Below are 56,387 nucleotides of genomic sequence, written 5' to 3' on the forward strand. Positions count from 1 at the left end.
GCCTCCCTGCCTGGGAGCAATGTAGTCTAAAACAAGCCTGTGACAAATTATTGTTTATGAGCTATTCTTCTGCTGCTTCTATATAGAAGGTAACTTCATACACATCTATTATCAAGCAACACAGAACATCTGTACCAGCGGTCTCAAACTGGCAGCCCTCCAGCTGTTGCCGAACTACAAGTCCCATCATGCCTCTGCCTGTGGGAGTCATGCTTGTAACGGTAACCCTTGCAATGCCTCATGGGACTTGTTGTTTTACAACACCTGGAGGGCCGCTAGTTTGAGACCCCTATACTCTATGGCCAAAAGTTTGTGAACATCTGACCATCAAAGCTGTACGGGCATGAAAATGGAATTGCCCAGCTTCCCTTCTCTTTGTGGCTATAACAGCCTCCAGTCTTCTTGGGAGACTATTCATAAAATTTTGGAGGGGTCTGTAGGAATTTTTGCCTCTTCAGCCAAAAGAGCATTTGTGGAGGGGTCATGCACTGTTGGATGAAAAAGACTCGGCTCACAAATGGCATTCAAATACTTCCCAAAGGTGTTCAGTAGGGTTGAGGCCACTCAGGTTCCTCAACACCAAACTCATTAAAGCATGTCTTATGAAGATGGTTTTGTACACAGGACTCGGAGTACAGTCATGCTGGAGCAGAAAAAGGTCTTCATCGAAACTGTTACTACAAGGCTGGAGGAGCACAATTGTCTAAAGTGTCTTTTGCATGCTGTAATACTAACGGTACCCTGAAAGGAGAAGTCCACTCCACATCATCATGACAATAGAATCTGGATCCACCAGGTGCCTGGACTGACACCCGTATCAGCCTCTCAGTGAGCCGCTGAGAGCCTGAGACAGCCTCTCCCTCCCCAGCCCAGCACTCCAATGAGCAAGGAGGGGGCAGAGTAGAGAGCTGTGACTGACAGTCTACATCTCTCTGCTCAGAGAGCTCTGAAAACCGAGTGATCTGAGGTGTTCAATCACTCGGTCCTCAGTGTAGAGGCGCCAGGGGACAGATGCAGCATTAGACCAATGCTGCATCCACCTCGGTAAGTATGATTCAGAAAAAGAAAATTCTTTACTGTACAGCACAGGGATGGTGGGAGTCCCTCATAATGAGCACAGCACAGGGATGGAGGGAGCCCCTCATAATGAGCACAGCACAGGGATGGTGGGAGCCCCTCATAATGAGCACAGCATGGGGATGGTGGGAGCCCCTCATAATGAGCACAGCATGGGGATGGTGGGAGCCCCTCATAGTGAGCACAGCACAGGGATGGTGGGAGCCCCTCATAGTGAGCACAGCACAGGGATGGTGGCAACTGCTGACTTTTAATAAACACACTCACCTGTCCCACGGTCCAGCGATGTGGCCGTCCAAACCATCACTTCTCTCCCCCTCCTCTCTGCGGTGCCAGCATTGTAAGTATGGGCACCCGGCTGTGACAGCTTGTGGCTTCAACACGCTGCACATGCGTGAGTTGTGCTGTGCTCTTAATGGCCAGGCAATCTTCTGGGACCTGTGATGTGTCCCAAAAGATTGCAGAGAGGGAGGGGAGAGGAGGAGTCGCCTAGGCGACGGAGGAAGGCAGTGGGACAGGAAGTACCTGACAAAATGAGGTACCCACTTCCCATCCAAAAAATGACATGCTAAAATGTGGCATGTAAGGGGGCAAGGAGTGCTTAAAGTGGAAGTTCCACTTTTGGGTGTAACTCCGCTTTCAGGAGGGAAGGGGGGAAGGAGAACTTCCACTTCCAATTGCCTAGGTGGTTAGAACAGAAGTGGGGATGGGTACCTGTCAAAATCGAGTACCCTCTCCCCCCTCCTACCCAAAAGCTCCATTTCACAAAAAGGAGCCGGGGAGGAGACCTTAAAGTAGAATTTGGGTGGAGCTCCAGTATGTATGTGTGTGAATACATGTGAGGTAGGGTGTTTAACCACTTGCCGACCAGCACACGACGATGTACGTCGACAGAATGGCACGGGCAGGCAAATGGGCGTAAATGTACGTCCCTTTAAATTTGCCGCCCTGCCATCGGGAGCGCGCCGCCGGCGGCGCGCTCCCGCGCTGGTCGGGACCCCCGTGAGTCCGGTCGCGGGACCCGCAGACTCGATCGCCGCGGGCATACCCGCGAACGTCTCATGGAGCGGCCAAATGAAGAAATGCCGTTGTAAACAGCATTTCTCCATTCTGCCTAGCAACTAGTGACGCTGATCTCTGCTCCATGTGATTGGAGCAGAGATCAGTGTTCACTAAATGAAAGCCCAACCCCCCCACAGTTAGTAACACACCCCTAGGAACACTTAACCCCTACACTGCCTCCCACTGGTTAACCCCTTCACTGCCAGTGTCATTTACACAGGAATCACTGCATTTGTATAGCACTGATTGTTGTATAAATGACAATGGTCCAGAAAATTTGTCAAAAATGTCCAATGGGTCCCCCACAATGTCGCAGTCACAATAAAAATCGCTGATCGCCGCCATTACTAGTAAAAAAAAAAATAATAAAAAATTATTAATAAAAATGCTATAAAACTATCCCTATTTTGTAAACGCTATAACTTTTGCGCAAACCAATCAATAATCGCTTATTGCGATTTTTTTTTACCAAAAATATGTAGAAGAATACGTATCGGCCTAAACTGAGGGAAAAAAATGTTTTTTTATATATTTTTGGGGGATATTTATTATAACAAAAAGTAAAAAATAATGCGTTTTTTTTTCAAAATTGTCGCTCTATTTTTGTTTATATCACAAAAAATAAAAACCGCAGAGGTGATCAAATACCACCAAAAGAAAGCTCTATTTGTGGGAAAAAAAGGACGTCAATTTTGTTTGGGAGCCACGTCGCACGACCGCGCAATTGTTAGTTAAAGCGACGCAGTGCCGAATCGCAAAAAGTGGTCTGGTCTTTGACCAGCAAAGTGGTCCGGTCTGTAAGTGGTTAAGCAAATGGTTTCGATTTTCTTGGGTGGAAGGAAAGAAAATCACTTGAATCCCCCATCATCACAGTCAGTGTTGATGGGGTAATGCCTCCCGCAGCACTATTGTCTTCTGTCAGTGGGGTGGCAGGGGGGCCTTACTGGCCAGCAGAACACAATGATTACTGCTAGCGGTTAATGTAAAAAAAAATCTGACAGGCTGGTTGTACCCAAGTCTATCAATGAATCTACTTGGGTACAATCAGCCTGCCCATAAATGGATTGAATATCGATCCATGTACAGCCAGCTTTAGATTGTAACTTTAGAAGTTCCTTGAGAACAGGGACTGTTGTGAATGTACAATATAAATAACATACAGTATACGTATAATATGGACTCTTGACACAAATGTCTGCTGGGATACAAATACACAGTCATTATTGCTCTTGGCCCTTGATAGCCCTGAAGTCACAATTACAAAGCAGTAAGTTCCAGTCCTGAGCCATATGGTTCTGTTTCTTAATGGACTGTTCATATACTGGCCAGCATGCCTGAAGATTTCTGGAAACAAAACAACAGTATTTGCTGAATTCAATTGCCTGGGCTCATTGCTTTTCAGTGCATAAACCACCTGATTATTGCAAGAACGGTTCTAAATATTTAGCATGTCCTATAACAATCAGGCATGTACTGGCCATCGGCACTACAGGGAGTTTCCCGGTGGGCCGATGGCTCAGTGGGCCACTCTGATGTAAGGGGGCTGGTGATGGGCCACTCTGATGTAAGGGGGCTGGTGATGAGACACTCTGATGTAAGGGGCTGGTGATGGGAGACTCTGACGTAAGGAGGCTGGTGATGGGACACTCTGATGTAAGGGGCTGGTGATGGGACACTCTGATGTAAGGAGGCTGGTGATGGGACACTCTGACGTAAGGAGGCTGGTGATGGGACACTCTGTTGTAAAGGGGCTGGTGATGGGCCACTCTAACGTAAGGGGCTGGTGATGGGCCACTCTAACGTAAGGGGGCTAGTGTTGGGACACTCTGATGTAAGGGGGCTGGTGATGGGACACTCTGACGTAAGGGGGTGCTGATGGGACACTCTGACGTAAGGGTCTGGTGATGGGACACTCTGATGTAAGGGGCTGGTGATGGGACACTCTGATGTAAGGGGGCTGGTGATGGGACACTCTGATGTAAGGGGGCTGGTGATGGGACACTCTGATGTAAGGGGGCTGGTGATGGGACACTCTGATGTAAGGGGGCTGGTGATGGGACACTCTGATGTAAGGGGGCTGGTGATGGGACACTCTGATGTAAGGGGGCTGGTGATGAGACACTCTGATGTAAGGGGCTGGTGATGGGACACTCTGACGTAAGGGGGTGCTGATGGGACACTCTGATGTAAGGGGCTGGTGATGGGACACTCTGATGTAAGGGGCTGGTGATGGGACACTCTGATGTAAGGAGGCTGGTGATGGGACACTCTGACGTAAGGGGGTGCTGATGGGACACTCTGACGTAAGGGTCTGGTGATGGGACACTCTGATGTAAGGGGCTGGTGATGGGACACTCTGATGTAAGGGGCTGGTGATGGGACACTCTGATGTAAGGGGGCTGGTGTTGGGACACTCTGATGTAAGGGGGCTGGTGATGAGACACTCTTATGTAAGGGGCTGGTGATGGGACACTCTGATGTAAGGAGGCTGGTGATGGGACACTCTGATGTAAGGGGGCTGGTGATGGGACACTCTGATGTAAGGGGCTGGTGATGGGACACTGATGTAAGGAGGCTGGTGATGGGACACTCTGATGTAAGGGGGCTGGTGATGGGACACTCTGACGTAAGGGGGTGCTGATGGGACACTCTGACGTAAGGGTCTGGTGATGGGACACTCTGATGTAAGGGGCTGGTGATGGGACACTCTGATGTAAGGGGGCTGGTGTTGGGACACTCTGATGTAAGGGGGCTGGTGATGGGACACTCTGATGTAAGGGGCTGGTGATGGGACACTCTGATGTAAGGGGGCTGGTGTTGGGACACTCTGATGTAAGGGGGCTGGTGATGAGACACTCTGATGTAAGGGGCTGGTGATGGGACACTCTGATGTAAGGAGGCTGGTGATGGGACACTCTGATGTAAGGGGGTGCTGATGGGACACTCTGATGTAAGGGGGCTGGTGATGGGACACTCTGACGTAAGGGGGTGCTGATGGGACACTCTGACGTAAGGGTCTGGTGATGGGACACTCTGATGTAAGGGGCTGGTGATGGGACACTCTGATGTAAGGGGGCTGGTGATGGGACACTCTGATGTAAGGGGGCTGGTGATGGGACACTCTGATATAAGGGGGCTGGTGATGGGACACTCTGATGTAAGGGGGCTGGTGATGGGACACTCTGATGTAAGGGGGCTGATGATGGGACACTCTGATGTAAGGGGGCTGATGATGGGACATTCTGATGTAAGGGGGCTGGTGTTGGGACACTCTGATGTAAGGGGGCTGGTGTTGGGACACTCTGATGTAAGGGGGATGGTGATGGGACACTCTGATATAAGGGAGTGCTGATGGGACACTCTGATATAAGGGAGTGCTGATGGGACACTCTGATATAAGGGAGTGCTGATGGGACACTCTGATATAAGGGAGTGCTGATGGGACACTCAAAATGTATGTGGGCCGGTCTGGATGAAGTCCAGGGCCAAATTTCTGTCCCAGTCCAGCCCTGATAACAATGAATGTCTGCCTACCCTACCTGAACGACCTGCCCTAGTCCATCAACTGATCATCTCAACTCAGTTTTCTGTCTTACAAAAATGATTAAAAAGAGCAGCATGTGAATAGAGGACCTTTCATCAGCCACAAGCATTGTGATCAGGGGAGGAACAGAAGGAGTTATTCCTTATCTGGCAGCAGTAATCCTTATACTGCTCTCCAGACCTCCTTCACTTCTCTATCAATCCCCTGGGGCAAGGAATTTCCGGAAGCCACAGCCAGCCCGAAAATGATGAAATAGTCCAGACGGAATAATCATTGTGCTGCGGTACACGCAATTACATCCCCCGGCGGATTGATATAGACAAGGGGACCGGGACTTTGGTTTAATTGTCGTGAGTTTTACTGCACTGCTGCCAGTTAAAGCGGTAGTAAACCTGCAAATTTTTATTTTTTTTTTTTAACACCTGCAAAGCAAAAGGCGTAATGAGCTAGTATGCACCGCATACTAGCTCATTATGAAATACTTACCTTAGAACGAGGCCCCGACATCTGGCCCGATCCACGCCGAGGGAGCTGACATGCTCCCTCGGCGTTTCTTCCGGGTATCGCGGCTCCGGCGCTGTGAGTGGCCGGAGCCGTGACATCGTCAGATTTCATTCCGGCCGGCCGGCCACTGCCGGATTTTCAGGCCGAGAATCCCCTTGTGCGCATGCGCCACTGCAGTCAGCGGCGCATACCGAGGGGAATATCTCCTAAACCGTACAGGTTTAGGAGATATTTTTTTTACCTACAGGTAAGCCTTATTATAGGCCTTATTATAGGCTTTCCTGTAGGTAAAAGAAGTTAGTTAGTTATGTTCCTTTCTCTGCCCCCAGCTGCTGCCCGATCAGCATTAGTTCTTCTGCTCCTTCCCCGATCCCCATTGCTGCCACTGTCCAATCTGAATGAATCATCTGTCCGGGGTCCAGGCAAACTGAAAACCGGACACATGGTTCAAAATTATTCAAAACCCGTACTGTCCGGGTGAATCCCGGACAGGTGGCAACCCTAGGTGGGAGCCCCTCATAATGGGCACAGCACAGGGATGGTGGGAGCCTCTCATAATGAGCACTGCACAGGGGTGGTGGGAGCCCCTCATAATGAGCACAGCACAGGGATGGGGGAGCCCCTCATAATGAGCACAGCACAGGGATGGTGGGAGCCCCTCATAATGAGCATAGCACAGGGATGGAGGGAGCCCCTCATAATGAGCACAGCACAGGGATGGTGGGAGCCCCTCATAATGAGCACAGCACGGGGATGGTGGGAGCCCCTCATAATGAGCACAGCACGGGGATGGTGGGAGCCCCTCATAATGAGCACAGCACGGGGATGGTGGGAGCCCCTCATAGTGAGCACAGCATAGGGATGGTGGGAGCCCCTCATAGTGAGCACAGCACAGGGATGGTGGGAGCCCCTCATAGTGAGCACAGCACAGGGATGGAGGGAGCCTCTCATAGTGAGCACAGCACAGGGATGGTGGGAGCCCCTCATAATGAGCACAGCACAGGGATGGTGGGAGCCCCTCATAATGAGCACAGCACAGGGATGGTGGGAGCCCCTCATAATGAGCACTGCACAGGGATGGTGGGAGCCCCTCATAATGAGCACAGCACAGGGATGGGGGGAGCCCCTCATAATGAGCACAGCACAGGGATGGGAGGAGCCCCTCATAATGAGCACAGGGATGGTGGGAGCCCCTCATAATGAGCACAGCACAGGAATGGTGGGAGCCCCTCATAATGAGCACAGCACAGGGATGGCGGGAGCCCCTCATAATGAGCACAGCACAGGGATGGTGTGAGCCCCTCATAATGAGCACAGCACAGGGATGGCGGGAGCCCCTCATAATGAGCACAGCACAGGGATGGTGAGAGCCCCTCATAATGAGCACAGCACAGGGATGGTTGGAGCCCCTCATAATGAGCACAGCACAGGGATGGCGGGAGCCCCTCATAATGAACACAGCACAGGGATGGTGGGAGCCCCTCATAATGAGCACAGCACAGGGATGGTGGGAGCCCCCCATAATGAGCACAGCACAGGGATGGTCGGAGCCCCTCATAATGATAAATTCATCATAACGAACATTCGTAATTGTTTTACAAAAATTTAACGAACCTAATGAAAATTTGAATTTTGGACACGAATTACAAAATATGAATTAACGGCTAGTACGAAATGGAACGGAACAAAACGAATTTAGTGAAGTGACGGCGCACATGTCTAGTTTTCACTAGCTGTAAGCCGTAATCATCGAAATGAAAAAAAACCCACTCCGTGTATTGAATCTTTAGAATATATGAGTCTCACTTTTTGAATTAAATTACTGAAATGAATTAACTTTTTGATGATATTCTAATTTTACGAGATGCACCTGTATAGGGAACAGGGTGCAGAGTGCAACATAGTGTAAAACCAAACTTCAATTGTTTTATTAATATGATTTGGATACACTTGTACATTGGTGTGTGTGTGATGACTGACACAAGGGGAAAACGGCATTGGTAAAGTACAGCGGGCACCGCCGGCTGCATCCGCATCCAAAAATTGGGAGCCTCTACGGGTTGATATGAGTTCACGGCACCTCAGAAAATCCGCCTGAAATTTTTTGATATATAACCATCATACCCACTTCACGCCCAGGCCAATTCTGACATTTCTCTCCTACATGTAAAATTCATATTTTTTTTGCTAGAAAATTACATAGAACCCCCAAACATTATATATGTTTTTTTAGCAAAGACCCTAGAGAATACAATGGCGGTTGTTGTAACTTTTTATCTTGCACGGTATTTGCGCAGCAATTTTACAAACATGTTTTTTTCAGGAAAAAACAAACAGTTTCATGCTTAAAAAAAAAAAAAAAAAACAGTAAAGTTAGCCCAATTTTTTTGCATAATGTGATAGATGAAGATACGCTGAGTAAATAGATATCCAACATGTCACTCTTCAAAATTGCACGCGCTCGTGGAATGGCGCCAAACGTTGGTATTTAAAAATCCCCATAGGCGACGCTTTATAAATATAATAATAAATAAATATATATTTAATAATATTAAATATAAATAAATATTTAATAATATTAAATATTCACTATTGTAACACTGATCCTCCTCCTGGCCAGGAAGCAGGTCTTGAGACCCATCACCCAATTGGCTGCAAGGACAGGCGGTCCTATTGGATGCCTAGAAGGAGGGGAGGAGCCGCAGGGCAGAAGCCGCCATGATGGAGAAGAGGACACAGGAGCTGCTGGCTGCCGCTCACTGCTCGCCACCTGCCACCTAGATGGGGTAAGTGCCAGACCAACTGGCAGAAAGCGAGCAGGGTGGGGGGGGGGTGGTTTGCCCGCTTTCTGCAAGTTGGTCTGGCACTTACCCCATCTAGGTGGCAGGTGGCGAGCGGTGAGCGGCAGCCAGCAGCTCCTGTGTCCTCTTCTCCATCATGGCGGCCCCCAAAAAAAAAAAAAAACACCAGCCGCCACTGGTCATAACACTTGATGGCTATACCAGGGGCAGACTGACAACTCATGGGGCCCCCAGGCAATAGAAGATTATGGGGCCCTTGGGCAATAGGAGAATATTATGGGGCCCCTGGGCAATAGGAGATTATGGGGTCCCCAGGCAAAAGATTATGGGGCCACACAGTATACACACACACACACAGACACTCTACACACACACACAGAATACACATAAGCACACTGAAAAGGTACTGGAGAGGCTGGGCAGCTATAATCTTGGGATTTTTGAAAAAAACACAGATTTTTACATACTGTCCCTGGTTTTACTGAGGCTGGCAACCCTGATGGGGCCCGTTAGTAGCATGGGGCCCTCGGGCAGTGCCCGAGCGCCCGAATGGTCAGTCCGCCCCTGGGCTATACCTCGAAACATGTAAGGCGGATCTTCTGACGTGACTTCAACTCATATCAGCCCGTAGAGGCTTTTCATCTGCCATGTTTGATTCATACTTTAGCGATCCCCCTACTTGTGATGACCCACACAAGGGGACAAAATACTGAACTTTTTATAGGGGTAAATACTTTAATAAATCTGAGATATACGCCAGCATAGATTTAATCAAACTGCATTGGCCGTATTGTCACTTTATTTAAAGTTGAAGGTTCTTAGAATTTTTTTACACTTTTTGTACATATTGAGCTTTTTTTCAGTGCGGTCTTTATTGACCCTTCCCGCCGAGCGTATGCAGATTGCGTACTCGGCTGTTTTCGGGGGTTATACCGGATGATGCCCGCACCTGCAGGCATCATCCCGGTACCATTTTTCACAGCGGGCGATTGGCTTTCCAGCCATAACAACCGATGTGGCTAAAAGCCGCTCGGCTATTGCGAGTAGATAGGGTCGTGACAGCACTTTGTGTTTATGATGTTTCTCTAACTTGCACAGTTGTATGTCTTGCATTTTTTTCAATAAAATCTTTTATGGAAAAAAAAAAAAAAGCCGCTCGGCTGTTATGCCAGAGGAGCGGGAGGGGACACCCCCCCTCCCGCCGCCTCCCACCGCCTCCCGCCGCCTCCCGCCGCTCTTCCCGGTGCTCCCGCTCAATCACCGATTGCACATCCGATGCCTCTGGCGGCTGGGCAGGGACTGGAATGAAACCATAAGTGGCATCATTCCAGTCTCCTAATAGTAAACACGGAAGCGACGTCATGACGTCACTTCCCATTTACTCGGCTGCCAATGGCGTTGGATTTAAAAATATATACAGTATTCAGAGTCACCGAAAATGGCGATCTGAATACTTTGAAGTGTAAAGGAGGGGTGGGGGGTCTTTTAGACCCCCGATCCCTCCATAAAGAGTACCTGTCACCACCTATTACTGTCACAAGGGACGTTTCCATTCCTTGTGACAGCAATAAAAGTGATCAAAATTTTTTATTTTTTTTTTAAAAACTATTTATTAATTTTAAAATAAATAAAATAAATTAAATGTTTTTTTTTTTAAAGCGCCTGCTATCCCCGCGAGCTCATGAAGCAATGAAAACGCATACGGAAGTCGCGCCTGCATATGTAAACGGTGTTCAAATCACACATGTGAGGTATCGCCATGATCATCAGAGCGAGAGCAATAATTCTAGCACTAGACCTCCTCTGTAACGCTAACCTGGTAACTGTAAAAAAAAATTAAAGCGTCGCCTATTGAGATTTTTAGGTACCGTAGTTTGTCGTCATTGTATGAGTGCGTGCAATTATAAAGTGTGACATGTTTGGTATCTATTTACTCGGCGTAACATCATCTTTCACATTATGCAAAAAAAATTGGGCTAATTTTACTGTTTTGTTTTTTTTTTATTCATGAAAGTGTCCATTTTCCCAAAAAGTTGCGTTTAAAACACCGCTGCACAAATACCGTGTGACATAAAATATTGCAACAATCGCCGTTTTATTCTCTAGAGTCTCTGCTAAAAAAAATATATATAATGTTTGGGGGTTCCAAGTAATTTTCTAGAAAAAAATATGGATTTTAACTTGTAAACACCAAATGCCAAAAATAGGCTTAGTCGTGAAAGGGTTAAACTGGCCTTTATTTTCACACATATTGTGATATAGTATCTGCTGCTGCTCATCCAAACTAATTTAAAGTGGGAGTCCGCCGGGACTCCGCGTTTTTTTTTTTTTTTAAAGCCAGCAGCTACAAATACTGCAGCTGCTGACTTTTAAAATAGTGACACTTACCTGTCCAGCACGCCCCGCGATGTCGGCACCCGAAGCCGATCTCTCGATCGTCTCTCGGGTGCTGCCGCCGCCATCTTGGGTATGGGAATCAGGAAGTGGAGCCTTTCGGCTTCATTTCCCGGTTCCCTACTGCGCATGCGCGAGTCGCGCTGCGCAATAAGGATGGACCCGCTGCCTCTGGGATCTGTGTGTTTCCCAGCAGGCAGCGGGGGACTTTCGGAAAGGGGCGTAATCTACGCCCCTTTCCGCAGAGAGCTATCCCGGAAGTGGGTGCAATTACCTGGATTATCCAGGTAACTGCACCCCCTTCCCCCCTGAAAGTGTGGCGCCGGAGGGGGGGAGGATTCGAATGAGCGGAAGGTCCACTTTAGGGTGGACCTCCGCTTTAAATCCCATATCCATGGTGCAAATTTATTATACATCCACTTACCAGATAGTTAAAAAGCCAAAAGCCTTCCTAAAAGAAAAGGCATTATAAAAGTTCTCTGGGTTGAAGTAAAGTAGATCTTGTATTGGGCACTACCGGTAAAAACTTGAAAGACTTGATTTTCCAGTTCATGATCATTTTTATATAACAGCAAATATTTGATGAACTTACTGGAACCACAAAAGAACAACAAAGACCTTCCCAAATTGCGATTACATCTCTGAGTTTGATTAACTCTATACTGACGTATCTCAGGTTTATAAAAGTATTTACCACTACATAATGGCCAATATTTTGTCCCCTGGTGAGGGTTATCCAACCACTTCAGCCCCGGATAGATTTTACCCCCCTTCCTGACCAGAGCACTTTTTGCGATTCGGCACTGCGTCGCTTTAAGTGACAATTGCGCGGTCGGGCGACATTCACCCACACAAAATTGACGCCCTTTTTTCCCCTCACAAATAGAGCTTTCTTTTGGTAGTATTTGATCGCCCCTGCGGTTTTTATTTTTTGCGCTATAAACAAAAAAATTGCGTCAATTTTGAAAAAAAAAAAGCAATATTTTTACTTTTTGCTACAATAAATATCCCCCAAAAATATATATAAAAAATATTTTTTTCCTCAGTTTAGGCCGATACGTATTCTTCTACATATTTTTGGTAAATAAAAATTGCAATAAGAGTATATTTATTGGTTTGCATAAATTTTATAGCGTCTACAAAATAGGGGATTGTTTTATGGCATTTTTATTATTATATATTTTATTAGTAATGGCGGCGATAGGCGATTTTTATCGCGACTTCGACATTATGGCAGGCACATCGGACACTTTTGACACTATTTTGGGACCATTATCATTTATACAGCGATCAGTGCTATAAAAATGATCACTGTGTAAATGACACTGGCAGGGAAGGGGTTAAACACTAGGGGGCGATGAAGGGGTTTAAGTGTGTCCTAGGGAGTGATTCTAACAGTGGGGGGGATGGGCTTCAACACACATGACAGTGATCACTGCTCTCGATGACAGAGAGCAGGGATCTCTGTCCTGTCACTAGGCATGAACGGAGAAATGCCTTGTTTACAAAGGCATCTCCCTTTTCTACCTCTCCGTGACACGATCGCGGGCACCCAGCGGACAACAAGTCGGCGGGAACCGAGGTCACAGAGAACGCGGCGGGTGCGCCCCTCCCCCCCCGGCACTGCTTCTTAAAGGGGACTTACCTGTGCACCCTTTTGCCCACCCGTGCCATTCTGCTGACGTATATCGGCGTGCGCTGGTCAGGAATCGGCTAATCACAGGTAGGGGATTGCTAAAATATCAATGAAGCATGATAGATCAGACTTGTCTCTCTTAAAACAATAAAGCCTCGGATATATATTTTTTGGGGATCGGTGTGTGGCCTATATTGAACAAATATTCACACGTTTGCTGGGAGAATTTCTCATTTTTTCATCTTGACTCTCTGGTTACAGTTTGAAACAAGGGAGTACACATCAAAATCAGTGGTTTTTAATGTTTGAAGTAAAGGGGCCTCAAATGCGGCCCCTGATATCATCAAAGGGGAGCTCACATTGTTCAGTATATGTAATGTTTGAAAGGACTGCCAGAAACTGCAGCCCTAATAGAGGACATGAAGGTCAGAGGGTGCGGACAGGATACATTGTCGGCTGGGGATATGCAGCAGAAGACAGTAAGGCCCCTTTCACACTGGGGCGGCGATTTACCGTAGTTTTAGCGGTGGTCTGTGGCCGCTAGCGGGGCGGTTTTAACCCCCGCTAGCGGCCGAAAAAGGGTTAAAACCACCCGCAAAGCGCCGCTGCAGCAGCACTTTGCCGGCAGTTTAGCCGCGCTGCTCCATTGATTTCAATGGGTAGGAGCGGTTTAGGAGCGGTCAATACACCGCTCCTTTCACAGCTCCAAAGATGCGGCTAGCAGGACTTTTTTCACCGTCCTGCTAGCGCACCGCTCCAGTGTGAAAGCCCTCCGGCTTTCACACTGGAGTGAAAGGGGCCGGTTTTTTCAGGCGCTATTTTTAGCGCTGTAGAGCCTGAAAACCGCCCCAGTGTGAAAGGGGCCTAAGAAGTTGGGAACATGTTAAATGGGGCTAGTAGAGATCAATGCCATCGCCCTAATCAATATATTTCTATTAAACGAAAATTGGGAAATGTGGCAGTGGGGTCCGTTTCAGATAAGGCACCTCATCCCAAGAATTTGTTACAAAGGTAGAAGAATGAGGAAATAGGGATTATTGCGGTGCCAACAACTCAAATAAATAAAGTTTTTAGAAATAATATAAAGTTTATTACAACATAATAAAACAGAAATACATAATACATATACAAAAATATAAAGATACTCTTTTAAAATTCGGGGAGCACAAAGAAGATCAATACAGGGCCAGAGTGGTGTAGGCCTTGATATGCTGTCGGGTCAGGTCTTCCCTACATGTTTCGCCAAATCATTGGCATCCTCAGGGGAATGGGGCGTGGCCAATAATTGATAAAATGATTCTACAGAATAAAGAAAATTTGAGAAAAAATTTGCATAACTACAATATGATCACAAACAAGCTTAAACAAAAATGAATACGCTGCGTGGCACCTAGAAGCGGTTTTAATCTAGCAGACCCAGTCTCAAAACCTCAACCCACCCATAGATGGTTGCATAACCCCAAGTCCCATCAATTCAGTACATACCCCAATGTACCCCACATACCTTTGTTCCTACTAGCCCTTGTACACACGGTCGGACATTCCGACGGAAAATGTCCGATCGGACCGTGTTGTCGGATAATCCGACCGTGTGTGGGCTCCATCTGACTTTGTCCGTCGGAATGTCCGACCAACAAAGTTTGAGAGCTGGATATAAAATTTTCCGACAACATGATCCGATCGTTTGTAGAGAATTCTGATCGGACAAAGTGCCACACATGCTCAGATCAAATTTACGAGACCAAAGCTATTAGCCTGAATGTAGTTCCGTCGTAACGAACGAACGAACGTCATCATGTTCCGAACTATCTAATTTTCCGACAACTTTGTCCGACCGTGTGTATGCAACACCAGTTTCGGACAAAATCCGTCGGAAAAAATCAGACGGATTTTGTTGTCGGAATGTCCGACCGTGTGTACAAGGGCTTACACGTTGCTGAGGTCCGTGGACTGCACATTATATACCAAAGGACCACATGCAGCCCTCGGGCCACAGGTTGAGCACCAGGGACCTAAATGAAACTGGAACAATATTATTGAGATGGGCAACCTGGCACACCCATAAAAACAACGTATACCAGACCTTTGATTTGCTTGACTTGAGATCATTCATTATCTAATAACTCCATGTCCAGTATGAAGGGAAAATGTGGATGTTTAAAAAAAAAAAAAAAACTTGGTCGGGATCTTTATTTATTTAGTGAGCAGTGCTTGTTGGCCTAAAATCCTACAGAAAATTGTATAGTATTTACAACCGAATTGGAAAATTGGCACACTGATCTCTGGGTGAGAGCAGGAAGGTGACACTGGAAGCCCTTGTACACACGGTCGGAGATTCCGACGGAATGTGTCCGATCGTAGCGTTTTGTCGGATATGTGTGGTCTACATCGGACTGTTTCCGTCGGAATATCCGTCGGACCAAATTTTCCAACTTGCCGGAAATATTTTCTGACAAACTGCTCCGATCGGACATACTCCGATCATGTGTAGAGAATTCCGATCGGACAAAGTGCCACGCATGCTCAGATCAAATTCCTACATCAAAGCTATTGGCTACTAGCCTGAACGTAGTCCCGTCGTAACGAAATTACGTCATCACGTTCTGAAATATCGGATTTTCCGACAACTTTGTCCGACCGTGTGCATGCAACAGTTTTGGACAAGATCCGTCGGACAAAATCCGACGGATTTCGCCGTCGGAATCTCCGACCGTGTGTACAAGGGCGAAGAGGGAGGGGAGATTTCCTTATATTGGTGGAAAGGAGTAGCGGTATAAAGTATCCATTACCTGGAACTGTTCATTCATCATAGAACTTTTCACTAAAGTATGTTGACTACTCTTCTTCTCTTCTTCTATGGAGAAGCAAAGCAAAGTTATGCTAAACACATTCATTTTATACAATTCTTGAAAGCAGCAACTTTTGACAGGAGTAAAAATACAAATTTTAATCTGTGTTTATCTATTGACTTTAAAATTAGCAGCAAATATTGTGAAGCATAGGTATAATTTCAATATTTCAGCGATATTTTTGGGTTGTCTTGCTTGAATAGTTAGCTTCAGATCACACTATATAATTTTACCAAGATTGAGGTCACAGGGATTTGTTGAAACAGTCAAGTCGCCCGGCAATGGGGATGCTGGACCCCGCCAATCATATACAATAGAGCGGGCTTTTGGGACTTTAAATGAGACGCACGGTAACATGCATCTCTATCCCTATTCAAGTACATAGAGAGAGAGGGTCGGGACTTTAAAGTGGTTGTAAACCCTTACAAACCACTTTGACCTACAGGTAAGCCTAGATTAAGCCTGTAGGTCCAAGAAATATCTCCTAAACCTACATGGTTTAGGAGATATTTACTAAAAGACAGCCACCGCTGTTTACGGCGCATGCACGGGAGCGATGTCATCGCTGCTCCGGTGAATCACAGCGCCGAAGCAGCGAGACCCGGAAGTCACTCCGGGATCCGGGATCCGTGGCAGTGGCGGACATGAAGACGGAGGACCGTTTCGGGGGCTTCGTTCTCAGGTATGTTATTCATAATGAGCTAGTATGCTATGCATACTAGCTCATTATGCCTTTGCCTTGCAGGTTGCTTTTTTTTTTTTTCCCATGGGTTTACAACCACTTTAAATGAGGTGTCTCTATTGTAGCTAATCGAAGGAGTCAAAGTAAAACATAAACAAGTATTTATTAGTTTGCCATGATTGAGTAGGTACATGGCAGACAGTACATGCAATAATGGCACATCATATAAAAAAATCATGTATCCAAGACATTTACATGTTAAAAACATGAATAGAATATACAATTTACAAATGTTTCTGCACATTTGTGACATATGGCTGCTACCTACAATAGTGATAGTAGATTTCCTCCTTCAACTGCCAACCCCTTCTTGACCATTTGTATGACTGTTTAGGCGGGGGGACAGCTCCTTTTACCTTGTTCTTGATTGGTGGATTTTACTTTAAATATCTTTGCACTGCTGTATGCACATATTGCAAGCCTGGGGTCCTGTATGATTTCAAAAAGTGTCACTCTTCTTCTGTGATGTGATTGCTTTGAATAAAACCTTTGGACTTAATTTGAAGATCCATGGTGTGCTGGCAAATATGTACACTATGAAGTTTCCAGTCTCCAGCTGGGTGTTGCTGCAGCACTCGCTATCCCCTGGCCTACTCCAGGAACATGTGCCAAGGGCAGGGCTAGTAACAACACTGGACCTCCTGTAGGGGGCCAGGGCACACAGGGGGGCCCAGACAGCAGGGGGACTGGTGCAGCGGGCGGGGGGGGACAATTACAGGATGATGCACTGTGTCTGTGTCTCTCCCTGGCTTTTTTTTCCCCTTCTCCCTCCCCCTGGCTTTAAGCTGGTGCTCCCCCCCAAAGCACCATGTCCCCATGTTGATGGGGACAAGGGCCTCATCCCCACAACCCTGGCCGGTGGTTGTGGGGGTCTGCGGGGGGGGGCTTATTAGAATCTGGAAGCCCCCTTTAACAAGGGGACAATTACAGGATGATGCACTGTGTCTGTGTCTCTCCCTGGCTTTTTTTCCCCTTCTCCCTCCCCCTAGCTGCTGGAGGGAGAGACACAGACGCAGATTACAGTGCATCATCCTGTAATTGTCCTCCCTTCCTGCCACACCAATCCTCCTCTCTGGGCTTCCCACATCCGATTCCCCCCTGTCACTGTGTTGCCTCGCCCACTGCACCCCCGTCCTTGGTCCCCTGCAGCGCCGCCAGCTGCTGTGGGTGCACAGGCGGATGGAGATTGGGGGAAGGGGCTAGTAAAAATTTTGTTTACTGCCCCCTACCTTTTCTGAATTGGGCACAATGAGCAATCGGTACAGATCACTTGTGTCCATCCATAACAACAACTGTTCATGAATGGGGAGGAGCCTCTGTCTGCTGTTCATTCATCCTCCGTGCAGCTGAGACTACAGAGTTTGAGAAATTTTCCAACAAAATCCGATCGTTTAAATTCCGATCGCCTGTAGACAATTCCGACGGACAAAGTGCCACGCATGCTCAGAATAGATTTATGCCCTGTACATACGGTCGGAAATTCCGGCGGAAAATGTCCGATCAGATTATATTGTCGGAAAATCCGATCTTGTGTGTGGGCTCTATCGGACTTTTTCCATCAGAAATTCCAACGGAAAAATTTGAAAGCACGATCTCAAATTTCCCGACAAAAAGATCTGAGTCGTTTGTAGAGAACTCCGATCGGACAAAGTGCCACACATGCTCAGATCAAATTACAAGACCAAAGCTATTGGCTACTAGCCTCAACGTAGTCCCGTCGTAACGAACGAACGTCATCACGTTCCGAACGATCGGATTTTCCAACAACTTTGTCCGACCGTGTGTATGCAACACCAGTTTAGGATAAAATCCGTCTTTTTTTGTTGTCGGAATGTCCGACCATGTGTACAAGGCATAAGAGCCGAAGCTATTGGCTACTGGCCTCTTTATAGTCCAGTCGTACGCGTTATACGTCACCACGTTCTGAACGATCGGATTTTCCGACAACTTTGTGCGACCGTGTGTTTGCAAGACAAGTTTGGGCCAAAATCCATTGGAAAAAATCTGACGGATTTTGTTGTCAGAATGTCTGACCGTGTGTATGGGGCATTATACCCCGTACACCCGATCGGAAATTCCGTCAGAAAAAACTTGGATGGTTTTTCAGACGGAATTCCGCTCAAGCTGTCTTGCATACACACGGTCACAACTGAACTTTCGACCGTCAACAATGCTGTGTCGTACAACACGACGACGAGCCTAGAAAATGAAGTTCAATGCTTCCGAGCATGCGCCAAATTGTTTCCAAGCATGCATTGTTTGATTGTCCGAACTGCATACAGGCGAACGCAATTTCGAATATGAACTTTTTCCGATCGAATAATAGAGAACCTGCTTTTAATCTTTTGCTGATGGGAATTCTGCCAGCAAAAGTCCAATGGAGCATACACACGGTCGGAATTTCCGACCAAAAGCTCTCATCCGACTTTTGCTGGCGGAATTTCTGATCGCGTGTACGGTAGACATGTGCATTCGTTTTCACTGTACGTGGCATTAGAAGTATAAACCATGGCCATACATGCTGAATGAATTTCAGATGGGACACTAATGCCGCCTACACACGATCAGGAATTTTGGTCGGAAAAAGTTCTGATGGTTTTCCCAATGGAATTTCGACGGGATTTCACTCAAGCTGTCTTGCCTACATACGGTCACACCAAATTCCGACTGTCAAGAACGCGGTGACGTACAACATGTACGACGGGACTAGAAAAAGAAAGTTTAATAGCCAGTAGCCAATAGCTTCCGTCTCGTAGTTGAATCTGAGCATGCGTGAGTTTTTGCGCGTCGAACACACAAACTCATTAACGGATAGGAACTTTTTCCGACCGAAATATTAAGAACCTGCTCTCAATCTTTTGCTGGCTGAAATTCGGCCAGCAAAAGTCCGATGGAGCATACACACGGTCGCATTTTTCCGACCAAAAGCTCTCATCGGTCTTTTGCTGGCCGAATTTCCGATCGTGTGTACACGGCAAAACTAGGGTTGCCACCTGTCCAGGATTCACCCGGACAGTTTGGGTTTGGAATCTTGTGTCCGGGTTTCAGGCAGACTGAAACTCGGACACAAGATTCCAAACCCAAACTGTCCGGGTGAATCCTGGACAGGTGGCAACCCTAGTTTTGCCGTGTACACACGATCGGAAATTCGGCCAGCAAAAGACCGATGAGAGCTTTTGGTCGGAAAAACTACTAACACATTATTTAGACTGGGTTGTGGCTCCCCAAGTAACTGAGATAGTCACACAAAAATCTGTTGCCATTTGGGAGCTGCAGCCCCCTCTCTGAGGGCAGGTTTGACATCACTGGGGGTGGGGGGGCAGGATGTTAGCAAGAACAGTTTGGCCACACCCACTTTGTTTCGCAGCGCGCAGTGTAACCACTCTAATTGGGGGGCACCCAAAGGGTTCCCTGGTCTTTTATAATCCTATAATGTATACTACGAAAAAAAATGTGCCCTGTGCTGCTAAAGCATTCGGGTTTGGCTTGAAGAAAAGGTGGCAACCCTAGGCATAACTCTTCCCTCTGTTATGCACATTGGATTTCCAAATACAATCAAGACAGTTGTAAATTTGTAGGCCACTAAAAAAAAAAAGAAAAAAAAAAAGAAGAAAAAAAGAAGAAAAAAAAGAAGAAAAAAAAGAAGAAAAAAGAAGAAAAAAAAAAGAAGAAAAAAAAAAGAAGAGAAAAAAAAGAAGAGAAAAAAAAAAGAAAAAAAAAAGAAAAAAAAAGAAGAGAAAAAGAAGAGAAAAAGAAGAGAAAAAGAAGAGAAAAAAAAGAAGAGAAAAAAAGAAGAGAAAAAAAAGAAGAGAAAAAAAAGAAGAGAAAAAAAAGAAGAGAAAAAAAAAGAAGAGAAAAAAAAAGAAGAGAAAAAAAGAAGAAAAAAAAAAAGAAAAAAAAAAAAACAACATTGAATTTTTTTATTTGTAACATAAAATGTTTTATTCAAATGGTGAAAAAATGAAATAAACTGTAACATTGCTGACACTGACAATTGTTTGATGTTATACTTCCCTTTGTATATTCTCTTTGGAATTTTTTTTTCAATAAAAATACAATTTATAAAAAAAAAAAAATGAAAAAAAAAACAGCAATTTACAAACACTGAAATCTCTAAAAGTGAAATTTACATCAATCTAGAGACTCTATGTTTTTAATCGAATCTATTCTCAGCCAAACATTATCAATTGTGTTTATATTAAAATGTTTATTTTTATTTTTTTAATTATCTACTACTTAAGATTAAAAAAAAAAAAAAAAAACAATCAACCTTTTTATTTTAGTTTCTGGTCTAAAAATAAAAAAAGGTTTTGCATTTCAGATCAATAGCTTTAAAAAGAAAATACAGATCACAGCCGGGAGGTAGAAGCCTCTCTGGAGTCCAGTACTTCCACTAGTGCAGACAAATTTAACCTCCATGGCGCTACCAGAATAGCTGGCTAAATCGCAGATGCTCTTTGTGGCACAACCACGCATCGCTGTTGCTAATTCTTTGCTGCCTGTAAAAACATAAACAGAAAAACAAGTGAGAAGATTGAAACCGTAATGGCAATTTCATCTCTTAGCCCTTGTACACACGGGTCGGAGATTCCGACAACCAGATCTGTCGGATTTTATCCGACGGATTTTGTCCGAAACTGTTGCATACACACGGTCGGACAAAGTTGTCGGAAAATCCGACGTGATGACGTTATTTCGTTACGATGGGACTATGTTCAGGCTAGTAGCCAATAGCTTTGGTGTAGGAATTTGATCTGAGCATGCGTGGCACTTTGTCCGATCGGAATTCTCTACACATGATCGGAGTATGTCCGACCGGAGCATTTTGTCGGAAAATATTTCCGGCAAGTTGGAAAGTTTGGTCCGCCGGATACTTCCGTGTCTACAAGGGCTAACACCAAAAAGATATCAATAAGGTCCTAAAACTGGAGGCTCCAAATGTGCTGATTCACTTTATTTATTTTTTTCCTTCAAAGAGCATTTTGTTTGAAATTTGTGAAGTTAACCAATTGACCTCCAAAAGGTTTACCCCCCCCCCCCACCCACAATGATCAAGCCATTTTTTTTATGATGCATCACTGCGTTATTTAACCACTTGTTGACCAGCCGCCGCAGTTTTACTGCGGCAGAATGGCACGGCTGGGCGAAACTACGTTATGTAACGACGCTTCGCCCTGTGGCCATTAAGGACACGCGCGTGTGCCCGCTGCTCCCCCCCCCCCCCCCCCGAGACTATACAAGACCACCGGGCTCCCGCGATCGCTCGTGGCATGCCGAGAACCAGGATCTGTGTGTTTCTGGTTCTCTGAGGGGAGAAGAGACAGATCATGTGTTCATACAAAGTATGCCCAGTGACCTGTCATCTCCCCTAGACCAGAGGTCATCAACCCTGTCCTCAGGGCCCACCAACAGGCCAGGTTTGCAAGATAACTGAAATACATCACAGGTGATATCATTTGCTGCTCAGTGATTGCCTTATTCTAGTCTGCATCTCCCCCCAAGGTAATACATAAAACCTGCACTGCCCTAGACAGTCCCCTCCCCCCTTCAGTTAGAACACACACTAGGGAACACAATTAACCCCTTGATCGCCCCCTAGTGTTAACCCCTTCCCCGTTAGTGAAATTTGTACAGTAATCAGTGCATTTTTAGCCTAGTCTCAAAATACCAACCTAATCGCCCTCTTCGTTCCTCCCAAGATCTCCTGCTCTCTAGCTCCCTCGTCACCTCCTCCCATATCTGCCTGCAGGACTTCTCCCGAGCCTCGCCCATCCTCTGGAATTCCCTACCCCAGTCTGTCAGAACGTCCCCAAAATGTATCCACTTTTGGGCGATCCCCGAAAACGTTCCTTTTCAGAGAAGCCTATCCTGCCTCCATCTAACCACTGCACTATTTTCTCTATGAGCTCATCCCCCAGAGATCAGGGTCGGACTGACCATTCGCCAACTCGGGCACTGCCGAGGGCCCCCGGGCCACTAGGGGGCCCCCATCAGGGTTGCCAGCCTCAGTAAAACCAGGGACAGTATGTAAAAATCTTTTTTTTTTTTTTTTTTTTACATCTGTCTATGAAATGTCCCTTACCGACATGCTTTTGGTCTAAAAATCCAGAGATTATAGCTGCCCCACCTCTCCAGTACCTTCCCAGCCAATAGAAACATATCTGTGTATACTGTGTGATTGTATACTGTGTGGCCCCATAATCTCTGATTGCCTGGGGGCCCCATAATCCCCTATTGCCCGGGGGCCCCATGAGTTGTCAGTCCACCCCTGCCAGAGATATTACCCTTTTGTATAACCTGACCCTTCCTCGTAGATTGTAATCTCTAACGAGCAGGGCCCTCTGATTCCCCCCTGTATTGAATTGTATTGTATTGTAATGTCTGCCCTCATGTTGTAAAGCGCTGCGTAAACTGTTGGCGCTATATAAATCCTGTATAATAATAATAATAATAATAATCATAATAATTTTTATAGCACTGGTCGCTGTATAAATGCCAATGGTCCCAAAAATGTGTCAAAAGTGTCCGATGTGTCCGCCATAATGCAGATAAATTTAGCCCCTATTTTGTAGACGCTATAAATTTTGCGCAAACCAATCAACATACACTTATTGCGATTTTTTTTTTACCAAAAATATGTAGAAGAATACATATCGGCCTAAACCAGTGATAGCGAACCTTGGCACCCCAGATGTTTTTGCATACCTCCCAACTTTTCGAGATGGGAATGAGGGACACCTATCAGCAAAAGTATGCAGGCATAGGACACACCTCTTGCCACGCCCCCTTAAAGGAGAATTGTACAACAACAAAAAAACAAGATTGGTTATACCCACAAGTGCTTTTTTAAAACTACTATATTTTATCCACTTAAGCCCCGGACCAATTTGCAGCCAAAGGACCAGACCCCTTTTTGCGATTCGGCACTGCGTTGCTTTAACTGATAATTGTGCGGTTGTACGACGTGGCTCCCAAACAAAATTGGCGTCCCTTTTTTTTACCACAAATAGAGCTTTGTTTTGGTGGTATTTGATCACCTCTGCGGTTTTTATTTTTTGCGCTATAAACAAAAATAGAGCGACAATTTTGAAAAAAATTCAATATTTTTTACTTTTTACTATAATAAATATCCTCAAAAAATGTATAAATTATTTTTTTTTCCCTCAGTTTAGGCTGATACGTGTTCTTCTATATATTTTTGGTAAAAAAAAAAATCGCAACTAGCGATTATTGATTGGTTTGCGCAAAAGTTATAGCGTTTACAAAATAGGGGGTCGTTTTATAGCATTTTTATTAATTTAATTAATTTTTTTAATTAATTTTCTTTACTAGTAATGGCGGCGATCATCGATGTGTCCGCAACATTATGGCGGACACATCGGACATTTTTGGGAACATTGTCATTTATACAGCAATCAGTGCTATTTAATTGCACTGATTCCTGTGTAAATGACACTGGCAGTGAACGAGTTAACCACTAGGGGGCAGTGTAGGTGTTATGTATGACGTTATATATTTTTTTTATTGTAGGGGGGGCGTGGCCTGGCATGTGACATCACTGATCGTCTTTCTCTATAAAAGGGAACAGACGATCAGTGACAGCCACAGTAGGAAGCACGGGGAGAGGTTTGTTTACACAGATCTCTCCTCGTTCTTCAGCTCTGTGACCCGATCGCGGGACACCAGCGGTGATCGGGTCCACTGGTACCGTGGCCACGGTCACAGAGCTCAGGACCGTGTCGGGAGCGTGCCGACCCGTCCCTTGGTCTCGGGTCCCGGCACCGCCATTCCTTCTAAGGGAAACAGGCAGTGGAGCCTTGCGGCTTCACTGCCCGTTTCCTACTGCGTATGCGCGAGTCGCGCAGCGCTTTGTGAATGGGACGCGCTGTGTTGTGGGAAACAGTTCCCAGAACACAGCGTGACCCATTACCCAGAAGACACCGCACGGAGGAGAGAAGAAAGAAGATCTCCGCGGAGGAGGAAGAGGCAGATTAGGATGATGTGCCTAGCAACAGGCATTTCTGGTAAGTAAAAAGAAAAAAAAATTTTTTCATTTTTTTTTAATGATTTTTTTTCACATTTTTATGGATTTTCTTTTTTCAGGGTGGCCCTCCACTTTAAGTGGTTATACTGGCTTTTGGAATTTACAAATGCAGCGATTTAGAAATGCGATGAAAGGTTTAGCGCTGGAAACCACCTTTTCATAGATAAAAAGTGCATTTTATATACGACTTTATATAGATCAGACCAAAATGAGGGACAAATGAGGTGGAATGAGGGACATTGCCCCAAATCAGCAACAGTCCCTCCAAATCAGGGACAGTTGGGAGCTGTGGTTTTGGAACTACATTTCCTGTGATGCTCAACCACACTGCACAGTGCAAAAAAAAGTAGTTCCAAAAAATCTGGGGTGCCAAGGTTCGCCATCACTGGGCCAAAAAAAAAAATGTGTTTTTGTTTTTTAATGGGATATTTATTATAGCAAAAAGTAAAAAAATTTTTTATTTTTTTTCAAAATTGACGCAATTTTTTTTTTTTATAGCGCAAAAAATGAAAAACGCAGAGGCGATCAAATACCACCAAAACAAAGCTCTATTTGTGTGTGTGGGGGGGGGGGGGGAATTATCAAAATTTCATATGGGTACAGCGTTGCTTGTCATTCAAAGTGTAACAGCGCTGAAAGCTGAAAATTGGTGTGGGCAGGAAGGGGGTGAAAATGCCTGGGGTATTGAAGTGGTTCATTTTGGTTCAAGAGGAATGGCACCCCCCCCCCCCTCCCAATGCACCTCACTGTGTGTAACGTGGAGCAGGACACATAATAATAAAAGGGGTTTCAGAACTAGAGTTGCCACCTGTCCAGGATTCACCCGGACAGTTCAGGTTTTGGAATCATGTGTCCGGGTTTCAGACTGCCTGAAACTCGGACACATTATTTAGACTGGGCTATGGCTTCCCAGCAGGGTTGCTGCATGCAGTTGTCTAAGCTGAGAGTGTCAGGGTTCTCAGGTCACCCCTTACATCAGAGTTCCCCTTTTCACCAGAGGTCACACAGTGTTTCCCTTTACACCGGAGTCCTCTCCATACATCAGAGTTCTCTGTGTTACCCCTTAAATCATGGTTCCCAGAGCATCCCTTGCTCCCCAGAGTTCTCCCTTACATCAGAGTCTGCAGAGTCCCCCTTATAGTGAAAGGGAACTCTGCGGGTTCAGATGTAAAAGGGGGCCCTTGTTATTAACTTCATATGATTAGAAATGTTATTTAACCACTTGCCGCCCGCCCTATAGGCAATTGACGGCTGCAAAGTGGTTGCATAATCCTGATCGGACGTCATATGACGTGATCAGGATTATGAGCCTCTGCGCGCCCCCGGGGGCGCGCATCGCGCCGATCGTTGTTGCGGGGTGTCAGTCTGACACCCGGCAACTACGATCTCGGTAAAGAGTCTCCAACGGAGACTCTTTACCACGTCATCAGCCGTGTCCAATCACGGCTGATCACAGTGTAAATGGGAAGAGCCGGTGATCGGCTTTCCCTCACTCGCGTCTGTCAGACGCGAGTAATGGAGAGCCGATCGGCTGCTCCTCTGACAGGGGGGGGGGTCTGTGCTGATCGATTATCAGCACAGCCCCCCCCCCCCCCCCGAGGATGCCCACACTGGACCACCAGGGACGCCACCAGACCACCAGGGAAAAGGTAATCCTCCCTAGACCACCAGGGATGCCAGTCAGCACAATGGGTGCCAATCAGTGCCCATAATGGATGCCAGTGCCCACAATGGGCATCACTGATTGGCCTATGAGTGCCCACCTGTGCCGCCTATGAGTGCCCACTTGTGCCGCCTATCAGTGCCCACCTGTGCCGCCTATCAGTGCCCACCTGTGCCGCCTATCAGTGCCCATCCATGCCCATCTGTGCCTCCTATCCATGCCCATCTGTGCCGCCTATCCATGCCCATCCGTGCCGCCCATCCGTGCCGCCCATCCGTGCCACCTATCAGTGCCAATTTGTGCCACCTATCAGTGTCCATCCGTGTCGCCCATCCGTGTCGCCCATCCCTGTCACCCATCCGTGCCACTTCATTGGTGCCACATTGGTGCCCATCAGTGCCGCCTTATCAGTGCCCATCAGTGTAGCCCCATCAGTGCCCATCAGTGAAGGAGAAAACGTACTTATTTACAAAGTTTTGAAACGGAAACAAAAAAAAACATTTTTTTTTTTCAAAATTTTCGGTATTTTTTTTATTTGTAGCACAAAAAATAAAAACCGTAGAGGTGATCAAATACCACCAAAAGAAAGCTCTATTTGTGGGAAAAAAATGATAAAAATTTCATTTGGGTACAGTGTAGCATGACCGCGCAATTGTCATTCAAAGTGCGACAGCGCTGAAAGCTCAAAATTGGTCTGGGCAGGAAGGTGTTTAAGTGCCCCCAGGTATTGAAGTGGTTAATAGCAAATTATATGTATAAAAACAAACTGCTGTGCGCCGCTAAAGTGTTCGGGTTCGACTTGAAGAAAAAGTGGCAACCCTATTCAGAACGTTTTACTGCAATTCAAAATTGAAAATGGGTAAAAACTATTTATTTTTTATTTATTTTTTTGGCTCTGTCTGTAACACTGACCTGATAATTTTGTGGTCTGGAGAAGACACGTGTTCTCCTCCCCCGTACACTGCATCGTATCTGAAGTGGAACACCAGGTGGAGTCAGCAGACATGCAGGATTGGCACGTCACTCCATTGTATCTTGAGCTGTCCCTCGGCACTAGGGTAAAAAAACAGGCATGTAATGACATAAAATTAAACAGAACCGACGGCATCTCACAAAAGTAAGTACACCCCTCACATTTAAAAAAAAAAATATATATATTTTCTTCTATCTTTTCATGTGACAACACTGAAGAAATGACACTTGTCTACAATGTAAAGTAGTGAGTGTACAGCTTGTATAACAGTGTCAATTTGCCGTCCTCCTCAAAATTACTCAACACACAGCCATTAACCACTTAAGGACTGAGCCTCTTTTTCAGACTCAGTGTTTGCAAAGTAAAAACAATTTTTTTTTTTTGCTAGAAAATTACTTAGAACCCCCAAACATTATACATTTTTTTTTCTAAAACCCTAGAGAATAAAATGGCGGTCGTTGCAATACTTTTTGTCACACCGTATTTGCGCAGAGGTCTTACAAGCGCACTTTTTTTGAGAAAAAAAAATGAACTTTTAAAAATAAGACAACAGTAAAGTTAGCCCAATTATTATTATTTTTTTTTTTTATCTCATACTTTTTTCTATTACAGATATACACGTTTTCTCCTGATGAGTGATTTGGAAATAATTCACTTTTAAAAATAAGACAACAGTAAAAATAGCCCAATTTTTATTTTATTTTTTAGATTGTGAAAGATAATGTTACGCCGAGTAAATTGATACCCAACATGTCACATGCTTCAAAATTGCGACCGCTCGCGTGAAATGGTGTCAAACTTTTACCCCTAAAATTCTCAATAAGCGACGTTTAAAAAAAAATTCTACAGGTTGCATGTTTTGAGTTACAGAGGAGGTCTAGGGCTAGAATTATTGTTCTCGCTCTAACGATCGCGGGCGATACTTCACATGTGTGGTTTGACCACTGTTTTCATATGATGGCGCTACTCACGTATGCGTTCGCTTCTGCGCGTGAGCTCGTCAGGACAGGACACTTTAAAGAAAAAAAATTCTTATTTATTTTTTATTTTAAAAGAATTTGGGTCGCTTTTATTCCTATTACAAGGAGGAATGTAAACATCCCTTGTAATAGAAAAAAGCATGACAGGTCCTCTTAGATATGAGATCTGGGGTCAAAAAGACCTCAGATCTCATATTTGGACTTAAATGCAATAAAAAAAAAATGACATTGAAAAAATGTGCCTTTAAGAGGTATGGGCGGAAGTGACGTTTTGACGTCGCTTCCGTCCTGCTATGGTATGGAGACGGGTGGGGGCCATCTTAGCTTCAGTCATCTCCACACCCAGCCATGGAGAGGACCCGATCACCTCCGCCGCTGCCGACGGCTCCAGTAAGCGAAGGAGGGCACGGGAGAAGGGGGGGCACCCCTCCCACCACCAATAACGGTGATCTGGCAGCAAATCTGCCGCAGAGACCACCATTATCGTCTACCGAACCACTGCCTGAAGAGATGGATACCTTGGTTGTGGCAACAGCTGTTGCCGTTACCGAGATATCCCTCTTCAAAAAATGGACGTACATCGTCGCGCAGTGGTCGGTAAGCGGTTAAGGTCTAAACCACTGGTAACAAAAGTGAGTACACCCCGAAGTGAAATTTTTAGCCCAATTTTTTGGTATAATGTAAAAGATGATGTTACACCGAGTAAATAGATACCTAACATTTTATGGTTTAAAATTGCGCACACCCGTGGAATGGCGACTAACTACGGTACTTAAAAATGTTAACGATCACTTGTTTAGTGTGACAGAGAAGGTCTAGTGCTAGAATTATTGCGCTCACTCTAATGTCGAGTACACACAGTACGACAACAAAATCCAATTTTTTTTTTTCCGACAGATGTTGGCTCAAACTTATCTTGCATACACAAGGTCACACAAAGTTGATTGGAAATTCAAGAACGCGGTGACGTACATGTACGACGAGCTGAGAAAATTGACGTTCAATAGCCAGTGCGGCTCTTCTGCTCGATTCCGAGCATGCGTGGAACTTTGCGCGTCGGAATTTCCAACAACGGATTTTGTTGTCGGAGAATTTGAGAACCAACTCTCAAATTTTGTGTGACGGAAATTCCGATAGAAAATTTCCGACAACAAGCTCCTTTCGCGTGTACGGGGCATATTACCCCGTAGACACGGTCGGACATGCCGTAAACAAAACCCATCGGATTTTTTCGACGGATGTTGGCTCAAATTTGGCTTGCATACGCACGGTCACACAAAAGTTCTCTGAACTTTCGACCATCATGAAAGCGGCGACATACAACACTATGAGGAGCCGAGAGAATGAAGTTCAATGCTTCCGAGCATGCGTCGCATTGTCTAAGCAGGCGTAGGAATTTTGCGCGTCGGGACTGCTACAGACGATCGGAATTTCCGAATGGAACTTTTTCCGACCGAAAAATTGAGGACCTGCTCCCAATTCGGCCAGCAAAAGTCCGATGGAGCATACACTCGGTCGCATTTTCCGACCAAAACCTCTCATCGGACTTTTGCTGGCCGAATTGCTGATCGTGTGTACAAGGCATTAGTCTTCGTTCGCTTCGTTTTGATTGGGTGATTTGTTGAGCACCAATTGGTAATTGCTTTCATTCCCCTATCCTCTTGATTGGGGATTTACACAGTATATTATATCACATTTAGTATCCCTGTTATTTTAACCAACAGTTTTTTTCCCACACACTAATTATATTTATTCCCTTATATTTGGCAGTCCTTCAAGACAATCATACAACACATCCCCTGTCATTTTCTGGAGACTGTCGTGCTGGGGATTATGTTTCCTTTGGTGATGTCTTACATGGGTAATGCATACGGTCCTCACAACCACAGCTCCCGGGGAAGATGCCCCTTCCAAATGGGGTTTCCAGCATGCTGCTTTGCTCTTTCTATACAGAGCGATCTTGTGAGTAAATCATCTCAAATGGGGGATATCCCCCCCCCCCCTTCGGGTCTGTTCTGTTTTCTTGGGACAGATATTTAAGAATTCCTTATACAGTATATTATACTTTTTTCTATTACAGATATACACATGTTTTCTCCTGATGAAGGGAATGGATAAAATTCTATGAAACGCGTCGAGATTTTGTATCTACTGTGTTTAAATCGATCATGTGTTTTTGATAACTTTTATTCTGATCATGTATTTTGTAATTATGAGAAGTTAGAGGTGTTATACCCATAATTCTTCCCTATGGATATGTGTTATTTATGCTTTATATGTATGTATATAGACCAAATACTATGATAATAATCAGGTTCATGTATCATTGTTCAAATCCGGCACATAATAAATGCCAATTATTAACTATCCGTACTGACTGCGTGCCTCATTTAAAGTCCCACTCTGTTACTCCTCCTTTTCATAAACACATAAACATTCCACAATGGTTCGGTAACTAAGTAAAGTGGACACAATGCTAGTCACATCTCCAAGAGGATTAGCAGACAGAAACAATAGGCAACTTAATTAACAATGGGGATCCACACTTAGGAGGCACACAATGGGGAGTTAAAAAATGAGGTGAAAGACGCTTTAAAGTGATACTAAAGTCTTGTTTTGTTTGTTTTTTTCTTTAAAAATAACAAACATGTTATACTTACCTGCTCTGTGCAGTTGTTTTGCACAGAGCAGCCTGGATCTTCCTCTTCTCGGGTCCCTCGCCGGCTCTCCTGGATTCTTCCTTCTGCCGGGAGCCCTCCAAAAGCAGGCAGCTTGCTATGGGGGCCCTTGAGTCGAGCCTTGGTTCGCCCCCCATCTCCTCTATCTCCTCATTGGCTAACTGACTTTGATTGACAGAAGTTGGAGCTAATGGGGCCGCTGCTGTGTCTCAGTCAATCAGGAGGGACACACAAAAGGTGTTTTAATCTTAATGCATAGAATACATTATGATAAAATAAAAAATAAAAAAACTTCTGTCATTAGAACCAGTTTAATAAACAGATTACACATAACAGCAGGAGACACCGGCATTAGGTTGTTTTGAGCTGATTATAGTAACATCTATTTTGAGTATGGCGGGGGGGTGAAGTAGTCGTTGCTGGTTTGGGCACAGAGGCCCCAAATCTGTATCCAGGTTCTAGGTTCCCAGAGTCTGAGTGTTTTTTCGGGGAGACATGGACCCAAATCCAAAGCAAAACCACTCCAAAGGTCCCCCAGGCACACACCTCTCAAAGACTAGAGCCCCCTTTAAAAGCCAGGGTCCATAGTCAGTAGACAACTCAACCATGCCCACCACACTCACAAACCTACCAAATGGCATCAAATAGTAGCTCTTCCCTCTGCATACAACCCCCTCCCTCCACTGCCGCCATCTTCTCCCCCCTGCTTAAAAGCTCCACCATCTTTCATTTGTCTTGCCTTTGTTGCAATATTAAGCTGAAGCACCTATCTGGCTGTAGTACCTCCCAGCATACTATACTATACTATAGTCACTTGCAAGGGAGATTATGCAGCGGGAGCATCAACAACTGGTCACCAGGGAAACAATGGAGACCGCAGAGGGTGCAGCCTACCATGCACCCTCTCCTGCCCATGACTGCACTGAAACCCGGGCACCTGTTCCGTATCTCCCTTGTCCCTGTCCAGCACTCAGTGAGATCTGACCTGTGGGAGCTACTAGGACACAAGATATCACTTGCAAATGCAGAAGCTGGACTTCAGTGTTACTGTCAGGAATCCGCCCGTTCTGCACGATCGGGTGTCCGTTCGCGCACGCGCGTTCGTCCCGCGGGTCGTCGTGGGCACGCGTGCCCCCCAGCACGAGCGTGTGCACGACGTTCGGATGTGCGCGCGGCTTACGCACGCACGAGTGCGCGTTAGCGCTATTGGCGCCAGTGGCCCTTTTTAAAGGAGCAGCTGCAGTCATTCTGTGCTGTTCGTCTGCAGCTTGTGCCTGAAGAAACCTGTGATTCATCTGCTACCTACCTGATATCTGACCTGGCTCCGTCTGACTCTGCTGACCTCTCCTGCTCTGACCCCGGCTTGTTTGACCTCTCTTGGACTGTCTACCTGCTGCCGAACCCCTGCCTGTACCTGACACCTCTGCCAGTTCCTGCTTGTTCCTGCATCTGTACCCTGCATCCAGAAGAACCCGCCATCCTGCCTGCAGTGTCCTCCCAGCGGCCTGCCTGCCACTGCCAGCTCCTGCTCCTGAGGATTCTCTCCTATCCGGTACCTGCTGCTGCTGCACCTGGCTGGACTCTCCTACCCCGCTGTGCTCCGGTCTCCCTGTTCCCATTCCAGAGAGGCCAGAACCAGAGCCGTAAGAGCGGTTCCCTTCCACTAAGTCAGACTCACCACCTGTGGATCTTAACAGTACGAACAGCCCTAATGTCTGAGTCTGCGGAAGGGGCCTCCGCTATGAAGGAGATCTGCTCGCATCTTGCGGCCCTGACTCAAGCAGTGAAGTCCCTTCAAGATGGTTACTCCAGGCTGGAGGAACGTGTGCAACAGCTATCTACCTCCGGTCCTCCTATCACCGCTCCTCAGCCTCCTCCTGTTCAGCCTGCCATTCCACCAACCGTGATGACGCTCCCACCTGAGCCTAGGGTCCCCATTCCTGAGAGGTTTTCTGGGGATCGCTCCAAGTTCCGGGCCTTCCGTAACGCCTGTCAACTTTACTTCGCTCTACAGCCTAGGACTTTTTCTCTGGAGGCTACTAAAGTAGGATTCGTTATCTCCCTTCTGCAAGGAGAGCCCCAGTCCTGGGCCCATCACCTCTTGGAGAATGACAGTCCTCTCACCCAGACCCTTGCTACCTTTCTTGAGGGAATGGCCCAGCTCTACGAGGACCCCCAGCGGTCCGCTACCGCAGAATCTGCATTAACTGCGCTCCAGCAAGGCCGGAGGTCGGCAGAGGACTATGTATCAGACTTTAGACACTGGAGCGCAGATACCCAGTGGAACGAGTCGGCCCTGAGACACCAGTTCCGCTTGGGCCTGTCCGAGGGCCTTAAAGATGAGTTGGCCCGTGTTGGAACCCCGGATTCCTTGGAGGATTTAATCACTTCGGCCATTCGGATTGATAGGAGGCTCCGTGAGCGTAGGGCGGAACGCTCCACCCAATCCCAAAGACCAGCTTGGATGTCCGCCAGGACCCCTTCTTCAGCACCCTTCTTCATACCATCCTCTCAAGGGAGACCTGCCAGTGCCGCCCAAGCATCTGAAGAACCCATGCAGCTCGGGCTACTCCGGCCTACTCTGTCACCTGAAGAGCGGTGGCCCAGGACATTACGTGATCAACTGCCCTGTTAAGACACGTAAGTGCCTTTCTTCTGTATCTCACAACCCTGTAACCCTGCCTTCCAACTCGTTCCATGTCGCTCTTCTGCTCTCATTCCAGCTGCAGGGAAGAATGATTCACGTCAGCGCTATCCTTGATTCAGGGGCCTGCGGCTGCTTCATCGATGCTGCATTTACCAGTCTGCACTCCATCCCCCTTCGGAAGAAACCCCATGAACTTTCCATCTTCCTGGCTGATGGTTCGCAAATTAAGTCTGGCCGAGTTACCCAGGAGACTCTTCCGCTACCCACTACCACTTCCTGCCAACATACTGAACTACTAACCCTGGACGTTATCTCATCACCACTTTTCCCTGTGATCTTGGGAATTCCGTGGCTTCAGGCACATAACCCCTCCATCGACTGGTCTTCCGGGGAAGTGAGGTTCCTCTCCTCTTACTGCCAGGATCACTGTTTGCCCGGAGCTCCGGTACAACCCAGAACACTCCTCTGTCTGGATCCAGACCAGGACTTGTGTCAGTTAGTTCCAGAACCCTACCAAGAGTTTCTGGATGTTTTCAGTAAACGGGGGGCCGATTCTCTTCCCCCACATCGCCCCTACGATTGCCCCATTGAGCTCCTTCCTGGGGCAGAGATTCCATTCGGACGCGTCTTCCCCTTGTCCGAAAAAGAGCAGGAGGCCCTCAAGGTCTACATCACCGAAAACCTTAAGAAGGGGTTCATCCGTCATTCCACATCTCCTGCCGGTGCCGGAATATTCTTTGTTACAAAAAAGGATCAGACCCTTCGGCCCTGTGTGGACTACCGGGAGTTAAATCGGATCACGATTAAGAACCGTTACCCCTTACCACTAATTCCGGAGCTTTTTCAAAAATTAAGATCAGCCTCTATCTTTACCAAGTTGGACTTGCGGGGAGCTTACAATCTGGTCAGAATACGAGCAGGTGACGAGTGGAAAACTGCGTTTCGGACTCGTTTTGGGCATTACGAGTACTTAGTAATGCCCTTTGGACTTTGCAATGCCCCGGCCACTTTCCAGCACCTGATTAATGATGTTTTCCGAGACTTTCTGGACATCTTCGTCATTGTGTACCTGGACGATATTCTCATCTTTTCTGGGTCCCTAGAACAACATCGTGGGCATGTCAGCAGAGTGTTGCTCCGGCTCCGGCAACACGGACTTTACGCTAAGGCCGAGAAATGTAAATTTGAGCAGCAGTGTATCCAATTTCTCGGCCTAGAAATCTCTCCAGCAGGCATCAAAATGGACCCGCAAAAGGTCTCTGCTGTGCTCGAATGGCCAGCTCCCACCGATAAGAAGGGAATCCAGCGCTTTGTGGGTTTCGCTAACTTTTATAGGAGATTCATAAAGGGGTTCTCGGCCATCATCGCTCCCATCACTCAGCTCACCAAACAGAATTCACGCTTTCATTGGGGACCCGAAGCGCAGGCCGCCTTCCAGAGACTCAAGAGTCTGTTCACCTCTGCTCCCATTCTCAGGCACCCGGATCCGTCAAGACCCTTTATCCTGGAGGTGGATGCTTCTGAGGTAGCAGTAGGGGCGGTGGTATCCCAACGTCAAGGTAAAGATGACCTGATGTACCCCGTGGGGTTCTTTTCCCGTAAACTTTCTCCGGCCGAGAGAAATTATGATGTGGGGGACCGAGAGCTACTCGCCATCAAATCTGCATTGGAGGAGTGGAGATACCTACTGGAAGGGGCGGTACACCCCATACTTATCTACACAGACCATAAGAACCTTGAGTATCTCCGTACCGCCAAACGTCTGAAACCTCGGCAGGCCCGTTGGGCCCTCTTCTTCTCCCGGTTCAGCTTTCATCTTACCTACCGCCCCGGTTCGAGAAACATAAAGCCAGATGCGCTTTCCCGCATGTTCGATAGTCCCAAGGACATCGCACCCCCGGATACCATCCTCCCAGCCAACGCCTTTCTGCTCGTCCAGCCAGACCTCCTGTCTCTGTTAAAGAGTGCTTCCCTCGAGTCCTCCAGTCCTCCAGGAGTTACGCTTATTTCCAGAGAAGGTCTGCTTTGGAAGGACGATCTAATCTTTGTCCCGGAGAACGTCCGAATAAAGGTCTTGAGTCTCCTCCACGATCACCCCCTCGCCGGGCATTTCGGTGTCCGCAAGACCCTGGAGCTGGTACAGCGCTCCTTCTGGTGGCCTGGCATGAGGGAATACTGCAAAAAGTATGTGAATTCCTGCCCTGTGTGCAGCCGGAACAAGGTCCCCAGGAACCGGGCCTGGGGTCTGCTGAAACCACTTCCCGTGCCCGACCGCCCCTGGCGGATGATCACGATGGACTTCATTGTGGAACTTCCCCCTTCTGAGAACTGTACAGCCATCTTCGTGATCTGTGACCGTTTGTCTAAAATGGCCCATTTCCTACCCTTGAAAGGAACACCCACCGCATCGGAAATGGCTCATATCTTCATCAAGGAGATAGTCAGGCTTCACGGGGTACCTTCCAATATTGTTTCCGATAGAGGGGTGCAATTCACCTCTCGTTTCTGGAGAGCCTTATGTGAAGCCCTAAGAATAGAATTGGCCCTGTCCTCCGCCTACCACCCGCAGACCAACGGACAGACGGAACGCACCAATCAAACCCTTGAACAATACATTAGGTGCTTCTCATCCTTTGTCCAGGACGATTGGGTCTCCCTCTTACCTTTGGCGGAGTTCGCCTATAACAATGCCAGCCATGCTACCACCGGCCAATCCCCGTTTTTCGCTAATTTTGGTTTTAACCTGTCCTTTCTCCCTGATATTCTTTCAGAATCCCACGTTCCAGCGGTACAGGACACCGTATCCTTTCTGCAGCGGAACAACCAAATCCTCCAAGAGACCATGGCCAAGGCTCAGGCAGATAGCAAGAGGAATTTCGATCGAGGAAGAAGGGGAGAACTGATTCTTCAAGTCGGGGACCAGGTATGGCTTTCTACTTCTAATTTAAAATTAGCCTGCCCTTCTAAAAAGTTGGCACCCAAATTTCTGGGTCCGTTTCCAGTTAAAAGGAGGATCAATGAAGTTTCCTATGAACTGTCTTTGCCTGTTTCCATGAAAATTCACCCGGTCTTCCATGTAGCTCTGCTTAAGCCGGCCGTACCTGATCCTTTTCCCGGTAGAGGAACAGGCCCTCCTGACCCAGTGTTGATCGACGGCAATGAGGAATACGAGGTGGAGGCCATTCTGGATTTTAGAAGACGTCATGGACAAGGTCAGTTTTTAATTAAATGGAAGGGTTATGGTCCAGAGAATAACTCCTGGGAACCTGCTGCCAACTTACATGCAGATAGATTGATTCAGGCCTTTTTTACTGCACACCCTGAGAAGAGAGTCGTTAGGGGCACCCGGAGGTTGCCCCTTGTGGGGGGGCAATGTCAGGAATCCGCCCGTTCTGCACGATCGGGTGTCCGTTCGCGCACGCGCGTTCGTCCCGCGGGTCGTCGTGGGCACGCGCGCCCCCCAGCACGAGCGTGTGCACGACGTTCGGATGTGCGCGTGGCTTACGCTCGCACGAGTGCGCGTTAGCGCTATTGGTGCCAGTGGCCCTTTTTAAAGGAGCAGCTGCAGTCATTCTGTGCTGTTCGTCTGCAGCTTGTGCCTGAAGAAACCTGTGATTCATCTGCTACCTACCTGATATCTGACCTGGCTCCGTCTGACTCTGCTGACCTCTCCTGCTCTGACCCCGGCTTGTTTGACCTCTCTTGGACTGTCTACCTGCTGCCGAACCCCTGCCTGTACCTGACACCTCTGCCAGTTCCTGCTTGTTCCTGCATCTGTACCCTGCATCCAGAAGAACCCGCCATCCTGCCTGCAGTGTCCTCCCAGCGGCCTGCCTGCCACTGCCAGCTCCTGCTCCTGAGGATTCTCTCCTATCCGGTACCTGCTGCTGCTGCACCTGGCTGGACTCTCCTACCCCGCTGTGCTCCGGTCTCCCTGTTCCCATTCCAGAGAGGCCAGAACCAGAGCCGTAAGAGCGGTTCCCTTCCACTAAGTCAGACTCACCACCTGTGGATCTTAACAGTTACCAAGTGATAGTGGTGAGCAGGGAGCAGAAGACCTGAGCCAGAGGTGGTGGAACTGAGTTCCCCTTAGTTCCTGCTAAAAAAAAAGCCCTGGGGTGACCAAACAATACTTCACTCATGGAAAACTCCCACAATAACCTTCTCAGAGGTCAAAGTAAATGGTACCATGGTCAACTAAAAATGGACTTCAATTGCACAGTTCCTGAAATATCGATACTTGTGGCTAGGGGCAGGAGGTGAGGACAAGGGGTGGGCAGGAGAAATGCTGCCCTGGGTGCTGTGGTATCATGTGAAGGGAGGTTATTTGTGTCGAGAAGGGGAATTTGTGGAGGGGCAGGGGGTAAAGGTTGTTCTAGGAGGGCAAATTTGGGGAGGTGCACTAGAAGTGGTTATTCGGGGGGGGGGGGGAGAATATTAGTGCTAGGAGGGCAGAATAGGGGAAGGAGGATAGGGGCAGGAGGTGAGGACAAGGGATGGGCAGGAAGGATGCTTCCCTGGGTGCTATGGTATCATATGGGGTGGGGGGCACCAAAAGGAGATTGGGGGGGTAGTTGTGTCGAGAAGGGGTGGTGTGCTAGTAGTGGTGATGGCGGGGGAGGGGGGGGTTGTGTTGGGAGGGGTATGGGAAAGAGAATATGTGCTAGGAGGGGGGATTTGTGCTATAAAAGTAATATGGTAGAGGTAAAATATTTTTTTGGGGGGGAGGTGATTTGTGCTAATAGGGATGGTGTGTGTGTGTGTGGGGGGGGGTTGTGTTAGGAGGGGAAATTTGTGGGGAGGCTCTTTGCTAGGATAGGGGTTGGGGGGAGGGGGATTTGTGTTGGAAGGGTGGAATTTGGAGTGGGGGGAAAGGATTTGTGCAGGTAGGGGAAATTTAAGAGGGAGAGGATTCGTGCTAGGAGGGTTTTTTTTTTTGGGGGGGGGGGACTTGCACTGGGAGATGGGGGATTTATACATACATGTGGAAGAGCTGTGTAAATCTCAGAACTGGATGGACAGGAGTACAAATGGCAAGTAAAAATAGCCTTATATGTGCATTTACCCATGTGTAGGAAAACAGCAGATAGTCACTTACAGGAAGGAAAAGTCGGGGTGCATCCATCAGTTTCACAACACGATATACCTATCTTCATTCTCACACCGTGGGGAAGGCTCATACTTCCGCTCTTGTCACACTGGTTCTGCGGTGTACATGACATCACGTATGATTTTGAAGCAAGGATACCTACAAGTAAAAAAAACATCATTCTCTGAAACAAAAATAAACAACGACTTAGGAGTCCTTTCAGGCCCTTTCACACAATCAGTCGTCCTGTCCGTTTTTCAGGCCGCCTGCCATCCGATCCAAAAAAAGATGCTCAAAACAGATGTACGGTGATACGATCGCCATCCGTCCGATGGATCGGATTAAATGAAAATGGACAGAAAACTGATGTGAGCCTTAAGATCAGGGCTACTGTTAGAAATCACGGGGCTCCACACAGCAGGTATGTTGACAGGTAGAGATACTGTATGTATGTGTATATGTGTATATGTGTATATGTATGTATATATACATATATATATATATGTGTATATCAGGGGTGGACTGACAACTCATGGGGCCCCCGGGCAATAAGAGATTATGGGGCCCCCAGGCAATCAGAGATTATGGGGCCACACAGTATACAAAACACACACACACAGTATACAATCACACAGGTTACACATACATGTACACACAGTATACACAGATAGACCAAGGATGTCGGTAAGGAACATTTCAGAGGCAGCTGTAAATAAAAAAAACACAGATTTTCACATACTGTCCCTGGTTTTACTGAGGCTGGCAACCCTGATGGGGCCCCCTAGTGGCCCGGGGCCCTCGGGCAGTGCCCGAGTGGCTGAATGGTCAGTCCGCCCCTGGTGTATATATATACACACACATATACACAGGGCCACTGATAGGCCAGTACAACTGGCCCTGCTGTACCGGGCCTGACCAGCAGGGGGGCCCGGGCAACCTGTACAGCAAAGTAAATTCAAGGTAAAAAAAAAAAAGCCACTGATCAGCCCAGCCTTGACGCCATCCCACCCCATCGCTGCCCCGTTGCCCCCCCCCTGGATCCGCCGCTGCTGCCAAGACTCTGCAATAAACACCCTGCCAAGACTCTGCAATTAAACACCCTGCCAAGACTCTCCAAAATACCATTTTATTTATTCATTAATGGTTTGTATTACATATAGATATTAAAGAGGTCTGTTCTCATCTGAAAACAGTATTTATTTTGGATAATCAAACCTATAACTGGCTAGAGAAAAACAAATATCACTTGTAGACAAACCTACACTTTGTTTCAAGGCGGGGTCTGGGGAGGGGCAATGGGTGGGGCTGAAGGAGGGAACAGGGGCGGGGCCAGGGTGGAGCTGAAGGGGGCCCCGTCAGGTAGGCTGTACGGGGCCCCATGATTTCTATCAGCGGCCCTGCATATACATATACACACACACACACACACACTGTATATTAAACATGGGCTAAACACCCCCCTGTTTGGTTCACAGCAGAACTCCCGAACAGGGGAATAGTTCTAACCCGAACGGCGAACCCCATTGAAGTCTATGAAAGCCGAACAGGAAAAATCAAAAGAGCCCATTTTGAAGGCTTATTTGGAAGTAATTGCCCATAAAAGGGGGTATGGGGGCCCGGGTACTGCCCCGGAGGACATGTATTAATACAAGTAATAAAAAAAAAATATATATATATATATATATATATATATATATATATATATATATATATATATATATATATATATATATATATATATATATATTTATTTATTTTTAAACAACCGTTTTTCAGGAACAGTGATTTTAATTATGCAATTAAAAATGGTAAATTCCTTTAAATGTAGTGCTCACTGGGTCCCCTTAAAGGAGTTGTAAAGGCAGAAGGGTTTTTTACCTTAAATCATTCTATGCATTGAGATAAAAAAAAACTTTTCTGTGTAGAAGCCCCCCCCCCCCAGCACCCCCTCTAATTACTTACCTGAGCCCCATCTCTCTCCAGCAATGTCCACGAATGTCTAAGCCATCCAGTACACTCCTCCTGATTCGCTGAGACACAGCAGCGGTGCCATTGGCTGTCAATCAAAGTCAGTCAGCCAATTAGGGGAGAGAGGGGGCAGGACCGGGTCGGGGCTCCGTGTCTGAATGGATACACAGAGCTCTGGCTTGGTTAGGGTGCCCCCCCCCCCATACGAAGCTACTGGCTGTGGGGGCACTCAATAGGAGTGAAGGACTAGGAGCAGCAAAGAGTGACCCGAGAAGAGGGGGATCTGGGCTGCTCTGTGCAAAACCAACTGCACATAGGAGGTAAGTATAACATGTTTGGCCCTTTGAGAGTGGTATGATTTGAAGGGGAACCCCAGCCAGATAAGAAAAAAAAAACAGCATGCCCCCCCAAATCCATACCAGACCTTTATCTGGGCATGCAGCCTGGCAGGTCAGTAAAGGGGGAGGAGCAAGCCTCCCCGAACCATACCAGGCCACATGCCCTCAGCATGGGGGGGGGGGTGCTTTTTTGTATGGGGGCAGTTTACTATGCTTCATGAATGTTATGAATGTTATGAGAGTTATGAATGTACATAGTGAGTGAGTGTGTTCACAGTGTACATTTAGAAAAGAAAGGGGCCGGAAAATTACATAATTCCTAGCCCCTTACCCTGAAACAAGAGAGAAGCCAGCAGCACTGTGGGGTAGGGAGGGGGGTCAACACGAGGGGGGGGGGAGCCCAGGCAGTAGGGGTAATCAGCAATGCCAGTAGAGATTAGGGTGTGCCCAGGCAAACATGGCACACCTCCTGCGCACACCTATGGACACTGTAATGTGAAACCAAAATGGCAACCATCTCAATTTATAGCAATCTTTTAACAAACAAAACAAAAGTTTCCCAGAACACTTAACCCCCCCCCCCCCCCCCTCCAAAAAAATTAAAATAAATCAAAGCAAACTAAACTGTCAATTCTTTGCATTAAAATTGAGGTTTTATTTGCACAACATTTACAAATATATGCAAAGGCTGCACTGTCTCGTTAAAGAGGAAGTAAACCCTGATGGGTTTACTTCCTCTTTCATTCCCTGCAAAGGTAAAGCATAATGGACTACTATGCATCGCATAGTAGCCCATTATGTGTCACTTACCTGACACAGGAGCCAGCGAAGTCGCCGCTGTCCCCTGTAGTCCGCCGCATCCATCTTGCTGGTGGCGTCTCGCAGCTCCGCCACTGTCATTCGGCGAAGCCGCGATGACGTCACTCCCGCGCATGCACACGGGAGTCGACACGCGCGGCAGCTCCATTCTTGGAAATGCCGCGCTCAGTGCGCCTGCGCGCCACTGTCAACAGCACATGCGCCGTAGACAGCGGTGCCCGTTTTCGGGCAAATATCTCCTAAACCATATAGGTTTAGGAGATATTGCTTGGACCTACAGGTAAGCCTTACCTGTAGGTCAAAGTGGTTTCTAAGGGTTTACAACCACTTTAAGGTCTTCCTGTATAGTGCGGTCCCAACCATAATGTTTGAAGGCCTCCATGTTAGAGGATATATAGCAATAGATAAGAGTAGGCATGGCTGGACGCAGCACATTTCTCCTTAAAGGTGGGGGGGCACACCAGAAGCCCAACAAAGCCCAATGGCAGATTTATGCCCTGTACACACGATCGCACATTCCGACAACAAAATCCATGTTTTTTTTTTCCAAAGGATGGTGGCTCAAACTTGTCTTGCATACGCGCAGTCACACAAATCTTGTCGGAAGTTCCGAATGTCAAGAACGCTTTGACGTACAACACGTACGACGAGCCGAGAAAAATTAAGTTCAATAGCCAGTGCGGCTCTTCTGCTTGATTCCGAACATGTGTGGAACTTTGTGCGTCGGAATTGTGTACACACGATCGGAATTTCCGACAACGGATCTTGTTGTCGGAAAATTTGAGATCCAGATTTCAAATTTTGTGTGACAAAATTTCCGATGGAAAAATGTGTGATGGAGCCTACAACATGGTCCTACCGAACATTTTACGTAGGAAAATCCGACCGTGTGTACGGGGCAGAAGACTGGTATTTGCATACCACCCCAACATTTTGAGATGGGAAGGAGGGGCACCTACTAGCAAACCTATGTAGGCATAGGACACACCCCCTGCCACACCTCCTTAAAGGAGAATTAATCAAAAAAAAAAAAAGGTTCACTTGCCGACCGCCTCCTGTACATATACATCAGCACTTTGAAGATGGATATCTCGGTAACACAACCTGAAGTGATGATTATGAAACTCTGACATCAAATACACACAGCATTTTTATTGAATAACTTACCGAAAGCCCAGCTTTGTGTGTATACAGCTCCACACACAGAGCCAGAAGGACAAGTCACACTGGGGCCGGTACACGAGTCCAATGGAGAAACACACTCTGTACAAGAGAGCGCGTACCCTAAAGAGAGAAAGAAAAACCAGTACGGAATGAGCATCATTGATAGCAGTCCTTACATTTGACCAAAAAGTTGTGTTTGCACTAAAATGAATTTCCTGAAACCATGTGTTTGTTAACCACTTAACCACTTCAATACAGGGCACTTAAACACCTTCCTGCCCAGACCAATTTTGAGCTTTCAGCGCTGTTGCACTTTGAATGACAATTGCGCGGTCATGCTACACTGTACCCAAATGAAATTTTTATCATTTTTTTCCCACAAATAGAGCTTTCTTTTGGTGGTATTTGATCACCTCTGTGTGACGGACTGGGGTTTATATGGTCACAAAACAGACACCCCAAAGCAAAGTACATATTCATTTTTTTTTTATATTTCTAAACATCCCCCTTCTATTCTATTAATAACCAGTAGATGGCAGAGAAGGTACACAAACAGAGTCTATATAAGGCCACACACCATGTGACTGGAAATTAAACTACTTCCAGCCATAAAGTCAGTGGTCATATCTCATTCTGTTTGTGTGATTCTTTGCAGGTATGTACTCTAAATTGTTCCTAATCTGTATTAACCTGTCATAGAAAGATTCCTAAACATTTTGAGCAGATGCATAAAAAGTCTCAGAAGATTTTATGCTATAGTTTTGCTGTAATTAGAAGTTTAGAACAGCATGTGTCAGAAACAAGTGAAAAGTGCATAAGAACATGAAAATACTGCATTAGTCAGAACAAATGTCTATGATAAACACTAAACCTTTCTAAATAGGTATATTTAAACCTGATTTATTGAAAATTGCATAGATTTATAGAAGCACATGTTTTCTGTTATTTAATATAGAAAAAAACCTATTGTATGTAAAGCTTATGTATTGCATCATACAGACATGCAATGTGCACCATCTAGTGGTTAAAAAAGAGTACTACCATGAAAATATTTGTATTAAAGCAATGCATTGCTAGTATGATTATTGCACACTTAAAGTGTACCAGAGAGATAAAGATAATTATCTATAACACTGAATAACAGGGATATATATGTTATTAAATTTAGTAATGTTCATTGTTGTAACTACGTTTTAAAATACTTTAGTTAAAATCGGTATTATATATATTGTTAATGTTTATAAACATGTGACTATAAAAATGTAAAAGATGTATTGTTATGTAAAAATTAAACTACTTCCAGCCATAAAGTCAGTGGTCATATCTCATGCTGTTTGTGTGATTCTTTGCAGTCCACGCCAAGCTGATCACCTTATCTCATCGCGTCTACAATCATCGGCTCTCTTAATTCACATTTTGAGGCCGGTAACATTTGCGGTTTTTATTTTTTGTGCTACAAATAAAAAAATACCGAAAATTTTGAAAAAAAAATGTTTTTTTTTGTTTCAGTTTCAAAACTTTGTAAATAAGTACGTTTTCTCCTTCACGGATGGGCACTGATGGGGCTACACTGATGGGCACTGATAAGGCGGCACTGATGGGCACCAATGACGTGGCACTGATGAGGTGGCATTGATGGACACTGATAGGCGGCACTGATAGGCGACACTGATAGGCGACACTGATAGGCGACACGGATAGGCGACACGGATGGGCGACACGGATGGACACTGATAGGTGGCACAAATTGGCACTGATAGCTGGCACGGATTGGCATGGATGGGCGGCACAGATGGGCATGGGTAGGCGGCACAGATGGGCATTGGTAGGCGGCACAGATGGGCATGGGTGGGCACTGATAGGCGGCACAGGTGGGCACTGATAGGTGGCAAGGGTGGGCACTCATTAGCGGCACAGGTGGGCACTCATTAGCAGCACAGGTGGGCACTCATTAGCAACACAGGTGTTATACTGTACTAATGGATGCCAATCAGTGCCAAACAATAATGCATGCCAATCAGTGATGCCCATTGTGGGCACTGATTGCCATCCATTAGGGGCACTGATTGGCATCCATTGTGCCTGACTGGCATCCCTGGTGGTCTAGGGAGGATTACCTCTGCTGGGCATCCCTGGTGGTCTGGTGGCGTCCCTGGTGGTCCAGTGTGGGCATCCTCGGGGGGGCTGTGCTGATAATCCATCAGCACAGACCCCCCCTGTCAGAGGAGCAGCCGATCGGCTCTCCTCTACTCGCGTCTGACAGACGCGAGTGAGGAAAAGCCGATCACCGGCTCTTCCCATTTACACTGTGATCAGCCGTGATTGGACACGGCTGATCACGTGGTAAAGAGTCTCCGTCAGAGACTCTTTACCGAGATCGTAGTTGCCGGGTGTCAGACTGACACCCCGCAACAACGATCGCCGCGATGCGCGCCCCCGGGGGCGCGCAGCGGCTCATAATCCTGATCACGTCATATGACGTCCGGTTAGGATTATGAAACCACTTTGCCGCCATCTATTTGTAATAGGGCGGGCGGCAAGTGGTTAAGGTCCGCAAGGATTTGCCCCCTTAATGACCAGAGCACCTTTTTTTTTTTTACAATTTGGCACTGCGCTGCTATAACTGATAATTGTGCGGTCATGCAATGCTGTACCCAAACAAAATTTTTTGTCCATTTTTCCCCCCCACAAATAGAGCTTTCTTTTGGTGGTATTTGATCACCTCTGGGATTTTTAGCGATATAAAAAAATTAAAAAAATTATATTTTTCTACATTTTTATTTAAAAAAACAAAACAAAACAATAAACTCAATTTTAGTCATACTTTCAGGCCAAAATGTATTCAGCCACATGTCTTAGGTAAATAAATAAATAAATAAATCAATAAGCGTATATTGATTGGCTTGCGCAAAAGTTATAGCGTCTATAAACTAGGGTACTGTGACGGGAGTCACTTTTGGGCACAGGGTGACTGAGAAAATATATCTTGGATTACTTCAAATGGGACAGTAATATTTATCCACAATATCTCCCAGGATATATGTAAAGACTATTCTTGGTTTGATTCTGAACTCAACATGTTAATTGAAAGAGCTGATCACATTGACCTCTGTACAATGTAGAAGACAGGCCGACTCCTAGTGGAGCTCCTGCTATTTTGAGAATGTCCTGTGTTTAAATTATCTTATGATAATGTATCATCTTCTGTGTGAAGCTCGGTGACAACAGGTCTGACCTGTAGTGAAATCCTGATTTATCATAACAATGACCAGGCTGCTTAAAGGGATTAGTTAATTATCTCATGTTAATTAGGTTTCTGGTCACAGGTGTATTTTCAGAGTAAAATGAGCATGCACCTCCTCTTTTACGATATATAAGACCTGAATTCCTTTCAATAAAGAGTCATTCCTGCTTGACCCTCAACACAGAGCCTCGTCTCGTACTTGGGGGGAGAATTATTTGTATGGGTTTCTCGTTCGGCTGATTGGAGTGTTTGATAGCTGCCTTGGTGTTCGGGAAGGGAATGTCCTAAACGTGTCGTTACAGGTACATTTCAGTGTTGTTACAGGTACATTTTCTGGAATTTACGCAGCATTTGTTTAATAAACGAAAAGCTGCGTAAATTCCAGAAAATTTACCATAGTTTGTAGACGCTATAACATTTTTTGCACAAACCAATCAATATACGCTTATTGAATTTTTTTTTTTACCTAAGACATGTGGCTGAATTTTATGACTGCCTATCTCATTTCTTGTTGAGCCCATTGAATATTTTTTTTTTTTTTGTCACAAGTGATTGAAAAAAAAATGACAAAAATATATAAAAATGTACACAAAGTTGCCATTTAAATTATATATTGCTGACACATGTCATGGTTATATGTGGAATTACATGCCAAAATATATTCTGCTTCTTCTCCTGAGTACGGGGATATCACATGTGTGGGACTTTTTGGGAGCCTAGCCGCGTATGGGGCCCAGAAAACCAAGCACCGCATTCAGGATTTCTAAGGGCGTGAATTTTTGATTTCACTTCTCACTACCTCACGCAGTTTTGGAGGCCATGAAATGCCAAGAGAGCACAAACCAGTGGCGGAATTACCAGGGTCACAACAGTTGCACTTGCGATTGGGCCCTGGCATTCCGCCAGTGTGGGGGGGCCCAAGACCCAGCACCTCCCGGGCGGGAGGGGGCAATCAGTAGCTCTGTGATGTCCATGCAGGGGCGGATACAGGGAGGGCAACGTGGCAATTGCCCCCCCTCCCCCGAGAAATTAGATGCGGGTGAAAGAGTGGGTGGTTCCATGGGCAGGCTGGGCAGCTGAGCAGCTCAGTGGGCGGGTGAGAGAGCGGGTGGCTGGGCAGGCGAGAGCAGGTGGGACGGGCAGCATGGTGGGTGAGAGGGTGGTTGGCCAATCAGCGATCCAGCAGGCGTGGGAGCAGAGAGATGACATCATCTCTCACTCACCGCCCGCCCTGCAGTTCCGCCCTCACTGTGCAGGCAGCCGCGGGTAGTAGAGAGATTACATCATCTCTCTGCTGCCTGACTGTGGGACACAACAAGAGACAATCCCCTCCTTAGCAGCAAGTGGCAATCGGCAACGAGTGATAGGAGATGTGGCAAGTGATAGTTTGCAACTTATGGCAGGTGACGTGACAAGTGACAATCCACGTCTGGTGACAGGCAACGGTGGCAAGTGACACACTCAGGGCTCCCACTGATTCTTCATTATGGTGAGTTGAACTATTTCATTTCATATAAGAATGTAATAATAGAAATAATGCGCTTCAATCATCCTGATACCATAACAACCATGGTGCCGGGATGATTGAAGTGCCAACACCAGCCATTTCCCCGATAAATTGGCCGCAAAAAAATATATATATATATTTTCTGGCAGTGCCCCTCCCGAAACTAGACTTTGGATCCGCCCCTGTGTCCGCGAGATGTCCCTCCAGCAAGCACAGTTCACATCTTGAGTGTCAGTGTATACAATGGAGAGGGGAGGGGCCTCTGACAGCCACCAGATTCAGTGCACAAGTTTGTTGCTCTGCTTGTACACTCTTGCCGATACATGCTTGGGTCAGAGGTCCCTCCCCTCTCCATTGTATACACTGACACTGAAGAAGTGAACTGTGCTCACGGGAGAGACATCCCATGGATATCACAAGGAAACATGCTGCTTCTTGCATTTGTACTTCTCATGTAAGGTATACCAGACACTGGCCCCCCACCTGTCACACTGGCCCCCCCACCTGTCACACTGGCCCCCCCACCTGTCTCCTGTGATGCTGGCCCCCCCACCTGTCTCCTGTGACACTGCCCCCCCACCTATATCATGTGACACTGGCCCCCCACCTGTCACACTGGCCCCCCCACCTGTCTCCTGTGACACTGGCCCCCCCACCTGTCTCCTGTGACACTGCCCCCCACCTATATCCTGTGACACTGGCCCCCCACTTGTCACACTGGCCCCCCACCTGTCTCCTGTGACACTGGCCCCCCACCTGTCACACTGGCCCCCACCTGTCTCCTGTAACACTGGCCCCCCACCTGTGTTCTGTGACACTGGCCCCCCCACCTGTCTCCTGTGACACTGGCCCCCCACCTGTCTCCTGTGACACTGGCCCCCCCACCTGTCCCCTTTCACACTGGCCCCCCACCTTTCACACTGGCCACCCACCTGTCACACTGTCTCCCCCACCTGTCACACTGTCTCCCCCACCTGTCACACTGGCCACCCCACCTGTCTCATGTGACACTGGCCCCCCACCTGTCTCATGTGACACTGGTACCCCACCTGTCACACTAGCCCCCCACCTGTCACACTGGATCCCCACCTGTCACACTGTCCCCCACCTGTCTCCTGTGACTCCGGCCCCCCCACCTGTCACACTGGTCCCCCACTTGTCACACTGGCTCCCCCACCTGTATCCGACGGACCAAGTTTTCCAACTTGTTATTAAAATTTTCCAACAAAATGCTCCTATCGGACATACTCCGATCATGTGTAGAGAATTCCGATTGGACAAAGTGTCACGCATGCTCAGATCAAATTCCTACCCCAAAGCTATTGGCTACTAGCCTGAATGTAGTCCCGTCATAATGAAATAACGTCATCACGTCGGATTTTCAGACAACTTTGTCCAACCGTGTGTATGCAACAGTTTCAGACAAAATCCGTCAGCCAAAATCCGACGGACAAAATCCGACAGATTTGGTTGTCGGAATCTCCGACCGTGTGTACAAGGGCTAAGGGAAAAAAAAAAAACGTACATTTTAAATGCCCATCAATGCAGCCTTTCCGAGTGTCCATCTGCAGCCTTGCCCAAAATTGCAGCATGTTTGGTTTTTAAATTTAGCGCCGCCACCGCCGAGATATTCGGCTCCTCTCAGCTCACCCCTGTCTCTGAGGGCAAGAGGAGCGCCGCCGACATAGACCAAGCCGAGCCAAATGTGCTGTGTACTTTGCTACACAGCTCCACTCGCAGTCACGCCTCCGTCCCGCCCCTTGGTCCGGCTCCTATGATGGACACAACACCGGTCCACGGAGGGGGGGGGAGTAAAGGCTAGGTGGCGGGACTGGGCATGACTGCGAGCGGAGCCGAGCCCACAGTACACTCGGCTCGGTCAATGTTGGCGGCGCTCCTCTTGCCTTGCAGACAGTGGGGATCGCCGTATAACACGCACCCGCGATTTTCCGCTGATTTTAAGGGGAGAAAAGTGCGTGTTATACGCCAATAAATAAGGTAATTTTCTAACAGAAAATACTGATTTAATCCGTTAAACAAAAAGTTACAGAAAAGGCCTGGCCTTCAAGTGGTCGAGTCATCCATTGGCTCTTGATTACAGTTGACCCTGCCCACTTATCACCTCCATTACAATGTGCAATTGCTGCCAACGAGTAGATTGGTTATGGCCAGTGATTTGCACTGTATTAGACCAAGGAGATATATGCCAATGTAAATGGATTTTTTGCTTTGTTGATGGCCACGTTGGCTCTGGCTTTAGTTTATGGGATGCCCGCTGCGCTCAGTTGTTTGGTCTCCTGGCTCCACAGAGATGTAGAGGATTGAGTGGGTAGTAGAGTTGCCACCTCATCCCTTTAAACCTGAACACATATGAACTACACGGGTTCTGAGGCTAATTTAGTGCAGATAAAGGCACCAAGTGGGTTTAATTACCACCTTAATCAGCCACAGAACCCGTGTAATTCATATGTGTTCGGGTTTAAAGGGATGAGGAGGCAACTCTAGTGGGTAGAACCAAATAATGATAGGCAACCCTTGGGTTGAGGGATAGGATGAAACCAGGGGCGGACTGACAACTCATGGGGCCCCCGGGCAATAGGAGATTATGGGGCCCCCAGGCAATCAGAGATTATGGGGCCACACATTAGACACAAACACACACCCGCACAGTATACAATCACACAGTATACACAGGCATGTTTCTATTGGCTGAGAAGGTACTGGAGAGGTGGGGCAGCTATAATCTCGGGATTTTTAGACCAAAAGGATGTCGGTAAGGAACATTTCAGAGACAGATGTAAAAAAAAAAATTTTTTACATACTGTCCCTTGTTTACTGAGACTGGCAACCCTGATGGGGCCCCCTAGTGGCATGGGGCCCTCGGGCAGTGCCCGAGTGGCCCAGTGATCAGTCCGCCTCTGGATGAAACACAGCCACAACCTCTAATTTGCAAATAATTGTTCCTGGGATTAGATGTGATTTTAAAAAGGTGATACAAAGCTACAGGAATGCTTTGGAGGAGGAAGCCAACTTTCTGTTGGGTGTAGTCCCAGAACGGCCGTTGGCAGAAGCTTGCACTGAGTGCTTCGACGCCCCAGGCTCTGATCACACATAGGCAGAACCAATCTTCCATTCTTATTCAGTTTTTCTTTTTCATATTCCAGTATTTGATGATCTCTATGATACTCAAAAATGGCTTTGTCCCCGTTAGGATCTTGCCTAAACTGGAAACATGTTGTCTGATCTGGTGTTTGTCTGTTGGAGAATGTTCAAGATGAGTATTTAAAGGCAAACTTCAACCATATATATAAAAAAAAAAAAAAAAAATGAAAAAACACCTTAAGATAGTTTTGAATATCGAATATTATAGATACTTTTATTACAATTTTGACTATGCAGGTGCCATAACTGTTGCTTAGTTTCAGAAATGATATTTTTCACCTTTTTTACAAGGTTAAAAAGCTCTGTCATGTGACCATGCATCTCTTCTTGCAGAGAGTGGGGGATGGTGTTACTGGACACTGTGCAGACACACAGCATGCATGTATTCCATAGTCTGTCCAGCCTGAGGTAAGAGACATGCTGTGCTTGAGCGCACGTGGGGGGGGGGGGGGGGGGGCGTGTTTAAGAAGCAAGCTGTGCTTGAGCAGAGGGGCGTGTTTAAGAGACAGGCTGTGATTGGTCAGGGGGTGTGGTGGCTGAACAAAGTACCAAATCCAGGCATACTGTTTTGTGACCATGCATCTCTTCTTCCTGAGAGTGGGGGGGGCGAAGTTACTGGACACTGTGTAGACACACAGCATGCCCATAGGCATGCCCAGCCTGTGGCATCATAGTGTTTCTCAACTCCAGTCCTCAAGGCGCCCCAACAGGTCATGTTTTCAAGCTTTCCATTATTTTGTACAGGTGATTTGATCAGTTTCACTGTCTTAGTAATTACCCCAGTTGTTTCATCTGAGGGAAATCCTGAAAACATGACCTGTTGGGGTGCTTTGAGGACTGGAGTTGAGAAACACTGCATTACACACACATGAACTTTAATGGCCTCCCAGTCTTAGTCCGTAGGGTCCAATATTGAGTTGGCCCACCCTTTGCAGCTATAACAGCTTCAACGCTTCTGGGAAGGCCGTCCACAAGGTTTAGGAGTGTGTCTATGGGAATGTTTGACCATTATTCCAGAAGGGTATTTGTGAGGTCAGGCACTGATGTTGGACAAGAAGGCCTGCCTCGCAGTCTCCGCTCGAATTCATTCCAAAGTTGTTCTTCTATGGTGTTGAGGTAAGGACTCGGTGCAGGCCAGTCAAGTTCCTCCACCCCAAACTCGCTCATCCGTGTCTTTATGGACCTTGCTTGGTCCAAATCATTTGGTGGAGGGGTAACTTTCGACGGAGTTCTGACGGAGTTCTGACGGACTTTCCGAATGAACGGACTTGGCCACACACAAACACACCAAAGTCCGACGGATTCGAACGTGATGACGTACGACTGGACTAGAATAAGGAAGTTCATAGCCAGTAGCCAATAGCTGCCCTAGCGTCGGTTTTAGTCCGTCAGACTAGCACACACACGAGCGGATTTCTGGGTCCGGCGGAGTTCTGGCGGAAAAATTTGAAGCATGTTCCATTTCTAAAGTCTGTCAGACTTTTGTGAATCAAAAGTCCGTTGCAGCCCACACACGATCGAATAGTCTGCCGGAATCATTCCGTCAGACTTTTGATGTTGAAAAGTCCGGTCGTGTGTACGGGGCATTAAGGCGTCAGCATACCCAGACATTCTGGACAATTTAACGCTCCAAACTTTGTGGGAACAATTTGGGGAAGGCCCTTTCTAGTTTTAACATGACTGCGCACCGGTGCACAAAGCAAGGTCCATAACGACATGGACTTAACAAGGGTGGTGGAAAATTACCTTCAGGTGCAAAAACTCACATTATAATAGTGACTAAAACATAAAATTAAGTGCCCGAGGGCCCCATGCCACTAAGGGGCCCCATCAGGGTTGGCAGCCTCAAAAAAAAAACAACAGGGACAGTATGTAAAAATCAGTGTTTTTTTTTTTTTAAATCCCAAGATTATAGCTGCCCCGCCTCTCCAGTACCTTTTCAGTGTGGGCATGTGTATTCTGTGTGTGTATACTGTGTGTGTATATTGTGTGTCTGTGTGTGTATACTGTATGTGTGTGTATACTGTGTGGCCCCATAATCTATTGCTAGGGGGGCCCCATGAGTTGTCAGTCCTCCTCTGATGGATGGGTTTAGTTCCGCTTTAAATATTTCAAGTTTAGAATAATCAAATACAACCAAAGCATTTTCAGGGCAAGTTTCAGGTATCCGCCCTCTTCAGGGCTTAAACAATAGTTTATAATAATATCAGGGTGGCGTTCAGCATAGAATTGGACCAGATATATCAGCATACCCTGAGGGCAGCCCAATGGATCTGGAGAGTCATCATAACAGGTGTCTCCATTGGAAGATCCTGACCAAGCTACAACTATAAGCCCTTGTACACACGGTCGGAGAGTCCGACGGAATGTGTCCTATCGGACCGTTTTGTCGGATATTCCGACTGTGTGTTGTCTCCATCGGACTGTTTCCATCTGAATATCTGACGGACCAACTTTTCCAACTTGCCAGTAAAATTTTCCGACATAATGCTCCGATCGGACATACTCCGATCATGTGTAGCCTACTCCGACGGACAAAGTGCCACGCATGCTCAGATCAAATTCCTAGACCAAAGCTATTGGCTACTAGCCTGAACGTAGTCCCGTCGTAACTAAATAACGTCATCACGTTATGTACAATCGGATTTTCCGACAACTTAGTCCGAGCGTGTGTATGCAACATCACTTCCGGACCTCTTCCGGAATTAATCCGTCGGAATTACTCAGACGGATTTGGTTGTCGGAATCTCCTACCGTGTGTACAAGGGCTAACATTTTGGATTTCTCATCACTCCCTACACTGGAAACAATCCTCGCAGGGTACAAAGAGAAGGTGGATCACCCCAGTGGGGGACACAGACAGCAATAGAAATATGGTGGATTCCAAGCCCTTCTCTACTCCATCCAAAGTGTAAAAAATGTGGCTATAAATTACATTTTAATAAAAATAAAAAAAAATGACTGGCTATACCAGCAATCTGGTAAACACCTATGGCATTTTTAGTGCTTTTTTCATTTTGCAGATTTGCACTACAACCCATTTAACATGGTTTCTTATGGAACACGTTCTGTAGAGTAAATCTGCAAAATGCAAAAAGCACTAAGACCCCTTTCACACCACACCGCTCATAGCGTGGGCGGTAAAACGCCTCTATATTTAGCGGCGTTTTACCGCCGGATTTGCGGTGCATTTCGGCCACTAGCGGGACGCTTTTACCCCCTGCTAGCGGCCGAGAAAGGGTTAAAACCTTCGGTAATATGCCGCAATAGTGGCGTTTTGCCAGCGGTATTACAGCGCTGCCCCATTGATTTCAATGGGGAGCAGCGGTGGAGGAGCGGTAAACACACTGCTCCTGCACCGCTCCAAAGAAGCTGCTGGCAGGACTTTTCCTTGACGTCCTGCCAGCGCACCACTGTAGTGTGAAAGCACTCGGGGCTTTCACATTACACACAATGGTGCAGCTTTTTTAGGGTGGATTGCACACTATAGCACCTGCAAAATGCCCTTGGTGTGAAATGGGTCTAAAGATGCATCAAGCCTAAATGTCTAAATTGGTAAATCAGTGGCAACAAGCTGAAAGCATTCCCTAATGCCGTGTACAGACGACCGGACTTTGACAGCAAAGTTCAGACGGAATCGCGTGTGGGCTTCATCGGACCTTTTCTGTCGAAAAATTTGACGGACTTTAGAAATATCTAAACCTATCGATATCAAATCTTTCCACTGCAACCAGTTCCTATAGAGAAAACTCAGTCGAAAATTCCATCAGAGTTCATTCCGACGGAAAGCGATGACTTTGTTCTCCTAAATATCCTGGGGGGATCTACTGAATCTGAGGAGCTCAGTGTATAAGTCTGTATTTGGATATAACATGTATTATGAAGCCCTTGCAAAGTCTTACCAAAACTTTATATGGATTTATACTGTATAATTCAATACCCCAGGGCTTTTAATCTGGAGATAAATGTAGAAAATTGCATATGGGATTTCCAAGTTCTAGGTTCTGGGGTGCTTTAAAGGACCAATGTCCAGGAACCTTCCTGCGGAGAACTCCGCTCTTCTAATATTGACTTAATCACGTTAGATAATGTTATACGTTTCTTAGTTGCATCTGTAGAAGGGCAAATATTCTTTGAAAGAAAAAAGATGTATTCTTTTAAAGACATTTGCAAAGTATTTCTTAAAGATTAATAAGCACTTACCAGATGCTACCAAAGCCGAGAGAACACAAAGAAATTGGAGAAGAGATGTCATCATGAGAGGTGGTTGTATCTCTGGGTTGGAGACGAGGAGAACTGACCGAGTCTGCTGGAAAACAGCTTTTTTTAAGTGAGTGTGGGAGTGGCCCTTTTGGAACAGATTATCATAATTAAATTTCCGGATTCTATTCCTCGGCATGCTTAATCTGAAGATTAAAGAAACTTTGAAATGCCCCCCCTCTATTCTCATATTCATGAGAAATTAAACTGAAACGTGATTTAAAACTTTCACCGCATAGAGCAAGACCCCTTTTTGAGAACACTTCCCATTATGTCAGTTAGGAAAAATAAATCCTCAATTTCTCAATTCATCAAATGCAAAAAGCACATTTACTGACACTTGTTTGGTTTGGGCCTTATGCATTTTTTTATTTATTTTTTGGTGTCATTAGGACCATTAGTGTCCATATTATTAGATATAACGTACTATAAGCTGCTGCAATGAATGCCCATATAGAGTTTAGTCAATATACCAGATTGCTGTGCTTTTTCTATCATTAGTGTTATGCCGCGTACACGCGATCAAATTGTCCGGTGTACTTAGTCCACCGAAACACATTTCACCAGACAATTAGATCATGTGTAGATATAATGTACCATGTATATGGACACTATATGTTGCTGCAACGAATGTCCATATAAAGTATAGCAAATATAACAGAATGATGTGCTCTTTTTATAATTTTTTTTCCAGTGTTCGTTTTCGGGAGAATCTAAACATGTTTTTTGGTTTTCCTCTCTCTGCTTTATGTAACACTCAGGGGTGGACTGACCGAGGGGCCCCGGGCCACTAGGGGGCCCCATCAGGGTTGCCAGCCTCAGTAAAACCAGGGACAGTATGTAAAAATCTGTGTTTTTTTTTTTTTTACATCTATCTCTGAAATGTCCCTTACCGACATTCTTTTGGTCTAAAAATCCTGAGATTATAGCTGCCCCACCTCTCCAGTACCTTCTCAGCCAATAGAAACATGTATGTGTATACTGTGTGTGTGTGTGTGTGTGTGTGGGTGTGTGTATACTGTGTGTACATGTATGTGTATACTGTGTGTGTGTGTGTATACTGTGAGGCCCCATAACCTCTGATTGCCTGGGGGCCCCATAATCTCCTATTTCCCCATGAGTTGTCTGTCCGCCCCTGGTAACACTACAGTGCTGATTTGAATTAATTGTGATCAATGTATTATAAGGAATCTGCTTGTAATTTGTTTATTATTTTTTATATGTATGGGGTATATATGTGCC

General features: G+C 46.5%; 1 protein-coding gene across 1 annotated transcript; it reads right to left on the reverse strand.

Annotated features, from left to right (window-relative positions):
* Positions 1-20,604: 20,604 nt before the first annotated feature.
* Positions 20,605-55,202, reverse strand: LOC143933583 (phospholipase A2 inhibitor and Ly6/PLAUR domain-containing protein-like). Its single transcript, XM_077456530.1, has 5 exons — positions 55,089-55,202; positions 42,976-43,092; positions 38,693-38,842; positions 27,229-27,369; positions 20,605-21,108 (listed from the first exon to the last, which is right to left on the reverse strand). Exons 1-5 carry the CDS (start codon positions 55,141-55,143, stop codon positions 20,927-20,929), a joined length of 645 nt encoding a protein of 214 aa, XP_077312656.1. The 5' UTR covers positions 55,144-55,202; the 3' UTR covers positions 20,605-20,926.
* Positions 55,203-56,387: the final 1,185 nt, after the last annotated feature.

The sequence above is a fragment of the Lithobates pipiens genome, unplaced genomic scaffold (assembly GCF_037356315.1).
Source record: "Lithobates pipiens isolate NorthernLeopardFrog02 unplaced genomic scaffold, aLitPip1_a1.2 Scaffold_27, whole genome shotgun sequence".
NCBI lineage: Eukaryota > Metazoa > Chordata > Amphibia > Anura > Ranidae > Lithobates > Lithobates pipiens.

Excerpts from the sequence above, each read along its gene's own strand:
- LOC143933583 (XM_077456530.1), bottom strand. The coding sequence starts at position 55,143 with ATGATGACATCTCTTCTCCAATTTCTTTGTGTTCTCTCGGCTTTGGTA. Across the intron at positions 43,093-55,088 it reads CTCGGCTTTGGTAGCATCTG|GGTACGCGCTCTCTTGTACA; the intron begins GTAAGTGCTTAT and ends TTCTCTCTTTAG. Across the intron at positions 38,843-42,975 it reads CACACAAAGCTGGGCTTTCG|GTATCCTTGCTTCAAAATCA; the intron begins GTAAGTTATTCA and ends TTTTACTTGTAG.